The 72,089-nt window shown below is 37.7% G+C and overlaps 3 protein-coding genes, 1 non-coding gene and 1 pseudogene across 4 annotated transcripts; 3 read left to right on the forward strand and 2 right to left on the reverse strand.

Moving 5' to 3' along the window:
• Positions 1-1,771: 1,771 nt before the first annotated feature.
• LOC124094186 (olfactory receptor 3A2-like) lies at positions 1,772-2,378 on the forward strand (annotated as a pseudogene).
• Positions 2,379-11,233: 8,855 nt separating this feature from the next.
• On the reverse strand, positions 11,234-12,223 carry LOC124094326 (olfactory receptor 1D2). Its single transcript, XM_046447030.1, has one exon. It carries the CDS (start codon positions 12,200-12,202, stop codon positions 11,234-11,236), a length of 969 nt encoding a protein of 322 aa, XP_046302986.1. The 5' UTR covers positions 12,203-12,223.
• Positions 12,224-27,411: 15,188 nt separating this feature from the next.
• LOC124094322 (olfactory receptor 1P1-like) lies at positions 27,412-28,365 on the reverse strand. The gene has a single exon (XM_046447028.1). It carries the CDS (start codon positions 28,363-28,365, stop codon positions 27,412-27,414), a length of 954 nt encoding a protein of 317 aa, XP_046302984.1.
• A 13,404-nt stretch (positions 28,366-41,769) lies between these two features.
• On the forward strand, positions 41,770-41,875 carry LOC124094336 (U6 spliceosomal RNA). The gene has a single exon (XR_006852193.1). It is a non-coding gene; the product is annotated as a U6 spliceosomal RNA (small nuclear RNA).
• A 12,894-nt stretch (positions 41,876-54,769) lies between these two features.
• On the forward strand, positions 54,770-55,699 carry LOC124094324 (olfactory receptor 1A1-like). The gene has a single exon (XM_046447029.1). It carries the CDS (start codon positions 54,770-54,772, stop codon positions 55,697-55,699), a length of 930 nt encoding a protein of 309 aa, XP_046302985.1.
• Positions 55,700-72,089: the final 16,390 nt, after the last annotated feature.

Genomic DNA, 72,089 nt, shown 5'->3' on the forward strand with positions numbered 1-72,089 from the left:
TTGTAGAACTGGGCTGAGAATCTATGTGGTCCTGGGCTTTTCTTGGTTGGGTAGGTCATATGTCTCTAGAAAATTGTCAATGTCTTTGATATTTTCAATTTTATTAGAGTATAAATTTTCAAAATAGTTTCTAATTATCTTATGTATGTCATATGTGTCCATTATGATATTTTCTTCTTCATCTTGTATTTTAGTAATTTGAGTTTTCTTTCTTTTTCTCTTCATTAGCATGCCCAGGGATTTATCTATTTTATTTATTTTTTCAAAGAACCAACTTTTTCTTTTGTCAATTCTTTCAATTGTTTCTTTTGTTTTGATTTCATTGATTTCAGCTCTGATTTTAATTATTTCCTGTCTTCTACTGCTTTTGGTGTTGATTTTTTTTTCTTTTTCTCGGGCTTTGAGATATAGTGTCAGATCATTTATTTGTTGACTTTTTATTCTTTCAATGAATTCACTCAATGCAATAAACTTTCCTCTTAGTACTGCCTTCATAGTGTCCCATAGATTTTGATATGTTATATCAGGGTTCTCATTTACCTCTAAGAATTTTTTATTTCTTTTTTTTTTTCATTAATACCAATCCTCTTTGTAAGAATTTTTTATTTCATCCTTGATTTCTTCTACTATCTATTCATCATTCAATTGTGTGTTATTTAGTCTCCATTTGTTACAGTAGCTCCTATTTTTTATTTTATTGTTGATTTCTAATTTCATTCCATTGTGGTCTGATAGAATACAGGGTATTAGTATTATCTCTGGGTTTTTTTTTTGTATTTACTAAGAATTGCTTTGTCTATTTTTGGGAAGGATCCATGTGCTGCTGAGAAGAAAGTATATTCACTTATTGATATTCTATATATGTCTGCTAAATCTAAATTATTGATTGTATTATTTAGTTCTATAGTTTTCTTATTTAGTTTTTGTTTGGAAGATCTGTCCAGTAGTGAGAGGTGTGTTAAAGTCACCCAGTATTACTGTATTGTGGTATATTTGACTTTTGAAATTGAGAAGGGTTTGTTTGATGTACATAGTTGCTCCATTGTTTGGGGCATAAATATTTATAATTGTTATGTCCTGTTTATATATATTTTCCTTGAGAAGTATGAAATGTCCTTCTTTGTCTCTTCTGATTAACTCTGGTTTGAAGTCTACTTTATCTGAAATGAGAATGGAAACCCTTGCTTGTTTACGCAATCCATATGAGTAATAAGTTTTTTCCCATCCTTTCACCTTCAGCTGTGATGTCTTTGCCCATGAGGTGAGTCTCTTGAAGACAATATATTGTTGGGTCTTGCTTTTTAATCCAATCTGCCAGTCTATGTCTTTTGATTGATGAGTTTAGGCCGTTAACATTCAAGGTTATTATTATTGAGGTATGATTTGTATTCCCTGTCATTTTGATTTATTTTTGTTTTTTATTTATCTTAGTTTTTCATTTGGTTGAATGTCCCTTTAGTGTAGATTCTCCCTTTGCTGGTTTTCACTTTTTTTTCCCCACTTCATCCTCATGGGATATTTGTTGAGAATGCTCTGTACTATAGGATTTCTAGTTGTGGATACCTTTTACTTTTTTTATCAAGGAATGTTTTAATTTTATCTTCAAATCTGAAACTTAATTTTGCTGGATACAAAATTCTTGGTTGGCATCCATTTTCTTTCAGAGCTTGAAATATATTATGCCAGGACCTCCTAGCTTTGAGGGTCTGGGTTTAGAAATCAGTTGAGATTCGAATTGGTTTCCCCCATATGTAATTTGATTTTTTTCTCTCACAGCACCCGCATGAGCCAGAAAGTCCAGAGGATACTGGTGGCTACATCAGGGCTTGTGCCTTCACCAATACACTGACCCATACTGTGGCCTTAACTACTCTCAACTTTTGTGGACCCGAAGAAGTGAATCACTTCTACTGTGACCTCCCCCAGCTCTTCCAGCTCTCATGTTCCAGCACCCAGCTCAACGAGCTGCTGCTCTTCGCTGTGGGTTTCATAATGGCAGGTACCCCTGTGGTTCTCACCATCAGCTCCTACATCCATGTGGCAGCTGCAGTCCTGCGAATCTGCTCAGCTGAGGGCAGGAAGAAGGCCTTCTCCACATGCAGCTCCCACCTCACCGTGGTTTGCCTTTTTTATGGGACAGGCATCTTCAGCTGCATGCGTCTGGGTTCAGAGGAGACTTCAGATAAGGATAAAGGGGTTGGGATTTTCAACACTGTCATCAACCCCAAGCTGAACCCACTCATCTACGGCCTCGGAAACCTAATGTTCAGGGTGCTCTGAGGCGAGTATTTGTGGTCATTGACATGAGAAGTGACAGGATTCCTCCTTTCCTGCCTTTTCTTGACAGCAAACTTTCCCATAAAGGCAACAATCAATAAAAAAAATGGTTCATAACCATTTTTCCTATCTATTAATGCCTGAAGTTAGTGTTATGTGTTTGCCCTACAAGAAGACCATGCATAATTCATTCACTTACCCATTCAATAAGTACTTGTTGAAGTACTTCTGTAATCCAGAGAGTCTTTGAAGAAATTGGTGAGCAGAATAGACAAAAGTCCCTGCATGAACTCACATTCTATAAAAGTCAGCAAGATAAATGAGCAACACATACAGTGTATCACAGAGTAATAACTGCTATAAAGAAAAGCAGGTGTGAGGGCTGTGAAGTTAGATACTGCCAGGCAAGGCCCCTGGGCACATGGCTACCTTGTTTTTACTTGGCCACTTTCTGGTTAGAGTTAAAGCCCTAGAAGCCCTCTATGTCTGGGGAGCAGTGTCCCAAGGGAACATCCATTTGGTTCCTCACAGGTTAAGTACCTAAAAATGTCACTTTAAAGTTTCCTTCTGGTGGGGATATGAGATTCCCTCCAGACCAGAGTGTGGAAATTTTCTTTAAAAACCACAGTCCCAGTGCCAGGGATGATCTCATCCAACTCTTTGCCTTTCATCTCCAAGAAAATTGGTTTCCTTTCTTCACTATCACATAAGAATCTCATGGATGTTTAGGGAACAGGAAGGGTATAAATAGGAAAAAACTCCACAAAATAAAAATTACATTAATATACATAGGGTACATCTTTTGGGAGCAGGAAGCAGGGAATTACTCAGGGGTACTCAACTCCTGAGCCACATCCCCAGACTTATTTTGCATTTTATTTATTTAGCAGCAATCTTACTCAGTTGCTTATTATCTTGCCATTGCCGAGGCTGGCTTTGAACTCGCAATCCTCCTGTCTCAGCCTCCCAAGCTGCTGGGATGACAGGCATATGCCACCCATGCTTGGCTCACATAGTACATCTTAAGATCAAAAAAGGAATGTTCCATGCCCACCCACTGCCATGTCTTTTTCTCTTTATTGATAGGCCACCTTCTTCATACATATGATAAAGACTTTGAAAAAGTAAGTATTTAAACTCCATCCAGGTCCTTAGAATTTCCAAAGTGGAACACCCAAGACAACTTTCCCTTCTTATCTCTCTCCAAACTTTTTAATTGGAAATACATATCAATAAATGTCTGGGGAAGTGATAGTGATGTCTATTGCTGTGTAGCTGTGTATCTTCCTTTCTTCCACCTATCCTCTGCCCTTCACCCACCCACCCCCATCGTTCATCTTTTTCTCTCTTTCATGGACTAAACAGAATATTTAATATAAGATGTACAAATAAAACTTGCCTTTAAATATATTTTGTTACTGTACTTGAATTACAATTCCCTTCCATCTCCTAAATATGTTTAACAAGTAGACACCACATCTTCCTTGTCCCCTTACCTATCCTTCTTTTTTTCAATATCCCATTTCTAATCATTCAACTTTTGGTGATGCTTCTAACTTTTTTATTAATACCCCAGCACAGCTCCAACCCAGAGCATTTCCTCATCCTGATGCTTAGCCAAACTCTAGCACATTGTTCCTGATTCCTGTCTTCTCTCCAGCCTCCCTGGGAGAGTCATTTATCCCTCTTGATGATTCTTCTGGCTCTCTGCTGTATCATCCCTGTGCCTGTCCCCTGACTGCACCTGGGTCTTGGCCTCATTGTGATTTCTTCTCAGAGATGATGGATGGGGAGGATGCAAAAAAAAAAAAAAAACCTGAAAGTGAGAGGTAGAATGGTTTGGAATGGAGCAGTGGAGATTACGTAAGAGGCCATAAGGAAGAGATTGGTGGATGGGATGGTGAGCAAAAGAGGTAAGAAGGAGGGACAGAGATTATGGGAAAGACATGAGGAGATGACAGGAGATGAGAAGAGATGGGGGGATTTGGGGAATCAGACAAGATGCCTCGGGAATGTCAGCAAGGTAACAAATGGCTACAGAATAAAAGAAGAATGGGCAGGAAAGGGGGAGGAGGAGGAAAGTCATTGTGTGGAATCCCTTCCATCAGTGTGTGTGACCGTCTAATAACCTGCTTCAGCAGCTTTGAGGTCATTGGTGGGCCTCACTTTTCCTACCAAGAAAAACAAAGAGGTTGCGCTTTCCTGAAGTATCGTGATGCCGTTACTTGGGTATTTCTCCTCTTCAGTGTCCTCTAGCTGGGGGGTGATTATATAAGGACACAGCATGAGAGTGACATGCGTCCCCCAGCCTCTCTACCTTTGGGCCCACATCTGACAATTCTGTGTGAAGCACACGATGAAGTGTGTCTCTTTCCTGACCCTCTTGGGTCTCCAGTTACTTTGGGGTAGAAGACAGTATTCTTCCCTCAAAGGGAAAAATCCTTGTGAACAGAATCTGGGGATGTGGGTTGTACTCACAGCATCCTGGCTCATCCTCTGCTCTGCGGTCCTGGAAGGTTCCTGACCATGCTGGGCTCATTCCCTCCTGTACAAGGGAGTGGGACAAGATTGTCTCTCCACAGTCTTTATGTTTAGTGACATCTGAGTGTTATCATCTGACTGAACTTTCCCCCAGACACTTCACATCAAAAAAAAAAACAAAACATTTTGACAGCATTACCCACCACACTTTATAGCACTCCATGTACCCCAGGAGCACTTAAGACTCCCCCACCTAATCTTATATCTGACCCCCAAAAGGTTCCCAGGGCCTTGGCAGTGGCTACTTCTGAAAATTCACCCCTTGCCCATCTCCTGCCCATCCTCCTGCAAATCCTTGTCAGGGTTTCCTGACAAGTGCAGAAGTTCTATTTCTTTTGGAATTTCTCTCTCTGTACCCCAAATGTAAACATACTTATTTTAATATTATTCATAAAGTCATACCTGTTTGTGGAAACATTACTCAATAGCATTCATCAATTAGAAAATAAAAATCAGTAGAATAGAGGAAAGAGACCAGGGGTTGGGGGAGGGGAGGAATGGGGGAGTGCTGGGGAGTGATATTGGCCAAATTATATTGTTATGTTGTGCACATGTACAAATATGTAACAACAAATTCCATCAATGTATACACACCTATAATAAACCAATAAAAACATGTGTGGGGAGGGGGAATCACACAAAAGAGAAAACGTCAATCAAAAATAAATAAAGATTGAAGGGAAAATCAGTAGAGGAAGGAGAATGGGGGAGGGGGGAGGGAAGGGAGCAGAATCAGGGATTGAAACTCAGTAAATCAAATTCCACACATACATGATTTTGTCAAAATAAACCCAACTACTATGCATAATTATAAAATGCTCCAATAAAAGAAACATTCACCCCCCAAAATCCAAGTAATCCATCACTGTGCTGAAATTCCCATTATTAAGAATACACATAGACAAACCCCATAAATACAATTATCTCATCCTAGACTAAAACCCCATAAATATACATTGGAGAAAGTATACCCTCTTCAACAAATGGTGCTGGAAAAACTAGAAATCCATATTCATAAAATGAAATTATATCCCTTTCTCTCACCCTGCACAAAACTCAACACAAAGTGGATTCAGGACCTAGACATTATACCAGAGACCCTGCACCTACTAGAAGAAAAAATAGGCCCAACTCTCCATCATGTCAGCTTAGAAAATTCCTCAACAAGACTTCTAAACCATAAGAATTAAAATCAAGAATCAATAATTGGGGATTGTATCAAACTAAAAAGCTTCTTCACAACAAAGAATGTGAAGAGAAAGCCTACAGACTCGGAGAAAATCTTTGCCACCTGTACCTCAGATACAGAATTTGCAGAGGATTAAGTTCCAGGATACAAAAAGAACTCAAAAAATTTAACACCAAAACCCTCAAATAGGGCTGGGGATGTGGCTCAAGCGGTAGCGCGCTCACCTGGCATGCGCTCGCCTGGCATGCGTGCGGCCCGGGTTCGATCCTCAGCACCACATACAAACAAAGATGTTGTGTCAGCCGAGAACTAAAAAATAAATATTAAAAAATTCTCTCTCTCTCCCCCCCACTCTTTCTTTAAAAAAAAAAAAAAACCCTCAAATAACAGAATCAACAAATGGGCCAAAAACACTGAACAGATACTTCACAGAAGAAGAAATATGAATAGTCAACAAATATATGAAAAAAATTCAGTATCTCTAGTAATTAGAGAAATGCAAATTAAAGCTACACTGAGATTCTATCTCATTCCAGTCAGAATGGCAATTATCAAGAATACAAGTAACAATAAATATTTGTGAGGATGTGGGGGAAAAGGTAAATTGGTACATTGCTGGTGGGACTACAAAGTGGTACAACCACTCTGGAAAGCAGTATGGAGATTCCTCAGAAAATTTGGAATGGAACCATCATTTGACCCAGTTATCTCACTCTCTTTATGTAAGAAAACAAAACATCACAGGAAAGTGTAATTCTATTGATATGAAATGTGCATATTATACATGCACAATTCTTATGAATAAAGTCTCTGGAAGAATAAACACAAAAATTTTAAGAAAAGTTAACTCTGAATAATGCGATTTTTATTTACTTTTCTTTTTAGTTATACATGACATAAAATGTATTTTGACCTATTATACATACATGGATTATAATTTCCCATTCTTGTGGTTGTACATGATGTGGAGATACACTGATGAAATCTTAGAGCAGCTTTGATTTGCATTTCTCTAATTGCTAAAGATGTTGAACATTTTTTATACATTTGTTGATCGATTGTATTTCTTCTGTGAAGTGTCCATTTTAAGTACATAATACACCATCATTAACTGCAGTCACCACATTGCACAATAGAATTCTAGAACTGATTCCTCCTAAATGAAAATTTGTACCCTCAGATAAACACTGTTCATTTCCTTTTTCCTCGTTAGATGAGTTTTTTCTCCTCCAGATTCTTTCAAGATTTTCTCTTTGCTTTTGCTTTTTCTGCAGTTCTCTGTGAAGATTATTTGGTATTTTTCTTGTTCAGTGTTCTCTGAGTTTCCTAGATCTGTAGTTTGGTGTCTGTCATTAATTTTGTAAAATTCTCAGCCACTATTATTTCATACATTTCCTCTGTTCCTTTTACTCTTTCTTCTCCTTATGATACTGCCATTGTACCATGTGACATCTTTTGAACTTAAACCATAATTCTTGTAGATTCTGTTCCACATTTCTCATTCTTTTTTTTCCTCTTTGTTTTTCAATTTGAACACATCTTCAAGTTCATGGATTTTTTTCCCTTGGCTTCATCCAGTCTACTTATGAACCTAGTCCATCCTGACTGCTATAACAGAATATCATAGACTGGTGACTGAGAAATCCAAAGTCAAATTATCTGTAGTTTTTGGTGTCTGGTGAGACCCCACTTCTTGGTTTAGATAAGGCTTTCTTCCAACTGCATCCTTATATAGTGCAAGGGATGAGAGAGCTCTTGGGATCACTTTTATAAGGCCACTAATCTCACTCATGAGGGTTCTACTGTATTATATGCTCTGTTATTGCAGTTCTAGATGCATAAGACAGAAGTAAATCCATTAGAGAATGGATATTTTAGAGCATTGGGTTAATTCCTTCAGAGTACTTGGTTCAAAAGGACCACTCTAGACTCTTGTTCTTAGTCAAGCAAAGAAATGGCCTTACTCTTGAAAGTCTAAGAGGCATCAAAAAGCTATGAAATATGACTCAATGGGCCAATATCAGGAAAGAAAGGAATCCCAAAGAGATGCAATTAACAATTAGACAGCTTTCCCTTGAACAGCAATTGCTGCATCCAATGCAAGGCTGAGAGAACAGAAGGTGCAGCTGAGAGAACAAGAAATGAGCAGAGTTTTTTAGCAGGTTTATAGGGCTAGAGACAAAAAAAAAAAAACTCTGAGTTAGGAGTCTGACAAGTTACAAAATACAGTAAACATTCTAGAAGGTCATTTGGGATTTCCAACATGCTACATTCTAGTAATGAGTCATAACAGGAAATAACCAATCCTCACTCAGCCTGAAATGCATCTTTAATCAGCTCCATTATAGATTGGATGAAGACAATCTACCCCTATTCTTACTACCCACTGGAAGTAGAAACAAGTTATTTCCAGAGGAAAAAAATCTATAATCCTAATCAGTGTCATCCATCAGAAATTTAACCACATATAGAATTCCAAACAATATACATAATTTAAATTTTTCTAGAGTCACTTTAATAAGTGTAAAAAGAAGCGATTGGAATTTATTTTAGCACTATATCTTATTTAACCCCATAATCTAGAAATATCACCATTTCAACATGCAATAAAGATTAAGAAATTATAAGTGAGATATCTTACATTCTTATTTTTCATGCTGACTTTGAAACCTGATGTGGATTTTTAACTTGTACAAAATATCAATTGGGTGCTAAATTTTCATCAAAGATACTGGATCTGATTTCTCTCATCCTGAGATCTAGCCCTCCCAGGGCTGGACTGGGGAAGTGGAAGTGTCTGTGCTCATTCACATGGTCCTTGGTGAAATTCTATTACTCACCAGTTATTGGACTGAGAGTCCTGGGGCCTCGCTGGCTATCAGCTGGAGGCTGCTTTCATTTCCTTGCTGCTGGGGCCTCTCAAAAATATGGGTGCTTCTTTCCTCAGATCAAGGAGACAGAGGGCCAAAGAGCAAAGAGATGTAAATTATAGTCTTTCATAACTCATCTCTGAAGACATATCTCTTCACTTTTGCTGTATTCTTTTTGTAGAAGAATGTCCCTAAATTTGGCCCCCATGCAAAGGAAGAGATTGTACAGAGACATAAATACAGAAGCAGGAATCACTGGGAGCCATTTTGGAAGCTGCCTACCCACCATCCAAATGCCCATCAGTGGGTGATGGGACACAAATGGAGCATCAGTCAATAACAGAGAGGAATGCATGCATACATGTTAAACCATTAGGCTGATGAAAGAAGTCAGGCATAAATGATTCCATTAATCTTAAATTCTAGAAAGTACAAACTAATCTATAGTGAAATAAGCAGATCTGTGGCTGACTGGGTCTTGTGATGAGGGAGGGATCCGTGTGAAAGAAGAAGTAGGAAACTCAAGAGAAGAAAAATATTCTGCAGTTTGGTTGTGGTAGATTTTACTAGATGTATATTTGCCCAAACTCATCAAATATTATGTTTTATGTGAATTATGTTATATGTAAATTTTACCTCCATAAACCTGTTTTAAAGGAATATAACGTGGCAATATTTACATTAAATTCCAAAACACTGTAAACATAAGTAATGCACATATTTTAGGAAATATGTGTAATAAAACTACAAAGAGGAGAAGAAAGTGACAAACACAAAATTCAGGATCATGGTTATTTCTGAAGGAGAGACATAAATAGGATTCCATGTGTCAAGGTCAAATTAAACATAGGGATGAATTTCTAGGTATAAATGTTTTTGTTTGGGAATAATATAAAAATTAGGATTGCAGTCTGGGTCATGCACACATAGACAAGGATAGCCTCAAGTGCATGACAAAGGAAGTCTAGGGTCTATCCAGAAAGAAGAAAACTATAAATTGTTTTGAGAGGAAGCTTATTGGCACTTACGGAATTTTGCAGAAGCTGGTGGGCCCCTATTGGCAAGTGGCTGCAGCTACGAAGCAAAACTAGTTCGAAAATCATAGCAGGGAGTTTCATCTTAAGTTATAGTGAAACTAGTCAAAGTCATAGCTGGTTGTTTCATGGGAATGGCCTTGTGGAGTAATTCTTGGAATTGGTGCTGGCAACCTGAATGTTTTCCCCAATGGTCTCTTGGCTCTGTGGTTGGGCATGACTAATAACTGTATTTATATAATCGATTTTTACATTTCCTTCTTTTAAGATCTTTCTCTGAAAGCATCACTGACCAACTGTCCTGTAGTTCAGTCTTGATTGTCCCTCAACGCTGGGAATGGACCTATTTCTGGTTGTTGGCCTGGTCCCATGGGGGGTTATAGGGGGCAATGTCAGGGACCCAGGCTACATGTGAGGAACAAAGAGGCCAGATGGAAACGTCCCTACTCACCCTTAGAGAAAATGTAGACTTGTACAAACTTTGCGGAGGCCAATTAGGGAAATTTTCAAAGGCCTAGAAAATTAAAACAAAAAACAACTTTGACCCAGCAATTCCACTTCACCAATTTCCCCTAAGGAAATAAGACATAAGTGAACAAAGATGGACCACAGAGCCATTTATCATTATGTTGCAAACAACAGGGAAAACCTGAGTTACTACATATTGGATAATAGGAAGTATGTTAAATGAATTGTGACATATTCATTAAATTGAACATTAAAATACTGTCCAGGCATTAAATAATAATATAGCTGAATGTTATCATAAAAATTTATTTTTTATTAAGTAAAAAGCAAGTTTCATTCTAGGGGGAAAAGTGTGTTTAACAAAGATCAAAGTCTAGAATTTATACCAAAGTCAAGCAAGAGTTGTCTTTGGATAGAAGAAATACAAACTATTTTCAATTCATTTGTACTTCTAATATTTCTAAACTAGAGTTGATTTTTGCTTAAGAAAAATAATAAAATGTTTTCTTCTTACTGCTTTTGCCCAGCTATCTCTGTTTAAAAACAACAGTGATTATTATGGGCCAGGCACCCTTCCAGACACTTCTGAACATTATTTTATTTAACCCTCACAGCTGCTCACTGATGTACATGGGTCTCAATTTACAGGTATTAGCCTGACCATATTTATTGTTGAGAGTGGTGCAGGGGAGGACATCAGGTTACACAGAGAGGCCCTGTCTTCACCACAAATTGATAAACTTATTCTGAGCAGGGTCTATGTTCTAGTCACTTATATATATCTAGTCACCTATCTCCCTCTACAGGTCTTATATGTGGTAGAGGATACTCCCAGTTCCCACTTCAAGTAACGCTCAAGTTGACCTCTGAAAGGCTTTCCCTAGGAGGAATCTTCCCAAAGCCCCATGCATGTCCTTGTTCCTCAGGCTGTAGATAAAAGGGTTCATCATGGGGGTCACGACAGCATACATCACTGTGGCTACTGAATCCTTCATGGAGTAGGTATGCAGGGGCTGCAGATACACCATGCCAAGTGTCCCATAGAAGAGGGAGACCACAGCCAAATGGGAGGCACAGGTAGAGAAGGTTTTGTACTTCCCAGTGGCTGAGGGTATTCTGAGGATGGCTCTGACAATGCGGACATAAGACATGATCATGAACCCTAGCGGGGTGAGGAAGATGAAGCAGCCTGTGGCGACCAGCACCATGTGGTTGATCTGGGTGTTGGAACACGCGAGTCTCAGCAGGACGTACATCTCACAGAAGATGTAATGGATCTTGCGGGATCCACAGAAGGTCACTCTGGTCATGAGGAGAGTGTGAATGAGGCCATAGAGGATAGATAGGGCCCAACACAAGATGAGCAGAAGGATACATAGCTGAGGACTCATGGCTGTGACATAGTGGAGGGGGTGGCAGATGGCCACATAGCGGTCATATGCCATCGCGGCCAGGATGAGGTTGTCCAGGGCCACCAGGGAGACCAGGAAGTAGAGCTGTGTCAGACACCCTGTGTAGGAGATGGCTTTGTTCTGGGACTGAAGATTCACCAGCATCTTGGGGATTGTGTTGGTGACAAAGAAGAGGTCAGTGAGGGAGAGGTTGGCCAGGAAGAAGTACATGGGAGTGTGCAGGCGGGAGTCAGAGCCAATGGCCAGGATGATGAGCACATTCCCCACCACAGCCACCAGGTACATGGACAGGAACATCCAGAACAGGATCTGCTGCTGCTCGGGAATTTCTGAGAGCCCCATGAGTAGGAACTCAGAGTCCCCACTCTGGTTGCCTCCATCCATTCTCCCAACTCTCTGCAACAGGAACATCAAGAAATGCTTACCAAATGCTCTCAGATGGATACAGACACAAACATAAACAAAATCCACTGTTTTCTCAGCAGTAAAAATTTTGCGATAATTTTAGGTTATCAACAAAGTAATAATAGGCACAAAAACATAACTTAGAAAATCTTTATGGGATAATCATTCTAGCAACTTCTAATCTATCATATTTGATGTTATAGAAATGATATCTATTTCTTATTTTAATTCTTGTCCTACAATATAATAATTTAATGTGTTTAAAAATTAGTATGTTAAGATATTAAATAGGTGTTAAAGTTATATTTGAAATCAGGTGTATGCATTATAAGAAATGGATATTGTACAAATGGACAAAGGGAAAAGAAGAAAAAGTATATGAAAAGAAGAGGAAATATTATCATTATTTGCTGATGTGATGATATCTCTGAGAAAGTTAAGACTATCAACTGAAACTTTATTAGAAATTAAAAAAGGACATCAGTAAAGTAGCCAATCACAAAACAAATAGACTTAAAACTAATGGTGTTCCCAGGAAGTCCTGTACCACAGTGACCGTGCAAGCAGAATTCTGCAATTCAAGTCCCAGCACCGCCGCAGACCAGCTGTGGACCCTCAGGCAGGTTGCTTGAGCCCTTTAAGATTCACTCCGTTCCTTCAACCCAGCCACGGTGTCTGTCAACAGGTGAATCAGAAAACATGGCATATTTACACAATTGAGTTTGTTCAGCCATGAAGCAGAACAAACTTGTCATTTGTAGGAAAACAGATGGAACTGGAGAGCATTATGTTAAGAAAAATAAGCCAGACTCAGAAAGACAGGAGTTATACGTTTTCTCTCATATGTGGAAGCTAAAGAGAAAAGGTGGTAGGGGAATGGGAGTCCCATGAGAATAGAAGAAGACCAACAAGACAGTATGGAGGTCAGGGAAAAGGAGGGTAGGAGAACAAGGGGAGGCTAATACTTGTAAATTGAGACCCATGTACACTGATCAAATTATGGTACATGCACATGTGAGTATGCCACCGTGAAATCCATTATTCAGTATAATTAATATGCAACAATAAAAAAGAAAAAGAAAAAAGACTCAATTCCTTCAAGTGCAAGAAGTAGCAAAAAAAGGTATTGTAGCAATGATGAAATTAAATAACAAAAGAGTTGGCATGTTGTGAGCACTCAATAAATATGCCTATTAAGTGTGTGTATGTTTTATATGTATATTTGATATATATGATTTATATACATATATATGTAAACAATAGCCAGGTTACAATACTATCATCCACATTATCACCAGCTTATAATTATCATTATCACCAGTATTATGATTAAGCAGTACCTCCAAATTCTCCAGAAAGACCTAAAATAAAATTTTAAATATTGAATCGTTTCCAGAGAGATTCTAGAAACTTGAACTGAATGGTTTCTAGAGGTCTAAGATTCTAGAGAAAAGGATGAAATGTGTTCACATTCAAAAGTTCATATTCATTTGAATTAATCTAAAACTTCACCTATTTGAAGTCAAATCATAACAGGATTTTTGGAAAACAAAATTCAGTTTCATCTAGAAATACACATGAAAATAATCTAGGAAAATGTGGAAAAGGGTAACAAGTTGGCACACCTGTGCTGGTGCAAGATTGAGTGGATCAATAGAGCTGGACAAACTTGAGAAACAGAGCCAAGGACATGAGAAATGTGGAGGACTGCAAAATACTACCTTAAATCTGCAAGTAAAGTTTACATTATTCAATAAATGGCATTGGGACCACTAAACACTTATGTAGGGCAAACCATTTGGTCAATATTTCATGTCTTACCAAAAACTTTTAAAATGTATTAAAGATTAAAACAGTTTATCATGATCTTTTTTCTTTTGGAAACCTAATACAGGTAAAATGCAAATTCTAAAAGTTACAAAAAAGAAAATATATAAAGTACTTTAATTCCACCATGTGGCAATAGATTGGAACTTTTTATATTTTAATGTCTTTTTATTGAGAAGAGCAAAAAGGGAAGAAACCAGCCAGACACAGTAGCACACTTCTGTAATCACAATGACTCAGGAGTCTGAGGCAGGAGGATTTCAAGTTCAAAGCCAGCCTCAGCAATTTAGACCCTCAGCATCTCGGCAAGACCTTGTCTTAAAATAAAAAAATGAAAAGGGCTGGGAATGCAGCTTGGGTTGAATCCCCAGAATGAACACAAGAAAGAAGCCAGTCTTAGGAAGTCTTAAGCAAAGCCATGGTGCAGAGGCCCTAAGGTAAGAAAGGGCTTCTTGTGTTAAGGAACCCAATGTGGGCCATTGTGACTGGAATGACAGTGAGAGATGAGGCTGTGAGGTCAAGTGAGGCCAGGTCACAGCTTTAAAATTTTTATTCTAAGTTCAATAAAGAGTCTTAAAAGACTTCAAGGAGAAGGAGCTATATATATTTAGCAATTGTCCTTCTATTTGTATTTTACCAGTAGAAGTTTAATACTCAAGAATAGCTGCTGTAATTTTAAACATATGCTTTTTTCGTGTGCCTATCACAGTTAATAGCTTCCCAATATTAAACCCTACTTGCCTTCCTGGCATAAACTACTAAAATCAAGTTGTTAATATTTTATGTAGGCTTTTACATTTATATTTGTAAGTAAGATTGGTCCACAACCTCTTAGTATGCATGGTTGCTTTTTATTATGATGTCTGCATTAGCTTTCACAGTAAACTTCTATGGCTTTCTGTCAATTTCTATTATTTGAAATATGTTGAAATTTCTTCAGTATCTTAAGATGTATATTTTGAAGATATTCCATGGATTTTTTTACAAATAAAAATTGCTTTTTGCCATATTGTGATCCTTTGATTATAAACAAAAGATATTGTCATTTTGGAAAATTCAAGCAACACAAAAAAAGTAAAGAAAGTAAAAATCACTACAAATTCTGTTAACTTGGTAAATAGTTTTTCAGATTTTTTTCATTAAGTCATTTTCAGTGTGCCACAGAATATTCTCTAAGGCAGTATTGCCATTCATTTTTGATGGTTGCTTACTATTCTAATATATATATATATATATATATATATATATATATATATATATATGGCACATATATACATAATATATAAGATATATATATATGGCACATATATATAGAATATATAAGATATATATATATATATATATATATATATATATATATATATATATTTAGTTGTAGTTGGACACAATACCTTTATCTTATTTATTGTTTTATGTGGTGCTGAGGATTGAACCCAGGGCTTCAAACATGCTAGGCAAACGCTCTGTCACTAAGCCACTACCCCAGCACCTTTATCATATATTTTTAATCAGTATTCTGATGATATAGTTAGATCATTTCTTATTTTTCCTATTCCAGAGGCTACATCAATGAATACCTCTGTGCATATGTTTTATATTTCTATACATAATCATAGGGTGGTTCACTTTTCATTTTCATACATATTATCAGAGTCCTCCAGGAAAATAGTTTTAACTTGTACTTCTCAAATGAATGAAATGGGAAATGTGAGGCTCTTTCCTCCTTGCCAGTTTGATCAGCAAAATGTCTTCATTTGCATAGCCTTCTTTATTGGTAAGTCAACATAAATACAATGGAGTTTTAAAATGAACTCATTTGAAATGACAGATATATTAATTTGCTTCACCAAAGTAGTCATGTTACTATCCAAAGGGATTCTATGGCACCATGTTGTAAACAAGTACACATTAAAATTTATTACTAAAAAAAGATAGATGCAAAACTTTTGCCATAAAATAATACTGCAAGGAAATATAAAAAATAAACTATTAGGAGCTAAATTACAATTATTGGGCAGGCACCTTTCAAAGAAGCCTGTAGAGTAGTCATATGCTACACTTGACAATTATGGAAGATACTTGAGATCCATCAATTTCCTGCTTTTATGCAAAAAGTAATGAGAGTGTTGAGCACCAAAGCAAATGTCAGACTGCTTATTCTTAGCCCTCCAGTTTTTAGAAAGTTTAATTTTATTTCTTGAAGATCAAGAAATATGCTAAAAATCCACTTACACACACACACAGTTATCCTTGAAAATTATTTTCTCCAGCATCAATTATTGAGCATTTTTCCACACAAAGAAAGAAAGGAGAAAAATGTACATTCAGCATTGTCCTTCTGCAACTTTGAAAACAAATAGAAAAAGATATGTTTTTGATCAAGTGTATTCTAGTTCCAGAGCTTTATCATAATACAACCAGATAAAATGTAAGACATGTATGTATTTAATGATTATTAGAGCCTTGTGAATAATAGTGAATATGTAGAAACAGCATAAACATTCAACATAACTGATCTGGTTAAAAAGATTATGAAAGTCAAATTCATAGAGTCAGAAACTAATGGCTGCCAGCAGCTGGGGGTAGGGGAGGGGAGTGATTGCTGTGGGAGGAGAGTTTCTTTGGGGAATGATGAAAATTCTCAAAAATGAGATTCTGGATGATAGTTGCAAAATTATATGATATACTAAGATCTTTGAAATGTACCCTTTCCATGAGTGAATTCTATGTTATTACTTATATCTGTATAGGACTGTTTTCGTATTACATAATCCATGAAGTCAACGGAACACTCTGGAATTATCATAAATGATGATGTTAATTTTCTCACTTGTCTGTATAGAAAGGTGTTCACAATAACTGTTATGTTAGAACTCCAGATTACTCTTACACACACACACACACACACACACACTAGAAAACATGCAGCTTGCCTTTGTGTGTTGCTGATGATACCTGCCCTGCGTGTCACTGAGAAGATGAAAGCAAGACACACAAGGTGCTCATCATCCATGCTGCACCTGATGTGCTTTGTAAATAACCAATCTGTCACATCTCTGCCTTCAAAGCCAAGCTCTCCATTTCCTCCAGGAGACCCCAAGTTAGTAGCAGATGGACAAGGACTCAGGATGCCTCACCCACAGTGCATTCTCTGCCTCTGAGGTCGGGCACCGCCTAGGCTGGCAATGCCTTGCATTTTTCTAGAGTGCATAAAATGCCTTGTCTGCATCCTGAGCATCGGCTGTTCCTGCACTTTCTCAACTCTGCTCTTGCGTTGCCTCTGGGGTAAGACCCATCACAGCTCCTGCTCAGGCATCCCTCCCGCCCCAGGGTTACCACTCCAGTTTCTGCACAATCTCTTGGTCTTTGTGTTCTTTTAGGATTGCCCAGTCCACGTTATGCTTAAGTGTCGTTTTCTATAACACTGAGAGCAGAAACAGCATTATTCTCATGACTATTTCCTCAGGCCCGCGCACAGGAACGGGGCAGTGTCAGGACCCATGAATCAGGGCTGCATTGGGCTGGATACAACACTAGGCATTGCATGCATTTGAGATGAACAAATGGGGAAGAGTCAAGAGCCCAAGAGCCTAAATTGATTAGTGACCAGACAGATAAAAATGCAGCCAAAGCGTCAGGAACGTGTGCCACCTGCTCTGCAAATTCCATCTGGAATGTCATTCATCTGAAGTAACAAAATAAGCAAATGCAGATGTGGGGACTGCGAGTTACCACTGATACTGAAGTAATTTGGAGTTCCAGGTTGGGAGATGGGATGGGGACAGGCCCAGCATTTAACAAATAAACGGATTTATTACTTCAGTTTATTGAGTTGAATTCCTAGATACCCAGTGTTGGGGGAAGGAGATTCTGAGTCAGAACTTTCGGTCCCAACTCTAGCTTAACATATGTAACTGCTTTTAGAGCAAACAACTATCCTTTCCCAATCACGTGGCTGGACAAGGTGTTATGAGTTCACATATATTAAGATCTTACCTTGATAGAAACACTATTTGGTCCTGTTGTCCTAGTTTACAGATGAGGGATGGAGACTTAGAAGGCTGATGAGTTTCCCAAAGTCACTGAACTAGGAAGTGATAGAGCCAAAATCTGCTCCGTCTTTTGCCTGCCCAGTCCACCACCCAGCTGGTCTGTTGCCTGGAGTTCTGGGCCTGCAGAACCACCCTCAACAGGAGGATGGCAGGAAGCAGGAGGGTGAGGGAAAGGCAGGGGATGCCCAGAGTATCCATAGCTCTGCCTCCTAGACTGCAAAATAAGGCAAGTACCCCTCGTGCTTTAATGGGCATCACAATCACCTGCAATGTTGATTTTTTAACCTTTATTTTGTTTATTTTTTTTATGTGGTGTTGAGGATCGAACCCAGTGCCTGACACATGTTAGGAGAGTGCTCTGCCACTGAGCCACAGCCACAGCCCCACCTGCAATGTTGATTTTAAAAAGGATGTTCACGGCAGGTGCAGTGGCACCTGCGTGCATCCTAGCTACACAGGAAGCTGAGGTGGGAGGATCACAAGTTAACAGCCAGCCAGCCTGGGCAACATACTAGACCCCCATCTCAAAAAAGAAAAAAAAATGTCAGTAGGTCCCCTTCCTTGAGACATAATCAATTCATCTCAAAACCAAGTCCTTTTAACCAAGCACCTCGTGCTTCTGATCCTACACTTTGGGAAACATGCTCTGAGTTTTAAAGAGTCAGTTAGTCTGAACACTGGGGTGGTCAGATGGCATGGGATACACAAATCCCTCTCCTGTGGGCTCAGAAGAGAGGGGAGACAATGTGGGAGTAATACAAAAAAGGGCTCCAAGCTTGGTGTCCAAAGTGTGTCTGGACTTTGTACCTTCTTCATGGCTCACTAGCTGTGTAATCTTGAGGGGTTACTCAACCTCTCTGAGCTGCCTTCTTGCACCCATAATTCTTTCTTATGGGTTTGAGAACCACAAGCAACAGGGTGTATGACTGCACTATGGAAACTGTAGAGTGTTAGGATGATCAGAGAGATCATTATATTGCCTTTGAATACAAGGGTTCAGATTATAAGGAGATGTTTTGAAGTATGTGGGTATGTTTGTGAAAGACTGGAGACAAGGAAAGATAAAAAGGGGAAGAGAGAGAAGGGACACCTGAGACCTCCAGCCTTACCTGTGGCACTGCGCTGCTCTCAGACTCCCCTGGCTCTGCTGCCTCCACCTTCCTCCTCCATCCAGTGAAGGTCACAGTCAGGACATAGGAAACCTGAAGCAGGGCTGGGGGACTCAGGGCTTCCTAGGTAAAGATGAAAAGCAGGGACCCTGGCACCTGGACCTTTGGTCCCCATACAGGAGGAGACAGAAGACAGACTGTGGGTGCCTCCACAGGGTTAGGGACCTGAAAGCTGAGGCTTGAGCCCCAGTTCAGGAAGGAAGGGGCTGAGTCAGGACTGTGCCAGGCCTATTTATCAGTTTGGGGAGGCCTCGGGGAAGCAATCCCAAGACAGCTTCTTCAGATGAACGTAATTGCCCCAATGTTAATTTCTATGAGCCAGAGCCTTGGGAAATGAACCTTGTTTACAAGGAGTTCGCCAGATTCTCTCTCCTCCTCCCCCTCTGTCTCCTCCCCTTTTCCTTTTTCTGGTGGTAGGATGAGCTTGAGTCTCCCAAACCACAGAGCCCTCAGCCCACCCTCTCTCTCTGCCCTAACCACTGTCTCATAGCTGAGAGGATTCTAGGTTCAAACCATCCACCCCATACCCCCTCCATAGAGGAGCTGGCCTCAGCATTCCTGTCCAGACAACGCCTGCCACCTCTCCTTTCTGCCTCCTCTTTAATGGGATCTCAAGCAAAGAGCCTCCAGTCTCATATGCAGTAGCTGTCAAGCAATGTCTCAGTTGGGAATCCTTCATGCTGCAGGGGAGGACGAATGGTCTCAGGCTGGGCCTAGGTCCACTAGTAGATGGGCCATGATTATTGTTAAACATCTGGGCTTCTCCCACTTTTCAGTGCTAGCAGTAACAAACCTTCTGCTGGCCACATTATGAGATGGGCAGATTGTCATTGGTGCCACCATCCAGACATCCCTCAGAGTTGTTTGCATATAGTAGTCACCCCTCATCCATGGGGGATATGTTGCAAGACCTCCAGCGAGTGCCTGAAACTGCAGATAGATCCAAACCCTATGTATGCTATGCTTTTTCCTCTGAATGCATACTAATGAAAAGTCTAATTTGTAAGTCAAGCACAGCAAGAGAGTAACAATCCTCACAATAAAACAATTATAACAATACTATATAAAGGTTATAAAAATTTAAAAATATAAAAGTTATTTAAAATGTATGAATTGCTTATTTCTAGAAAATTCAACTTAATATTTTTGGTCCCTAGTTGACTATGGCTAACAAACTACAGAAGGCAAAACCATGGATAAGTGGAAACCTCAGCACTTGGCCTCCCTCCTGCTCTGAGATTCTTGGATTTGATCTTCACCACAAGCACCCCTCTTCTGGGGGTAGCCCTGACTCCAAACACCTATCACCAAAACAACCTCAGTCCTATTTATGCCCGAGACTCTGTCTTACCACCCTCCTCCCTCCTCCCTCCTCCTGATTTATTTGTGTATTGTTTGTTGACAAGAGACATTGGCCTAAGCACTGGAGATACCACCATGAAGAAGGTGGACACAGTGCCTCCCCTGAGAGCTTGCAGACCAGGATGAGAGAGGCCCTCTAAAAGCAAACAGGTGAGGAAATAAAATACCTGCAAACTGATGAGGGCCCCAAGGAAACAATAACCTGAGAGAGAGAGCAGTGGGGGAGAGGAGCAGGCAAGTTCTTACATTGGCGAGTCAGAAAGACTAAGAGGGGCTGGGGGGCGGCTCAATGGTAGAACATACTGTTTAGCATGCCAGAAGCCCTGGGTTCAATCCCCAGCACCAAACAAACAAGCAAAAATGTCTCTGAGAAGGAGAAATTTAATCCAGGAGAAGATCCTTCTACGGAGGGGGAATAACATTTGTGATGTTGCTCAAGTGGGAAATGAACCCTGTGTGTGGAGGACTGGTGGGAAGGCAGCCCTGGGTTTTGTAAGCAAAGCTGTGAGTGATGCAAAAGGTAAGTGGGTAAGGAGGGACAGATTAAGCCAGGGGAGTCGCTCTGTTCTGATTACCATGAGAAGTCACTGAAGTACTGTAACCCGGGAAGTAGACGGTGTATTCAGAGATCAGGCAAATCCTAAAAATTTTGGCAGGAAACTCCATCAGAAGCAGTGAATGTTGATCTTCCTCTGCTCTGTAGTAAAGCTTTTCTGGTGAGTAGTCTTCAGCTCTTGTTTTTTTTTTTTTTTAATTTATTCTAATTAGTTATACATGACAGCAGAATGCACTTCAATTGATGTTGTACAAACGGAGCACAACTTTTCATTTCTCTGGTTGTACATGATGTAGAGTCACACCAATGTGCAGTCATACATGTACCTAGGGTAATGATATTCATCTCATTTCACAATCTTTCCTACCCCCATCCCACCTGCCCTTCCTGCCCTCCCCTTGGCCCAATCAAAGTTCCTCCATTCTCCCCACCCCACCCTCCATTATAGATCAGCATCCACTTATCAGAGAGAACATTCAGCCTTTGATTTGGGGGGATTGGCTTACTTTGCTTAGCAGGATATTCTCCAACTCCATCCATTTATTGGCAAATGCCATAATTTTATTCTCTTTTAATGTTTTCAGCTACTCTTTGCATTTAGTGTTCTTTGCCTTCTTTTATCTTTTGTTACTAATCAACATTTTATTATTATTTTTCCTTCAATAAGGGAAAATTAAATGATAAAATATCACTATTAGGCTATCCCAAGTGAATGAATGGACCCAGGAAATGGGCATTAGTACTGTAAAAAAATAGAATGAGGTATATCTTAAGACAGTGATGTGAAAATTTTTTCCATGATGAAATTTCAAATAAAAAAATAGAAGCTTATGTGATCCTATTTGTAAAATTGATATATGTGCACTTGAATATTATTAGAAAAACCTGCAAGTGTATGTATTGAACCACCAATTTTATAATTTAAAAAACTAAGATATTGAAATCCTGCTATGTATATAGTTTGACACTATCATTTATACTCCTTGGGATAGGTAACCTAACAAATCATCCAAAATGGAATTAGCTTTATAAGTGAAGATGTCCATCACAGAATTATTTGTAATTTTTCTTAAGGGAAAAAGCCAAATGCTCACCAATGGGGGCAATGCTTGAGCCTCCTGGTGATACCTATAACAGGTGAGATGTAATGTAGCATGTTTGGGCATAGGAAATTTCTTATGAGATGTTGACAAGAAACAAAACTTTCTTCATGGACAGAAAAATATTTAAACCAAATATACCAATATGTTGATCTCCATTATTGGGATTAGACATGATTTTTATTTATGTCTGTTTCCCACTGAACTAAGATCTGAGATTTCTCCTGGGCAAGACCCTTTCATTCCTTCCGGTGTCCCCAGGGCTCAGCCTAGGATTTGGGACCCCACGGACATTAGTGTATCTATTGAGAGGTTCATTGGTTAAGATTCTAGGAAGGGTTCACTCCCCTATGCTTCTCAGCTCAGAGGTTAATCACAAAGAGACTACACAGAATCCAAGGAATTTTGCTCAATAAATGCATTTGGGTTCTGAAGATTCTTGTATGGTGTCTGAGAAGAGGCCCTAAAGCCCCTCAGAGCAGCATGTCATTGAATAGAGCTGACATGCTCTCCTCCCCAAACATACTTTCCAGCCACCAGGACTCTCTCTAAAGGCTAGACAGAGAAACAAAAGAGCCAACATAAATAACAAAAAACAAATATATTTGACAAATACGTTTGAGGAATATGCCCAATGCTTCTGTGGACACTTAAAAAAGAAAGTCAGGGAAATAGTATAGTTCTTGTCCTCAACAAGCATTGAAGCAATTGCTTTCTATCCACAGACTTTTACTGACACCCAACAGGGTTTTTCCCTGCCCTGTGTGCTGCAAGCACAGAGCTTTAATCAGACATGGTGGAAACTTGGTTTCTAGGTCTAGTGGGACTGGGACATAAACTTGAGCAAAGGGGAAATAACAAGATGTCTCAGGATCAGGCTCCATGGAATCATCCAGGGAAAGAAGAAATGAGGCTGAGACATTGCATTAGGAACATCCCATCACCATCAGTCATCCGCCTGCCTCGGTGCTCCTATCTGTTTCCTCCCCTAATGAGGCTCCAGGGAGGTTCTGCTTCCTCCAGGTTCCTTAACTCAGATGCTGAATAATCCCTAGGGAAAGTCTATGCAACCCAGTAAAACCCACTTAGTGAGTAAAAGTTTGGATTATTTTCAAGGTCTCTTGGAGAACCTGGTCCTGGAGTCCCTCAACAGCAAAGCACTATTACTCTCTGCTCTTTCTCAATGACACACATGGGTCTCCATGAGAAGAGTAAATATGTGGGTGGGGAGATGGTGGGTAGCTGCTTTTTGTTTTCTTAGGTGCAGAGTAGAATAAATCCTTTACCTCAGCTCATGCACACCATCCATTCTTATAAGACATCTCTGGTTTTATTGACTTTTATTTGCTCAGATCTTCATTCCCTTTCTCTCCCTCCACATGGGGCAGCCGATTTAATATATGCATGGATCCTTGAAGAACACATATCACCATGCATTTGTGTGTTTTACATGCATAAATAGTATTGTGCTATAGATCTTACTGTTTTTTTACTCTTTTCATAGAATACTAATTTTTATTGTCCACTTCCTTACTGTGTGATCCTTCTCCTTGTTTTTATCTCTTTCCAATCCACTCTTTACACACAGACTCATTTTCTTAAAGTTTAAATTTAACTTCTTCACTGCTTAAATCATGACTTCACACTTAACATCACACTTAGGCAAAACATGAAAACAGCCTCCGAGACTTTATCTGGTCTTGCTCCTACACATATCTTCTATCTCAACCATTATCATTCTCTTTTCTTTGTTCCCAATACTTCAGCCATATTGGGTTTATTTCAGTCCTCTGGATTCACAAGTTCTTTCTTGTCTTGGGGGTTTTGATTTTGCTTATCCCCTTGCCAGGAAGCTCCTTCCTCCACACTAAATGGCTTTCTGTTTCTCAGCCTTTGAGCTTCAGCTCAAATATGTATATTGGTGCAACCATTTTGGAACAACTTCAGCAATATTAGTCATCTTGGGTGACATTCCCTAGAAGCAAAGCAACTCATGGGAATGGAGAAAGTGGGTATTGAAAAGCACTTCAAGAAAAGATGGAGATAAGCAAGATGCAGGCTCAGTACATCAACTTCACCCTAGTCTTAAGTGGGTCTCTGGAACATGAATTGTTCCTGTGGTGTCAGTTCTACTCAGTCAAGAAGCCAACCTTGGACACCTGTGTCAGTCAGCCTGCCTTCTACCTCCAGAGCAGTGGAAGCTGGGAAGGCTGTATAACCTCTCTGACCAAAAGGAGAAATTATGAGCCATTATCAGCCAACAATCACAACATTTGGGGTGGAGGAAGTGGAGATGGGTAAACCAGCCAGTGGAAGTGCTTTGTATTATTGGGGATTGTTTCTTGTTTCACTATATTTCTACTCAAATCTTTCCAACTCATAACTGATCAACACCTTGAAGGGAATTCTTAATTACGGATGTATTCCCACCCTTTTTGGAAAAGACTGAGGCTAGATTGATAGCTAAACCAGCATCCATTAGTAAGAGAGGTGAGGTGCATATGGTCTTCCTCCCAACAATCTATTCTTAGCTATGCACCCTGGAAAACCTACATTCATGTGCCTGAAGAAAAATGTATACGAAAAGTCATTTCAGCATGTTGAAAATGGTGAAAAAATAGAAATTACAAATTAAGACTTTCTTCTTCTCTAGTGCATTTATTTAGTGCCATGAATTTCTCTCTCGTCATCATTTTAGCTATGTCCTACAAATTTTGGTTATGTTGTATTTTCCTTTTAATTCAGTTCAATGCAGTTTTATTACACTTGTAACTTCTTTGTGGATTATTTGGAGCGTGATATTTGGCTTTCAAGTGCCTGGAAATTTTCCTCTTATCTTTATGTTATTAGTTTCTAGTTGGATTTCATTGTGTTCAGAGAGCTGTTCTGTATGATTTCAATTATGTTAAATTTGTTGAGGCTTGTTTTATACCCAGGATATGGTGTATATTGGTGTATGTTCTGTGGCACTTGAGAGTAATGCTTATTCTGCTATTATCAAAAGGAGTGGTCAATAAATGTCAGATAGAGCCTGTTGCTCACTGTTGTCTAGTAGTTCAATCAATTGTTGAAAGGGGGATCTCGAATTCTCAAACTATAATTGTGGATTTGTCTGGGAATCATTTCAGTACTGTCAGTTTTTTCCCCACATACTTTGCTTCTCAGTTGAATGAGGACACATTTCAGATTGCTATGTCTCTTTAATGGATTGACTTTTTATTATTATGAAATATCCCTCTCTGTCTCTGGTGATTTTCTTTGTTCTAAAAAGCTACCTTATATGAAATCGATATATCCACTTCTCTTTCTTTTCATTAACATTTGCATGTCTTTTTCAATCTTATTACTTTACATCTGACTAAGATGTTACACTTTAATATTTGAAGAGAGCTTCTTGTGGACAGCATACAGTTGGATGATGTTCATTTCGAACCTCCTCTGTCAATCTTTGTCATTTAATTTGTGTATTTATAGTTAATTCCATTGTTGGAATGTCCAGACTTAACATTTGCCAATTTATTTTCTGTTTGTATTTGTCTTCTCTATTTTTCTTTTCTGATTTCTTTTTCTTATCTTCTTGTGAGTTACTCAAATGTTTGATTTATCTTTAGTGGTTTTGAGTATACCATTTTGTATAGCTTAAGTGGTTTCTTCGGGCATTTATATTATATAAAAACTTATCACATTCTAATGTTTTCATCATTTTAACAGTTCAAACAAAATATATAAATATTGCCTCCCTTTAAGGAATTCATTAAAATAGAAAACGTGAATACCCTCTGACCATTTTTTCTTTCTCAGGAAGTAGATCTACAGGAAAAGATAGATGTTACGTGTTACTTTTCTAGCCAGGATAGTTGATATTGATTTTCATGAAGATTTGTGGTTGCTACTGTACAATTAGGACAGGAAGTAATATGTCTTAAACTTGGGACATTCACTTGGATATCTTAGTACTTTCATGAATAGTAATAAATATGAGAAAATTTAATCATTATAATACAAAAAGAATAGGATAACTAAGAACTCACACTTATATGGATGAAGACCAAAGACATTATACCAGATTTGCCAAAGTGACAGCCTAGGTAAGGGAAATTTAGAATGGGTTGTGAAGAGTGGAGATGACCTTCAATTGTATCCTTGAAACAACTACAGTATTGCGGACTGTATCTTCTTTCACTATATTTCTACTCAAATCTTTCCAACTCATAACTGGTCAACACCTTGAAGGGAATTCTTAATTATGGATTTATTCCCACCCTATTTGGAAAGGACTAAGGCTAAATTCAAAATAACAACAACAATAACAAATAGAGGCCCCATATCATGGGGAGAAATCTGGATAAAATGGAAAACTACAAATGGATGTGAATGACAGAAGACATGGATTGTATTGACAGAAGACATTAGATTGCAACCTGTACCCCTCCCCAGACTATCTCCTTTTTTCTGAAAGCATTGCTTGACCCCTGAACCATGGCACTACCACTGATTGCCTCACCCGTATTGGTTGGAACAGGGTTACCCTCTGAGTTGCTGAGATTACAGGCATATGCCACTGCACCCAGCTTCAATAGGCCCCCTAATACAGTCAAGAGTCGGTAAGCAAGACAGGCAAGGCTGCCACCCGCAAAACACAACATATAGTTTTATAGTAAATTTTTTTAAGTAGAAGGAGTACACTGTAAAAAAAATGAGAAAATTATTATATAGTAAATATATTAACCGTAACCTAGTCTTTCATTGTCCCTGCTAAGTATGCTATGCTCTTATACAGTTGGCAGTGCACTAGGAATGCACTGTGCTCTGGTGTTAGGACACAAGGACCCTAGATAATGTGGACTTTTCAGCTCTATTATAATCTTATGGGGCCAATGTCATGCATACAGTCTGTTATTGACTGAAATATCATTCCGTGGTACATAACTATAAAATAAATGAGCAAATAAGCAACTCATAAAAGATGAACTTTAAAGCACAAATCCAAATCTTTATTTTCCACAATATCAAACTCACAGTGGGGAATAAGGGAGGGGAACATTGAGAAGGTCCATGAGGGACTCAGTAATGAAACTCCTGAGGTAGAAACTTCTGGAGGGCACTCCACGGAGGGTATAGAGGAACACCTTCAGTTTCCCTGCAGAAGTCACTGGCCCCTCAAGAAGGAGACTTTGCCCCTGAGAAGTCTGACCAGAGCCCCCTTCATGTCCTTGTTCCGCAGGCTATAAATGAAGGGGTTCAGCAGGGGAGTCACTACTGTGTGCATGACCGCAGCTGCTGTGTCCTCCACCACAGAGTTAGAAGAAGAGGATGAGGGGCACAAATAAGCCCTGATCACTGTCCCAAAGAACAGGGCAACCACAGAGAGGTGTGAACCACAGGTAGAGAAAGCCTTGAGCCTTCCCCGGGCAGAGGGAACTCTAAGGATAGCTGACACAATCCAGATATAAGAGACCAGGATGAGCAAAAAGGGGATCAAAATAACTGCACCCCCCAAGAAGAGAAGTACAAGTTCATTGACATGGGTATCAGAGCAAGAGACCTTCATTAGGGGTCCCAGGTCACAGAAGAAGTCAGGAATAGTCTTCTTAGAGCAGAAGGAGAGCCGGAATATGAGGAAAGTGTGGGTCATAGCCACAAAGTTTGTGAGGGTCCAGCAGGCAGTCACCATGAACATGCAGCGCTGGAAGCTCATGATCACTGCATAGTGGAGAGGGTGGCAAATAGCCACAAAGCGGTCATAGGCCATTGTGGCCAGGAGAAAGATGTCCATGTCCCCAAAAGTCAAGAAGAAGTAGAGCTGGGTCAGGCATCCTGCATAGGAGATGGACTTCCTTTTGGTGTGGATGTTCACCAGGGCTTTAGGCACAGTGGTGGAGGTGAACAGGATGTCTGCACATGATAGGCTGGCGAGGAAGAAGTACATGGGGGTGTGGAGACGTGTGTCAGCACCAATGGCCAAGACAATGAGCAGGTTTCCAGCCACGGTGATCACATACATCCACAGGAACAGCAGGAAGAGGATGTGCTGCTGCTCGGGCCGCTCAGAGAGTCCCCAGAGGGTGAACTCAAAGCTGTTGGTCTGATTCCCTCCTACCATGATCCCAGAGGTCAGAGAGAAAGGTCTTGAATAAGCTCCATTAAAGCTCTGTAAAAATATTTCACTTCAGATGATTGGTGAGCATGCCATCCTCTGGAACTCTAGTGAAGAAGGAAAAATAATAATGTATTTGCCAATGTATTGACCACCTACTATGCACACAGTAAAGTTTTTTAAATCCTACTAAATACTTATGCTAGAAAGTATGGGGGACACAATTTAAGATACTTGAAGTTGATTTCACTACATTTTTATCTGATCCAGTTTTATTTGATTGTACTTTCTCTTTAGTGGTACTCTCAGAAGAGTCAAAAAACAAACAGTACCCACTCATTGATTCATTCTACAGATATAGAGTACCATCTTTGGACCTGGTAGTGTTGGGTAAATAACATAGTGATCCTAAACCTGTAAGGATTTTCAATCTGATGGGATGGACATAACTGCCTGTATTAATGTCTTATCTCCATCATCTCGAATTAGGCCCCAACTTTCTTAATAAGACTCCTATAGCAAAAGAATCAAAACCAAGAATCAATAAATGGGATAGATTCAAACTAAAAAGCTTCTCAGCAAAAGAAACAATCAGTGAGGTGAATAGAGAGCCTACAGAATGGAAGCAAATCTTTACCACAAGAACATCAGATAAAGCACCAATCTCTAGGATATATAAAGCACTCAAAAACCTTAACACCAAAAAAACAAATAACCCAGTCAATAAATGGGCCAAGGAACTGAACAGAAACTTCTCAGAAGAGGATATACAATCAGTCAATAAATATATGAAAAAATGTTCATCATTGCCAGCAATTAGATAAATGCAAATCAAAACTACTCTAAGATTTCATCTTACTCCAGCCAGAATGGCAACTATCAAGAATACAAACAACAGTAAGAGTTGGTGAGGAGTGGGGGAAAAGGCACACTCATACACTGCTGGTGAGACTGCAAATTGGTGCAGCCAATATGGAAAGCAGTATGGAGATTCCTTGGAAAACTTGGATTGGAACCACTATTTGACCCAGCTATACCACTCCTCAGTTTATACCCAAAGGACTTAAAAACAGCATACTACAGGGACACAGCCATATTAATGTTTATAGCAGCACAATTCACAATGGTTAAATTATGGAACCAACCCAGATGTCCTTCAGTAGATGAATGGATAGGGAAATTTGGTATATATACACAATGGAACATTACTCAACATTAAAAGAGAATAAAATCATGGCATTTGCAGGTAAATGGATGAAGTTGGAAGTGAATTAATAAAAAATTAATTAATAAAAAATAAATGGATGAAGATGAAGTGAAGCAAGCCAATCCCAAAAAACAAAGGCCAAATGTTTTCCTTGATATGAGGATGCAGACGCATAATGGTGATAGCAGAAGAGCATGGGAGGAATGGAGAAACTTTAGATAGAGAAAGGGGAGGGAGGGGAAAAAAGGGGGCAAGAGGGTAGAAATGATGGTGAAATGAGTTAGACATCATTACCCTAAGTACATGTATAAAGACATGAATGGTGTGAAAATATTTTGTGTACAATCAATGATTTGAAAAAATGTACTCTATATGTGTGATCTGAAATGAATTGCATTCTGCCATCACGTATAACAAATTAGAATAAATAAATAAGGAAAAAAATGTTTTTGATTCAAAGTCCCCTATCCATTCAAACCACTCTTAGACCTCAGGTTGGACCTGTTCTGTTCCAGCGTGTCCAAAGTTAATATTCTGAAGACAAAATTTCTTATTATCCATTCTTCCAGAAACCAGTAGTTAATAATCAAACTATTTAATAAAGACCCATTAGGCACTCAAAGGTGTCAGTGAAACAGCGAAGAAGAAATCATAATCTCTAGCTCCAGAATCTCAAAACTGGTTGTACACACATGCATGCTCACACACACACACACACACACACACAATTTGCTATACAAACAGAACAAGGCAGAATCAGAAGGCTTCTGGGACAGAAATGTAGTTGAGAGTTTTACCAGAAGGGTGTGGACAGCATAGTGAAACAAACTCTTTTTTTCTTTTTTTAATGGGGGAGTGGGGGTACTGGGGATTGAGCTCAGGGGCACTCTACCACTGGGCCACATCCCCAGTCCTATTCTGTATTTTGTTTAGTGACAGGGTATTAGCACCTTGCCATTGCTGAGGCTGGCTTTGAATTTGTGATCTTCCTGCCTCAATCTCCCAAGTCACTGGGATTACAAGCATGTGCCACCTCATGAACAAACTCTTGTACAAAGGCCAGGAGGAAAGAAACCCTGAACAGGCCCAGCACAGGAAGCAGGTGCTTTGAGCATGAGATGGAGAGATAATTGACTGAGATAAAGCGGGAAAGGGAACAAACTGAATATCAACTCTGGAAAAGTTCTGAATTGAAAGCAAAGAATCTGAAATCTTAGAAGTTATAAGGAGTCCCTAAAATTATTTGAGCAGGTAGAGATGTCAGGGCCAATACAGGAAAATCCCCTTCCCCTCCCATGTGTGGAACTAACTGAGAGATCTGGAGTAGAATGGTCAGATGGTGATAAAAAAAATTCTTTTGTTATTAAAAAAGACTAGGTTGGAGAATGTGTCTTAGCTATGTTTATTAGGCAAACCTTTTAGGACTCACCTGGAAGGAAATGTATTTTCTCTTTCATGAGATCAGCAAATAGCTAAAATAAAGTAATTTGGAATGGACTGGAATGAAATGATGCACAAAAGCATAGTAGGCTAATGTAAACAAAAGGACATGATCCCCATATCAAGCACGGCAGAACTCAGAACAAAAAGGATTAAATGATATGCTGGCTGCCTAGTAAAAATGAAACTTTTACTAGTAATTTCATTCTCAATTACTAAAAATACAATACCTATGATATTTGAGCACCAAGTCAAACAGCAAAATTTTCCTGAAGAGGAAACTAAAGAAGATACAGGAAAACATAGAAACATATCAATAAAAAGAGATTTAAGTAAACTTGTGCTGTTCGAAGTAAGATCAATGATTAAAAGTTCAGGCTAAAGAATACTAAACAAAATAATAAAGTATGTGTATGAATGTGTGTATGAGTGTGCATATCACTGCTTCAATCACAGCATTGAACACACTTTACTTTCAAGTGCCTATGAACATAGAAAAAGGTCACAGAGAAAAAAATCAAATAAATTCCAAAAAGTAGCAATAATTCAACTAATGATCTCTGATGAAAATGAAATAAAAACTAATTACAATAATTAATAAAAAAATAAAAGAATAAAGTGACCTTTCAATCTGGAAAAGTGTTTAAATACCTTTATTAAATAACTCTTGGATTCAAAAGAATTAGATATTCTAAAAATCTAACTTTCATAAATGCATAACAGATTGTTGCCAACTACAGTCACCCTATGTGCTATAGAACACTGGAACTTATTCCTCCTATTTAACTGTATTTTGCCTCCTCTTATCCAACCTACCTCCATTCATCACACCCCTACTCTGCCTAGCCTCTGGTCAGCACAATTCTACATGTGTTGAATTGTCACATGGTACCAAGTAAATCTGTACAATTATGTGCTAATTAAAAATATAAAATAAATTTTTAAAATATTTTTTAGTTGTTGATGGACCTTTATTTTATTCATTTATTTATATGAGAATCGAACACAGTGTCTCACACATGTGAGGCCAGTGCTCTACCACTGAGTCACAACCCCAGCCCCCCAAAATAAAATAATTTTTAAAGATAGGAATGGCAGAAATTTTAGAAAACAATAACAACAATAATAATGCCAAAAATCAGAAGCTATGTTATATTATTAACATGGTAATCAAATGAGAACTCACTGCCTTAAGTGCTTACATAGGTGAATATAAAGAATAAAATACATGAAATAAGTATCTAATTCAAAACAGGACAACAAAAATAAATTGAAGGAAAGCAGTGAGAAAAAAATTAAGCCAAAATTGAATTAGAAATCAGAAAATAAAGTAAGAAAACCCACTCTAAGTTCTTTTCAACAAATGGTCTTGGAAGACAGCTATGCTCACCACTGGACTACCAGTGCCACCCACCAACAAATGGTTTTGGGATAACTGGATATCCACTTTCAAAAGAATGGATTTGAATCCCTGCCTCAGATCATATACAAAATTAATTAAAAATGGATCAAAGGCCTCAGCATAAGAACTAAGAGGTAAACGTAATAGGAGAAAATACAGGCATAGATCTTCATGAACTCAAATAAGGCTATGGTTTCTTAGCTATAACACTAAAAGCACACATCATAAAATAAAAAGCGGATAAAATGCCCATGATGGATTTTAAAACATTTCTGCTTCAATGGACACTATGAATAAAGGGAGAAAATAGCTCATAGAATGTGGGAGAAAATTTTTACCAATCATTTATCTGATGAGGGATTTAAGTCTAGACTATACAAAAAGCAATTACAATTCAATAATAATAAGGCAACTAACAACGATACATTTAAGGAATTGGTTCAAACACAAGTTTTTCCAAGCTTTCTGATCCCATATAATGGGGCACATTTTTCTTTAAGTGAGTGAATATAATCATCTTCAATGGGTACCTGAATTAATGTTTTCATATGAAGAAAATAGTGGCTGTGGTTTTTGTAGACAATTATAAAATAAAATTGTTTCACACCAAACAAAAAAGAGACAAAGAAGGGGGGAAAGCCAGACATATCCATAGTGAGGTACAACTCCACACCCTCCAGGATGGCTAGCCAGATAACAAGTGTTAACAAGGATGTGCAGAAATTGGATCCCTCATACACTGCTGATGGGACTGCAAAATTGCTCAATCTCTTTGGAAAATAGTTTGGCTCAAAGGCTAAGTGTAGGGTTACCCTGTGACCCAGCAATTTGACCCCCAAGGAGTATCCAAGAGACATGAAAATGTACATCCACACAAAAACTTGCCACAAATGTTACTAACCCCATTATTCATAATAGACAAAAACTGAAGACAACCCAAATGCCCAACAACTGGGGAATGGCTGAAAAAACTGTGGCCTATCCATACAATGGAATAATATTTGGCAACAGAGAGGAATGATGCATGTTACATCCTGTGTGGACCTTCAAAACATTATGCCATGTGAAAGAAGCCAGTCACAAAGGGCCATACTGTATGACTGCATTACATGAGTGTCCAGAACAGGTGAATCTACAGACAGAAAGTAGACTGATTGCCAGGGCCTAGGAAAGGTGGGCAAGTGAGGGAGATGGCTGAAGAGTGAGGGGTTTCTTTGGGGTGATGAAAAGTCTCTGCATTCAGTTATGGTGATTGTTCTGCCACTCCATAAATACACTAAAAGCCATTGGCTATGTACTTGGTATGGGAGGATTGTGTCGCATGGGTATGGTATGGGGGTTAAACCTGAATAAAACTGTTAGGTTTTATTACATCATTAATTTTTTAAGTTTCATTTATTCTTAAGTGACAAGTAATAATTGTACATATTTATTGGGTATAATGTGATGTTTCCATATGTATGTACATCACAGAATGAAAGTTACAGTTAGGTAGGAGGAATAAATTCTAGGGATCTATAGTTACTAATGTCCTACACATTTCACCATAGCTAAAAGAGGGGATTTGGTAAGGGGGGGAGGGAGAAGGGACATGAAAAGAGAAAAACTGCCCATTGAAATTGACCAAATTATGCTATGTGCATAAATAGATCATGGGGAATTTTACCTTATGTATGTCTAAAAAGCACCAATTAAAAAAAACAATAAATAAATAAATAAATAGCAGAAAGACTCATAGAATAGAGAAAGGGGAACATTTATTTGCATGGAAATAAGCAAAGAAGTCTTCTTCTTCTTCTTTTAAGATGCAGACAGAGGTTTATTTCGGAAAGTAGAGGCATATTCAAGGTAGAATATGGGCCATCTTCAGAGGGAAAAACAGTGCCCCCCCACATCATTTCTTATTTTGTGTACTTGTGTTCTCTCTCCCTTTGATTATCAATTGATTTCTCTCTTTTATTGATTTATTTTAAGAAAAAATTTTCAGATAAAAATTTAACAGTTAAATTAACATATCCATTACTGCAAATATTTATCATTTCTCCATGGTGAGAACATTTAAAATCTTCAAAATGTTTTTATCAGTGCATTATAGTTATACATAATAGCCAGGTTCATTTTGACATAATCCTACATGCATGGAATATAATTTGCTCTACCTCGATCCCCAGTCCTTCCTCTTTCCCTCCTCTCCTCCCTCCCTGGTTCTTTGAATGTGTCTCTACTTTCCTAAATAAACCTCTGTTTGTATCTCAAAAGAAGAAGAGGAGGAGGAAAAGGGGGAAGAGGAAGAGGAGGGCAAGGTGGGGGAGGAATGGAGAAATGTCAGGGAGACATTAATGTTTTTTTAAATCACAAGACTTCTTTGCTTAATTCCATGCAAATAAATGGATACTACTAGATGAAATAAAACTATGAAAAAGCCAATACATCAAAGATAACCCTGGAAGGGATAGAAAATCTAAGCCACCTACATTCCACAATGGAAAATAAGTGATTGTATTTATCATTTTTCTCTTATTAAAACTGTGATAGAAAATACTCAGAAATTTCAGGAGCTTAAAAAGAGAAGGATTTGTTTGCTCATTTACATTACATATGAACTTCAGTTGTGTACACCATGATTAACTGTTTCTTGTACCCTCTTCATTCAGGGATCCAAGCTGAAGAATCAGCCCTTCTTTGGGATGCCTTTCTTCGGTAAAAGAAGAAAAAAGCAAGACAACTTAATAGAAACACAATAACTTTTAAAGAGTTTGCCTGGAAAGGGCATACATCACATTCCGTCAAAGATTGGGGTGTATAATCCTCTTTCAGGTAAAAAAGAAGACAACTGCTGACAAAATATAGTCTGGCCAGGTGTGATGGTGCATGCCATGTGATGAAAGAGAAGAACTCATATCAAATAAGACCAAAAGGGAGAGGGAGGGAAATACCTAGGGGGAAAAACTTCAAAACAGGTATTCAAGACATATGAGAGAAAACTCTCAAACTCTAATTAAAGGATCAATTCAAGAAATATATATAAGATTATAAAATAGGGGCTAGGGTTGTGGCTCAGTGGTAGAGTGCTCACCTAGCATGCATGAGGCACTGGGTTCGATCCTCATAACCACATAAAAATAAAAAATAAAGATATTGTGTCCACCTAAAACTAAAAAATAAATATTTTTTTAAAAAAGATTATAAAATGGTGCTAACACCATTCAATTAACAGCTGATAGAAACAGTTATTTGTAGGATACCAAACTAACATCACACTGAGTACCACCTGGTCACAGAGAGAAACAGAGTTTTATCCAGTTATTCCTAAAATCCAGTAGGAGTTCTTAGCATTGGTCAATCATGGCACACAACATCATATGATGTATTTTAGCCAAAATTGTGTAACTTAGATGTAATCAGACTGCTAGAAATGAACTTCTAGTTATAGGAATACAGGATCCCAAGGAACAAGCTATTTCCACTAGGAGGAAATGAGCAGAAGGATCCGACAGCCCATGTCACCATGGGCACAGGGGTCAACACGGCTTTGTGTTGAATGGCCTGGGCTGGGACCTGAAAATTTGAGAAAACAAGTTCCAGGTGATGCTGCAGTCAGTGAACTTGATTAGGAGAAAGAGGAGATAGGATCTATCTCTTCATGCAGTCACTGCTATGAAAAATGAACTGTCATAGACTAAAAAAACTACAGAGGGAATTTTAACAATGAGCCCCAATGCATGGTCCTGGATAGGATTCCTATTTTGACAAACCAACTTGAAAGGATAATTTGGGGGATAACTGGAAAAAGTTGAATATGGACTAGTGATAGACAATAATAAAGAGTTATTAATTAGATTGTTATAAAAATGTTATTTGGGGTTTAAAAGGACTGAGGGTTTTTCTCTCTCATTTTTTCTTTGTTTATTAAGATGCAGGATAAATATTTTGGGGTCTAAAGTCACAATAATTATAATTTACTTTAAAGTTTCTTGGCATAAATATGTGAATTTTGAAAACTTGTACCAGGTGCAGATGATATCTGTATGGATACTCCAGAAAGGACTATCTGTTTTGTAAAATACAAATGTAAGACTCTTCCCAACAATTCAAATGAAGGAGACAAATAAATTGAAATAATAAGAAAATAAATCATAGTTAAAGGGAATAGAGATCCAAGATTTACTCTGAGAATTTCAAAACCCCAAAGGAAGTAAAACATTAGAACCAGAAGCAATTTTTACTAAAATGGAAGGGTCACACACTAAATGGTTCTGTGAACTCTGCACATAATTTTTGAAGGATAAAAAGATTTATACATTTAAACATCCTGAGATTTTTTTTAATTTCAAAGATACACAGTCATCAAATACTAAACAGCATGTATTGAGAGTTTACTGTCCAGATGATTCCCAAAGTGCTCCTCCTTCTTATCTTGTTTACCCTTCATTTTGTATCAAGGAGAAATAGGGTTTGAATCTTGATTTTACACTAAAAAGCTGTGTGAATTATGCAAGATCTCTGAACATCAATTCCTCACCTGTAAGTGGATACAATAAATGGCTTCTTCTTGCTACAAAATGAAGCTTAAACAAGATAAGACAGGTAGAGAATATTGGGAAGCATCAGGTCACAACATAAACAACTCAAAGGAGGCTCATGGGCTTTCTGCACCTTGCTGGGTATCCTGACATACATATTTCCTGCCCCTATTTTTAACACCACTATAATTTACCACAATATCACCACTGTAATTGGTAAGTCCAGCTATACCACCAGATGCAAGCTTCTTAAGTCATGCTCCTGTGTGTCTCATTCACCACAGTGATTCCCCAGTGTTTAAGGTAATGCCTGGCACAAAAGAGATCTTCAAGATACATACAATGCCCCAAGTAATGGAATACATGAACACTGGATACACATCACTCAGCTCCTCCATTCTGTGTTCAGAGGGAGGCACATGGAAGTGAAGGGAAAGATGCTTTCCCTAAGTTTGTGTGGAGGTTTCTGGAGAGTGCTGTCGACTACCTCTGTATTCCAAGAAGTTTAAAACTCTGCCCTGTCAGGCTGGGGATATAGTTCAGTTACTAGAGTGCTTGCCTCACATGCACAAGGCCCTGGGTTCAATTCCCAGCCCTGCAAAAAAAATTTTTTTAAAAACTGTCCTGTCTGCAATCAGGTCCAATGAACCAACAATAGGCTTGCCTTAAAGCACTTAAAACCCAGTAAGAGATTAATAGACATTCTCTGTTCCCTCCCACACGTAATAGATAGGATCAGTCCCATAGGAAGGAGCTTCTCAGCCAAAGTACAGGTCCCCTTTCCTGGAGCACCTACCTTTCTAAGTGTTTCATCTGGGATGAGAGTAGGAAATCCAAAGACTTCACCAGCCAGTCCTCCAGCACCTGGGGTTGGCTTGTTTGAGAAGCCTTCCCAGGCCACACCAGCCTGAGGGGGATCCTCCTCCATCTGCTCTCACCCATCATTTTTTTCTGTACCCCCCTCACCCAAAAATCTGCTCACTCCAAGACTGCCTGGAGCATCTCTTATCTTTTAGCTGGAAAGACTTTCAAGCTTACGTCAATTTTTCCTGCCAAACTGTGCAATTGTCAAGACTTCATTGTACTTTCATTATCAAATGATGAAATCTTGTCTTCTCTATTTGACTTGGGCTTTCTAGAGGTGAAGAGCAAGCTTCATTTACACAATCCCCACAAGACCTAGGACACACTAGCTTTGCTGTGGTGAACAGGGGCCCTCTCATGTCCCACCCTAGTTGTGAGCCTCACCCCACTGCCTGTGCCCATCTCAGCCACAATTACAATGACCTGGTGCCTCCTCTTCAGTCCTCTAAGTCAGGGACTTAACATGAAAAAGCGGTCAGCACTCTGAGACTGTCTGGAACAAAGAGTATGATAACAAGCTTGCTTGCCTCCTCTGGTGCAGTGGAACATTCCTGCACCCCAACTGCAGCTGGATTGCAGATGGGGGGGTTCCTTTCATTAATATCAGGACCTCTGGAATAGCCAGAGTCTCAGTCCTGGGCTATAAGAGGACTTATCCATGTATTTACAACCCAGGTAGAATCAGTGTGAGCTCTCTAGTATCCTCTGGGAGGCTGGAGCTTCATAATTGTCCCATGCCCCACACATTCCCTCAGGAGCAATTTCTTAGAAGGGGGAAAGATAAGGTCCAGTGGCATTGGGCTTCCTCCAATAAAAACTACAAATAAATAACAGGTAGAAGTATGTTTCTTATACTGAACTAAAGGGCCCGTTCCATCCATTAAAAAAGAAAAAAAATATCCTTTGGTCCACAACATTTGAAATTATTTTCTTCAAATGAAGTCAGAAATGTGCTCTGTTAGTATTTCATCATGTGGAACTCTTGTGGAAAGGGAATAACTATTCAGATAGCAAAAAATGTATGAAGTCATTTTCATTATCATTTCAACATGGATTTTTTTTTATCACAGTCTTTATAAGAAGGTCATACTAATCATGGTTGGACATTGGGGAGGGGACCAAGAGTGAGACACAAGGCTCAATGGAAATATGCCAAGAGACAGAGAAGCCAAATTCAGGGGTTCTTGTTGGTCAAGTTTGGACAATGGGGTAACAAAATAAATGATGTAATTAATTATAACCAAAATAATAAAATAAAAGTAAGTATATCATACTGACATAAATAGATTAATGAATGGATGGGCAAATGAATGAATAAATAAATAAGCAAACCAACAAGAAAGAAAAGTTCTTCCTAGGGATAGAATTTCAACTCATAAATTTTGAAGCCAGGATGGCATTAGGAAAAAAAAAAGCAATACTGAGCAAACATCACAGTAACAGTTGTTGCAGGATATTTATTTATGACAAAGGAAAATTAGTGTCTGCTCAGGACACACTTCTGTAAATATCACCTGTTTTAAGTGATTAAAGAGTCAACATGCCTGTATTAGAACAAATCATGGGGCTTCTGATACGATGCACTGATTCTGTGGTATTCCTGGCAAAATGTGCACACCCTGAACCTCAGTATAAGAAAACAGCAGACAAAATCCTTACAAGGCAATTCTGGAGTGATATCAACAAAATGGTGGTCAGCACTGAATGCCAGTGCCCATATATCCCACTCCTCATTGCAGAGTCCCACTTCCTCCCCACCAGTACCCTTACCTAAGCAAGGTAAGTTCTCAATCCTAGCAGCATTGAGAACTGGAATGGGGCTGAAACTTTAAACCCTCACCCTTATAACCCGGAATTTTCCTTCAAAGAAACCGGCACTATTAACAAAAGGGAAATTGTAAATAAAAATATTGGTTTGTGTAGCTACAGAGTGAAAACAGATTTCTGAGCTGGAAATCAGCTTTTAAGTGTGGTTCATTTGATCCACTGTATTCAAATGTCAAATTAAGAAATTAAACAAAATACTCCATTTTACTCCCTTGTCTAGGATAAAGACCTAAGTGACAGTTTTAAGCTGTAAACATCTTGTTCAGTTGTCAGATTATGTATTTTTGTTTAATTTCCTTGGTTAAAAAAATTTTGTTTTCAAGGTACTTGGGTTTCAAAGATTACATTTATGTCCTATGGAATGTAACTGTCTTTATTTATTAGATTTGTTTTTAAATGACACATGATTGTTAAATATATTTATGGGGGAATGTATGATGTTTTGATGCTACCATTCATTTTGTAATGATCAAAACAGGGTCTATGGCATAATGCATCTTTCATCTCAGGTGAAAATGAAAGAAAAATCAAGATGAACATAGCATTTCCAACAACAGTCTTTCTCTAAAGCAGGCAGCTAATGCACAGCTCATGCTGCTGCCAGGAATGTGAACTTTAGTCTTCTGCACCTTTCCATTGAAGGCATCTTGAATGACAGGTTACATGATGGGGCACATCAAGAGGTTTTTGGACCTTTCTTTTATGGACATTTTCATTCTGTTAATACATTCTTTATCTTCTTTTGGCACTAGCCACTCTTCTTCACCTTTCACTAGAAGTTTCAAATTCTCCCAGTCTTCAAATACATGGTCTTTGTTAAATTATTGAGAGGTAAAATATACATTGTTTAAAGCTATGTCAAGAAAATGCTATTAAGAATATTTTCAGTATTTTCATTTAATTTTGCAAACATAAGAAATAACCTGGCTGGGTATAGAATGTTGAGTTGTAAGATTTTCTTCTGGCATGGGTGTTTTCAGGAAAAATCTCAAGGCACTTTTAACTCCTATTTCTTTTTAAATAATGTGTTATTCTTTGGCATTAACATTTTTCTGGGAAAAAGTCATTCTTATCAATAAAATACAAAAATATTGGTTGTGCATGGTGGCACCTGTAACAACATCAGCAACCTAGAAGTCTGAGGCAGGAGGACAAAAATTTGAGGCCATCCTGACAACTTAGCAAAACCCTGTCTCAACATAAAATGTAAATAAGATATGAGGCTGTAACTCAGTGGTAGACCACCCCAGGCTTCAATCTCCAACATTTTGTAACAGGGACAATGGCAAGAACTGTGTCTTAACTAACTCTATTTGAGGTTAGATCTACTTTACAATTCACACCTTGTAAAGTTATTTTTTGTTTTTGCTTTTGCCACGTGTTGGAAATTATTTTAAAAATCACCTTTGAATGAATGATATGCTAATGGTTGGACTCAATTATTACAGGAAAAAGATATAAATACTGGTCCCAATATCACCTCATCAGTAATCTTCCTTTAGTTTTTCAGAGTCTGGGACAGTTGATGGTCTTCAGATAATATCAAAGTATGAGCCAAGGACTTTCTAATTCTGTTCTATAGTTATAAATGGAATACTGTTTAACATGCAAGGATTAATGTGTCTATCAAAAGAATTCTAGAGATGGCCTATGAGATGAAAGTTAATTGTTATCCCAGGGATATTCTGAAAGAAAATAAAAGAAACACAGCCCCTGGATGACAAATACCCCATTCAGTAGGTAGCCTTCCTGCACCATCCCACACACCTCCTTTCCTCCCTATTTTGTAATGATCAAAACAGGGTATATGGCATAATCCCTTTCAAGTACCTGAGTTCCCTAAGAGGATGTTTGAGGATGACAGCCCCTCCATCTTCACAGGGATGGCCCTTGAATGAACCCAACTTCCTGTACTTCAACTAGCATACCCCAAGTATTGGCTTTTTAGAAGCAAGCAAAAAGACTTAGAGCATGTAAGAATTTTACATCTACCATGTAGAGTCTGATACAAGATGTGGTAAAACACATGTATACATATAGTAAAACAGGAAGTGAATACTCCATAAGGGTAATGTTATGGTGTTGGTTTAGAGGTGGTAAAATGCCAGTTAACTCTGTGCCAAATACCATATCAAAACTTTCTTCCAGTGCTCACTTTGGCAGCAAATACACTAAAATTGGAACGATACAGAGAAGATTAGCATGGCCACTGCCCAAGATGTCTTGCAAATTCATGAAGCATTCCATGTTTTTTATTTTTAAAATTTTCACTTTATATATATATTTTTCCCTCATTTATCTGTTTGCCTTGATTCTCTTTCTCTCTTTTCCTCTGCTAACAGCAAATCTCTATTGTTCTCTTTTTCAATCCTCCTCTAATTTTTTAGTTCTATCTTCTCTCCTCCTCCCACATAATCATCACATCCTATAACTTGCCTCTTCTCTCCCAGTCCACCATTTGAAATTATAAACTCTTTTGCAAACTTATTGTTTTATTGTGCAATAACTAATTACATTGTTCCTGTTTATTATGGCAATTAACATTGTAAACATCAAAGCAGAAACTATTTGGTTTAATGCTGTTTATTTTTTGCATTGATTGTTATTTGTTTCACCCAAAACTGTTAATTACTGGAAACCTCAGCGACACTATAAGTCCACAGGATAGAAACTCTATTGCTTCAGATCCATACTGTTAGATGAGTAGATATACAAACAACATGAAAAACCAAGAGAACAAATCATCCCCCCAAAAAACCAATAGAATCCATCAAAACCCCAGAGAAAGAAATGTTAGATAAGGAGTTAAGAATGTACATATTTAAACTGATCCATGAAGTAAAGGACAATGTAAGGAGTGAAATCAGAGAAAAAATACAGGAAGCAAAAGATCATTTCAATAAATAGATTCTGAAAAACAAGCAAGCATAGATTTTCAAAATGAAGAAATCAATAAACTAAATAAAAATTCAATGGAAAGCATTACCATCACACTAGACCAATTGGAAGACAGAGTTTCAGGTAATGAAGATGAAATTTACAATCCTGAAAATAAAGGTGACATAAAAGATTTTAAGAGATCATAAACAGAAATATGGGATAACATGAAAAGATCAAATTTAAAATTTATTGGAATAGAAAAAGGCTCGGAGATAGAAATCAAAGCACAATCTTTTCAATAAAATATCAGAAAATTTCCCAAACCTAAATAATGAAGTAGAACATCAAATATAGGAGGCTTACAGGACACCAAATATGCAAAACTATAACAGACCTACACCAAAGCACATTATTATGAAAATACCTAAATACAAAATAAAGATAAAGTGTTAAAGGCTGCCAGAGAAAAATGACAGGTCATGCTTAGAGGAAAACTAATCCAGATCTCAGCTGATTTCTCAACCCACAACCCCAAAGCAATCAGGTCTTGGAATAATATATAAAAGCTCTGAAAGAAAATAAATGCCAGCCAGGAATACTATACCCAGGAAAATTAAGCTTCAGAAATTATTTTTTTAGATAAGAATACACAATCGTTTATTCTTTTTTAAAAAATAAAGCATTTTGATCATTTAAGAATTATTTTAGAAGTATTTTAAATATAATTTTTATGTAGGAATTTTCAAAGTTTTTTTCAGCCTAAACCCTTAACCTAAAAGAAAGGCTTATGTGACATTTTAAGTAATAGGGACAAAAGTCAATCTGGTCTGCTTGAGGTAAGATTTGAGGCCTGGGACCCATCTACTTACTTGCTTGTTCATGTCATCTGAAGTGTAGTACAAAAGAACTTTACTCTGCACTACTGGAAAGCCACAGTTCTGTATTAATAGAAACTATTTGTGAATTTTAATCATCCACCATTTTTTTCTTACACACTCCTTGATATATTATGTACTTAGTTAGAGGTTGCCTATAAAACTCAACAAAAATGCACACATATATTGCTAAATCAGATAGCTAATCTCCTATCTAGAATCCATATATTGTCAATATCCTCTAATAATTCCTGGTCATTGAGACCAACCAAGAGAATATCAAATTATCATTCTTTGTCCCATTTTGTTTTTCAGCAATGAGCTTATCAACAGGAAAACTAACTGTTCAAGCATGTAAGTCTAGTTAGCTTATATAAATAAGTTGAATTTTCACAAAATCAAAGCTATCTTCAAATATTAGCTCATAATTTCCCATTTATGTTTAATATTTTTAAATTAATTAATTGATTAATTTTTGTATTACAATTCTTAATGTACCATTATACCATGATTTATCATCTCTGATTATATATAAGGTATGTTGACACTAAATTCACATCTTCATACATGTATTTTGTATAATGAAGCTTCAGAATTATAATGAAATAAAAACTGAATGATAAACAAAAATTAAAAGAATTCTCAACTAGAAAGTCTGTTCTATAAAACATACTCAATAAAAATTTTCATGAAAAGAAAGGAAAAATAAAAGGGAAAAAAAGCAAAAGAAGAAACAACACTAGATGAATAGTCAACCAAAGGAGAAACTACTTCAAATTAAAAACCAAAAATAAATCAAAATGACAGGGAATAAAAATCATTTCTCAGGCTGGGGTTGTAGCTCAGCAGTAGAGTGCTCGCCTAGCACATGCGAGGCTCTGGGTTCAATCCTCAGCACCACATATAAATAAATAAAATATAGTTATTGTTTCCAACTACAACTAAAAAAAGAAATATTTAAAAAAATCATTTCTCAATAATAACATTGAATGAAAATGGCCTAAACTCATCAATCAAAGGACATAGACATAGACTGGCAGATTGGATTAGAAAACAAGACCCAACAAACGAGATTTACCTCATAGGCAAAGACATCCACAGAATGAAGATAAAAGTATAGGGGGAAAAAAACATGTCATATACATAGATCTCATAACAAGCAGGAGTTTCTATGCACATATCAGATAAAATGGACTTCAAGCCAACGTTAATCAGCAGGGACAAAGAAGACATTTCATACTGTTTAAGGAAATATACATCAACAAGACATAACAATCATAAATATTTATGCCCCAAACAATGGAGCACTTATGTACATCAAAAAAATTCTTCTCAATTTCAAGAATCAAATAGACCACAATACAATAATACTGGGTGACTTTAACACAGTTCTTTCACCACTGGATATATCCTCCAAATAAATATTAAATAAAAAAGCTATAGAATTAAAAAACTACAATTAATAATTTAGACTTAACAGACATATATGAATATTTCTTCCATCAATGACTGAATATACTTTCTTCTCAGCAGCACATAGATCCTTCTCTAAAATAGACCATGATATTAGGTAACTCTTAGCAAAAAAAGAAGAAGAAGGAGACATAACACCTTGCATTCTGTCATATCATAATGGAAAGAAATTAGAAATAAACAATAAAATAAAAAATAGAAGCTACTCTAATACCTAGAGACTACATGATATGCTATTGAATGATCAATGGATAGCACAGGAAATCAGGGATGAAATAAAAAAAATACTTAGAGGTAAATGAGAATAGCAATACAACATATCAAAATCTCTAGGACATTATAAAGGCAGTTCTAAGGGGAGAGTTCATCGCATTGAGCTCATTCATTAAAAGAATAGTAAGTCACCAAATAAATAACCTAACATTATATCTCAAAGCCCTAGACAAAGAACAAATCAACACCAAAAGCAGTACAATACAGGAAATAATTAAAATCAGAGCTGAAATCAATGAAATTGAAATAAATAAAAATTTAAAAATCAACAAAACAAAACAAAAAAATAAAATTGATAAACCCTTAGCCAAGCTAATGAAGAAAAAGAGAAAATTCAAATTACTAAAATTTGTAATTAAAAGGAAATGTCACAATGGGCACTATTGAAATACAAATGATAATCAGAAACTAATTTGAAGTTTTACACTCTAATAAAAGAGAAAATCTTTAAGACATCAACAAATTTCTAGAGATACATAACCTACCCAAATTGAAGCAGGAGGATATGTAAAATTTTAAAAGATCAATTTCAAGCAATGATATTAAAGATGCCATCAAAAACCTACTAACAAATAAAAGACCAAGAGAAGACAGATTCTCAGCCATGGTTACCAGACATTCAAAGAAGAACAAATACTAACCCTCCTTAAAATATTCCTTGAAATAGAAAAGGAAGAACCCTTCCAAACTCATTCTTAATACCAAAACCAGACAAAGACACAACAAGAAACTAAAACTTCAGACCAATATCCCCAATGAACATAGATGCAAAAATTCTTAATAAAATACTGGCAAATTGCATTCAAAACATTTAAAAAAGATAGTGTAGTCTCATGATCAAGTGGGATTCATCCCAGGGATGTAATGTTGGTTCAGCATACAGAAATCATTAGACATAATTCTTCACATCAACAGACTTAAAGACAAGAATCACATGATTATCTCAATAGACACAGAAAATGCATTGGACAAAATAGAATATCCATTCATGTTCAAAACACTAGAAAAACTTAGGATAGTATGAACACACCTCAACATTATAAAAGCCATATATGTTAAACCCAAAGCCAACATCATCCTAAATGAAGAAAGCATTCCCTCTAAAAACTGAAGCAAGACAAGAATGCCCACATTCACCACTTCTATTCAACATAGTCCTTGAAACTCTAACTAGAGAAATTAGAGAAAAGAAAGAAATTAAGGGGATACAAATAGGAAAAGAAGAACTCCAACTATCCGTATTTGCTGACAACTTGATTCTACATTTAGAAGACCCAAAAAAAAAAAAAACTGCACCAGAAAATTTCTAGAACTCATAAATGAATTCAGCAAAGTATCAGGATATAAAATTCACCCTGATATATTAATTGCATGCCTGTATATCAGTGATAGATCATATGAAAGAGAAATTAAGAAAACTATCCCATTCACAATAGCCAAAAAAAGTAACATAAAATATTTTAGAATAAATCTGAAAAAAGAGGTGAAAGACTCATACATTGTTGGTGGGACTAGAAATTGGTGAAACCACTCTGCAAAGCAGATTCCACAGAAAATTTGGAATGGAACCACCATTTGGCACAGTTATCCCACTTGTTGGCCTATACCCAAAGGACTTAAAAACAGCTTACTACATCAATGTTTATAGCAACACAATTCACAATAGCTAAACTATGGAACCAGCTTACGTACCCCTCAACATAGGAATGAATAAAGGAAATGTGGTACATATACCCAATGGAATATTACTTGTCCATAAAGTGAATAAAATTATGGCATTTGCTGATGAATGGATGGAAGTGGAGACTATCGTGCTAAGTAAAATAAGGCAATGCTAAAAAAAACAAAAGCTGAATGCTCTCTCTGTTACAAGGAGAGGGGAGGGAAGAATAGAAGTTCATTGGATTAGACAAAGGGGAATGAAGGTAAAGGAGGTGGGATGGGAATACAAAAGACAGTAGAATGAACCAGACATAACTTTCCTATGTTCATATATGAACAGTGTAACTTAACGTCGTGTACAACTACAAGAATAAGAAGTTATTCTCCATGTATGTATGATATGTCAAAATACACTCTAGTGTCATGTATATCTAAAAATAACAGATTTTTAAAAGGAACTTCTTTCTCACAGAAGCAGTTTTAGCTTACAGGTGAAGTTGTAGATTATACAAGGTCTCTTGCACCCAGAACATTCTAAGAACAAAAACTAAGACTCATTTGTTTTCAAGATTTTTGGTCTTAGGCTTTTGAATAATTTCCTTTGTATGAAGAATGTGTCTATATTGTATATATTGAATAACTTTGTATTCTAAATATAAATTTTTTTGAAATAAAAAAGAATTTTTCCAGCTACTAATGCATTCAATCATTATTATGACAATGTTGTTCTCATTATCATTATTATTTCCATAAATAATGGCTTAAGGTCAGTTATATTTACTAAATTGCAGAGTCAACAGTCATGCTTTCAAGGCTTATAATCACCATTACCCTCTACAGAAGATAGTGGCTCACTACCATAGGAAGTGCTAAATCGTGGGACAATAACCACTATTCAGAGCTATTCTAAAGATGCATAAAGTGGACTACATGACATCTAGATCCTTTTCATCTCTTAAGTACCTAGATAATGTGGAGACCAACTCTCTGCATGCTATATTAAAGAGAGTATACCTTGCACCCTAAAACTCTCCAAGTCAAATCCAATGGAAAAAATGAAGTACAATTCTTTTTCTTTGTCACACTTAACAGAATAGGAAGGAAGAAATACCAGAAGCTCAACTGAACCATAGTCCTTGCAACTCCCAAGAGGGGGTTTCAAGAGTAAGCTAAACAACAGAGGAGAGATCACAAAGAAGGTGGAATAGGTCAGCCCACAGCTCAGACCCTGGAGACACAGTCTCCAAGAAGTCTTTTTACCCATCCTACCTTCTGGGGAAGATTACTGTTGGGAGCCACTATATCCCCTCAGGGACCCACTCGAGGAGTGTCAATGAGTCCCAACAATTACTCTTTGACCTGAATGAAGACACAAGAGAATCATGGTTTAGGAGACTTATAACCTGATGGCTCATTCCTAACCACCTTTCTCCTAAGGCCTACCCAGCTTTTTTGAATTGGAAACTAGATCTCTCATTCTCATGCTCCATTCTGAACAGTTCCTGCCATCCCATCTATTCCATAGGTCAACTAAGAGTGCCTCTTTCCAAACCATCCTGGACCTGTCTTCTCTACCTCGCTCACAGAGACCCAGGCCAGCTTGAACTCCAAAAGGAAGACTAGCTGATGGTTACCAGATGCCTGCAAACTTCCCACTGTGGAAAAACAGTGACAGTCCTATCTGGCAAAGACATTTCTTGACAACATCCAAGCTGACTCCACAGGTGAGGGCTGAGGACATTACAGATGGTTTATAACACCAACATTAAGCAGTAATCGCCAGCATCTTCATCACAAGCATTCCTTTCCTTGACCCTTGAAAAGCCCCCACAAGGTAAGTTGAATTATTATGCCATTTTATAAGATATTATTTACCAGGTGAAGTAAATGGCCAAAAGTCACATTGAGTTGCAGTAGTTAAACCAGGGTACAAACCTCACCCTGAGTCCAGATCCTAAAGTTCCCAAGATGTGATATACAACAGAGATGGTATCCTCCCCACTGACCTCACTTCTCCAGGGCTCCTGTCCATGAACACAGGATCAGGATGAGGTAGGCAAGACAGGTTATCTAGATCTTAGGTCCTATCTGTCTCCTGAAGTCATAGTCTGTGTGGCTTGTGCTGTGTGCATGCATACTCACACACCTGCATGGCCTTAGAGAGGAGACGCCATCCACTCCCACACTCAGCAGCATCTCGGAAAGGGCCCTTCACAAGGTGGTGGTGTCTCCTTGTCAAAGCACAGGTGAGAATCTAAAGCACATGAAGGATGCCTCCTTGACCATCTCTGTTGCCCCCCAAAACAAGGGAAGCACTTGGCCTCTTTGTCCCTAAACAATTGTCCTCAGCACCATTACCCTCATGTCACTGATTCTCAGAGCACAAACATGTCCCAGGAAGTGGATATTAGTGTCAGCAGTGTTTGAGACTTTGACTTCCTTCCATTGAACTCAAAACCCTGGCTGCCTCTAGCATTCATGTGGATACACCTCTGGCTCCTCTCCCTGGTAGCATAAGGGTCATTACATCTCTTTCTCCATGGTTTCCACAGAAATCCTCTCTCCCTGTGACCACACTCGAATATCATACTCTTTGGCTTTCCATCCTGAAGACCATCCTGTGCTCAGATCCTCTTTCCCTGTTTCTTTACTCCTGCACTTATTACAACCACTTCTTCTATCTGGTGCCTCTCTTTCTTACATTCTTAACCTCACCCCCCACCTTTTTACATTTCTTAACACTTTAAGGTTGTCCTTACACTGGATTGTCAGTCAAAGTGTTTCCAACTTCACTGATAAATTAATATATTCATTCAAACACATATTTACACTGAACAAACCAAAAATGGTTAGTGAAACCCACAAACATCCTCTAATTCTTAGTACTTAATGAATAAAGCATAAAGACCTTGCATGAGATGAAAATCCTCCACAAAATAAAATCAACTTGTTTTCCAGGCTGATGTCTTCCCCCATCCCTGTCCTTTTCTGTTCCCTCAGCTCTGAGAAAGATATACAACAATTTTGTTTACCTGGAGTCTTCCTCCACTGTCTGAATTTTTTTGGTACTTGAGGTTATCTCCATAAGAAGTTTGGACTTCATCTATGTATTGATGCATAGACATGAGTGATTTTAAAGAAATGGACACAAACATATTTGTGTATTATATTTTTATTCCAACAGATAGATATCTCTATAGGCAAGACCAATTCATAAAGGAAGAACAGAGATAAGAAAAGGAGTGGGAGTTAGAAAGAGTTATAGGACTGAGGATGATTCATTGAATGACGGAAGAGGCAAAAATATGTTTGCCAGTTAATGAAAGAGCTGGTATTAATGTTGATACTGAAAATATTGCTGTTTTTTTCTCCCTTACATAGCTTGATGTATGAATCCTGGATCTCCTTCCCAATGTACCCCCTTTTTTGTTCTTAGCTCATTCAAAAGGAAACCTCTCTCCATCTCCTACATTTAGTGAAACATGTGCTTAAGCCAGGCATGATACTGTACACCTGCAATCCCAGTGACTCTGAAGATTGAGGCAGGAGATTGCAAGTTTCAGTCTGGAGTTGGCAACTTAATGAGATACTATCTCAAAATTTTAAAATATTAAAAAGCCTGGGAATGTAGCTCCGTGGTGGAATGTCCCTTGTTAGTTCAATCTCTAGTACAGGAAAAAAAAAAACAAAAAACGGACTTGATCCACTAGCAGTATCATGGCTACACTCTAAACCAAATTATCACCAAACATTTGAAATCTCTATTTAGAATTGAATGTATTAGTTATGATATTGCTAAAATACCAGAGTAGCACAGAGAATAACATAACAAAAACTTGTATAGAATAAAGAGAACATTTCATATTTCCTCCAATTTTTTAAAATAAATATTACAGATACACTTGAAATGTTCTTATTCCCATCCAAAATCTTCTTTCTGATTCCCACTCCAGAGATGACCACTCTTCTACCATTGGTAAGATACTTCCATTCAGGACTTATATTCCTGCTACATTCTAGGTATATTACTTTAGATTAACATGTACATGTATTTTCTGATGTGCCATATATGTTCCAGCAACTTGCTTTTTCTCACTACATTATTTGTGTCTGATTTATCTATGTGAATTTATTTTTTAAAAACAGTTGAAAGGAATTCATTAATAAGAACATAGCACGATTTCCTTATCCATCCCTCACTGAATGGGCCATTTCTAATTTTCCTATATGATAAGACACATCTCATGCATGTCTTCTTGAGGCCATGTGCTTGGGTTTCTCTAGGGCTAGTTAGAAAGATAATTATTGGGTGGAAGGTGTATGAATTTCAGCTTTCCTACATGTGGGCTCATGGTTTGCTGATTCCTTCTTCCTTGTAGTCCTTCCACAAATTGTTTTAGTTTGGAACAGTTTGTTAAATTTTATGTGTAAAGGAAACCCTGTGGTATTTGCACTGGGATTTCATTGAATTCAGAGATTACCTGGAAAAGAACTGAGGTTTATACAGTGAGACTTTCCATGAACATTCTCTATAGCCCCAAATTTCTTTTTTTTTTCTTTCATTAAAGTTTATGAAAATTTATTGAGATTAAAAACTGTTTTGGACCTCTTTTGTTAGAATTATTTCTAGAGGCCTCAAAATTTTCTACAACTATTTTTAATGTAGAATCTCTTTGAAATAATATTTTCTAATTTACATAAATATAGCATCAATTTTTCTACATAATGGTTTATAACTAAGAAAATTATTGAAATCTCTTTGTTCATCCATAGATTCCATGGATTTATTTGTAGATGATCACATTTTTCTATGAATAATATCTTTTTAAAATTAATTTATTTGTTCTAATTAGGTATATATGACAGCACAATGCATTTTGATTCATTGTACGTAATTGCAGCACAACTTTTCATTTCTCTAGTTGTACATGATGTAGCATCACACCATATGTGCAGTCACACATGTACCTAGGGTAACGATGTCCATCTCATTCTACCATCTTTCCTGCCCCCATGACCCGTCCCCTATTTTTGCTCCCCTTTGCCCAATCACAGTTCCTCCATTTATCCCTTGCCCCCCAATTAGAATAATATCTTTTGTTTAAAATCATGACAGCAAATTCTTTCTAGTGTTCCTTTTACAAATAGGCTAATCTTCAAGCATTTTATACAGACTACTAATCTCCATGTTTTATGTGGCTCTGTGGCCACATCTACTCAACCAAATGGTACAAACATCCCAAGTCCCAGCCCTGAGGACCCACTTAATTCCTTATCACAAACCCCAAGGGGCCACTACAGCATTGACTATGCCTTTCATTTCTTGTTCTAAATTTTCTTTTTGCCTCTCAACCAGGTATGCCCATCTCTTTCTTTTACATTTGGCTATGTTTTTGGTGGGGGGTTTTTGTTCACATTTTTCTAAACTTTCTATGTATTTTATTAATAATGGAACCTGTTAATATCAGCTTTGTGTGCCATGTTGCTCAGAGCCCAACCTCTAAAATCTTCCATTGCTGTATCATATAAGATAAATATAGTCTCTGAGACTCCAGGTTTATAGAACCCTTTGAAATCAGAAGTATAGGAATTCTAGATGAAGATAAGGAAAGATATCTTAAAAGACAATCCCAAAGTGCTTTAGATGTAGAGATGATAATGTACATCCAGATTAGATATGACAGAGATAAATAGACCTTCATTGCTCATGCCTAGCATATAATTCACATATTACTATAAGAAACACTGAGAAGTGCTGATTAAATTATTTACAGATTTAATTAATTTTTAAGTGGAAGCCCCTTCAGAAAAATTGGTGAATTATTTATGAAAACCCAGATTACTGCAATTAATTGATTGTAAAATGTAAAGTAGCTTTAAGAAAATAAGAGATTATATCTTTCCTAAGTAACAGTCCATGTGGGTGTTCTTGGTGGTGCGTATCTCTCCTGGACATGGAGAACTAGGGATTCAGGCTCATCACCCTTCATGGGACTTCATCATCCCATCCAGCATCCTCCACATCTGAATACATTTGGCACAACAGAGAGTAGAGGAAGCCCAGCACTGGTTCACATAAGTGGATTGGCTAGAATTCACTCATATGACCAAATCTCAACAGAAGGGAATCTGGGAAATGTAGTCTAGTTGAATGTTCAAAGAGAAGAGAATAGTATGGATTTGGACAAGCAGCTTGCCAACTGTCATAGTTAGTAGTCTTAAAATGCAAGATGGGACAAAGAGGAACCTGCAATGGAGCAGTGAAGGGAGAACTAATGATATTTCAGTTAGAAGAGTAAGATGGTGTGAGCCAAAGCACTGAGACATGAAGTATAAAGGCAGAATGACATAGACATTATAGTAAAACAAGAATCAAAATAACCAAGGCACTGATAAGAGCTAAATTGGGAGATTTTTCTTGTGAGTATCCTACATGTAGGGAATACAATAAACCAGGATTCACTCATGCAATATGGAGGGAAAGCTTATTGGTATTTGCAATGAACAACACTTATCCATTATCATTCTGGAGAAGTTAAAAATAAGCAATATATGATATTCCACTTTCCAAAATCTTGCATTCTTCTTAGACTAAATATATACCAAGTGGGGTGGCGAGACATGTTGTCCAGATGATTGGACATGAAAATATGGGAAGAGGAGACCAGGCCTGCCAAACTAGACTTGTGAGCTTATTAAACAGTTTTTGTAGGTACTGTGGAGTTGCATGAGTCACAATGCAAAATAACTAAGAACAGAAAGAAGTCTGAAGAGAAAAGCATAGTGATTCTATTTGAGGGCTTGTCAGATATAAAACATCTTAAAGGAAGTGGTGAAATATAAAAGAATCAAAATAATACCATTTTGTTCTGACCTGACTCCATTTTATGTTTGCTTAAAATGTTTTCTTTTCAGCCTCCTGACAGCTGTATGTATGTTGACAGTAGAGTAGGACCTTCCCACGGCCCTGACTATAGCCCTCATATATAACAAAAATGACTCTGAAATGTATAATCAAAACAATTCTCTCATGTAATCAAAATATCTGTCTCAACAAAGTCTTTTCTCACCTACATCCTTGTGGTTTTGGTGGTTTTTGTTTTTATAAACGCTGTGCTTCCACAATTCAAGTGCTGGGAGTTCTTTGAGGCACTTGCCGGCTCCCAGTCGCTTGCCTGTCTTGCTCACTAAAGGATTTTTTTCCCTTTCAATGTTGCTCAATAAGCATGGTGGTCTGTAATTCTCACACACTCTGTAACAACAGCAAAAGTCCATTTCCAAAATGAGACACCAAGGGAGAAAATTCACTGGTTTATTTTGGTGGAATCTAAACCCAGTGATCCTTGTGATTTACAATCTCCCAATGCCCCATACAGACCCATTACCTTATGGGGTCTGGGATCACTCTTTGTTTGGTCATAGAACAATTCCACATTTCCAGGCCCATCTATCTACTAACTGATCCATGGCCTGGAGAAATTAGTCCAAAACTCCAAAGGCCGTCTGTTCCTTATCATATATAATAAAATCAGTGTGTGATTCTGGCTTCTCCATTAAATTATCAGGTCCTTGAGAGCAGGGACTATGCCTTATCCACTGAATGAATGAATGAATGAATGAACTGTATTTGGCACATATTTTGATTTTTCCATAAGGTCTAATATAGACTCTAGACCATGGAATATGAGATCTAATTATGAAATGATTGAGTCTTAAGAGTTTAGGGTGTGCTGATAGGGGAGGATGAGCACTTCTGATTCACACGTTGCTCACTTCTCAGACATGAGTGTCTGGGGTGAATGTCAATTAGTCCCAGAGACCAACAGATATGTTTCTTCAAAGTTTGAATATCTCTGGATTTTATGAAGGCAGGCATTGAGAAAGCAGATCACTGGAGTGAGAAGTGCTGCATACAGAAGATCATAATGCACAGTAATGGCACTAATAATTCTGGACTCTTCTTGTCTTTCATGTTGAAGGAACCATGAAAGAAGAAAACCAGTCTTCTACCATGGAGTTCATCCTCTTGGGAGTCACAGGTCAGCAGGATCAGGAGGATTTCTTCTTCATCCTCTTCCTGTTCATTTACCCCATCACAGTCGTGGGAAACTTGCTCATCATCCTCGCTATTCTCTCTGACAGTCACCTCCACAACCCCATGTATTTCCTCCTGGCCAACCTCTCCTTTGTCGACATCTTCTTCTCCTCTGTAACCATCCCTAAGATGCTGGCCAATCATCTCCTGGGCAGCAAAGCCATCTCCTTTGGGGGATGCCTGACACAGATGTATTTCATGATAGCTTTAGCCAACACAGACAGCTACATGCTGGCGGCCATGGCATATGATCGAGCAGTGGCCATCAGCCGCCCTCTTCATTATACAACCATCATGAGTCCAAGGTCTTGCATCCTGCTGGTGGTTGCATCCTGGGTGATTGGAAATGCCAATGCCCTTCCTCACACTCTGCTCACAGCTGGTCTGTCCTTCTGTGGTAGCAAGGAAGTGGCCAACTTCTACTGTGACATTTCCCCCTTGCTCAAGCTGTCCTGTTCTGACATACACTTGAACGTGAAGATGATGTACCTAGGGGTTGCTGTTTTCTCTGTGCCATTACTGTGCATCGTTGTCTCCTATGTTCGTGTCTTTTCCACGGTCCTCCGTGTTCCATCTACGAAGGGTGTACGCAAAGCCTTCTCCACCTGTGGGTCTCACCTCACAGTTGTTTCCTTGTACTATGGGACAGTCATGGGCATGTATTTCCGACCTCTGACCAGTTATAGCCTAAAGGATGCTGTGCTTGCTGTGATGTACATGACAGTGACCCCGATGTTAAATCCTTTCATCTACAGTCTGAGAAACCAAGACATGAAGGCTGCTCTGAAGAAACTCTTTCAGAGAAGAAGCTCTTCATAACCAACGTGAGGTCATATACTGCATACAGTGCTCACCACTGGGAGGAACTTGGAAATCTACCTCCAGTATATCTTCTTCTATAGAGAAGTTCTGCCTTGGAACTTTGCAGCCTTAAATTCCTAGTTTCAGAAATCTTGTGACATTTGATAAAACAATTTATGAAAATCATCACTTTGACCACATTTATGTTCCTTTTGGCAGAGCAGCAGCACCGCTATGGGGTTCATGTTTCACCTATACAACTGACTAGCAGAGTAAAGTTGGAAAAGTGTGAGCCTCGGCTTTTATATATACATATTGGTATCCTAATATCAGTCCTGCCTGTGTCACAGGGTGTGATCACCTCAGCTCATGCTTTGAAGACTTCAGGTCACCATTTGCCTGTCAATTTTTATTTGATTAATGTGCTTGATAATATGATTAGGTATAATCCTGCCTACTAAGCTTACAAGCCTCCTGGGGCAGGAGCTATGTTCACATGTAACTATATCTTCACAATCTTGGTCACCTAAAGTGCATCCAGTAAACAAGGGCAAACTTGGAATGGATGAATGATAAGATTGTCTCTCATGCATAGTCTGATAATGATTAGAGATAACTGGACTGGACATGATTTATCCATCCTTAAAATCTTTCAGCAATCTGGTAATATACTTTTGTGCTTCCTTCATATTTGATTAAAACAGACTGTCTCTTAAGATCATAAGGTTTTTTTCCTAAAAGGTCTCTACACCTTAAAATAATAATTATTCTCATTTAATTAATTAATATAGTGCTGGTATAATAAATTGCTGCCATAATTCATGACAACATGAAATGAAGGTACACTGACCAAAAAAAAGATGCCATATAATAAATGAAGAACATAGAGAAATATAAGAAAACCATCCGTGATAGTGTAAAACCCCAAGGCTCAGCAAGAAGGTCTTTGCACACCAGGCCCCATAGGGCAGAGGAGGGAAAATAGAGATGGACAGGGACAGAGGGAGTAATATGCCAAGCCAGATGCTCCACAGGATCTCTAAGTTTACTAAAAGAGGAATCAATCTGGAATTAGCAGTTGAGGAATAAACTCACCTCACTCTTTCCTTATCGGATCTCTTCTGTAGCTCTCCATTGACCCAATCAGAAGCCAGAGCATAAGGCAGCCCATTGTGTAGTCCACATGGATCAACTTCTCTGGGCGCAGAGCCTGATGGGGAGCAGGGAAGAATGGATGTAGGAGAACAGAGGAAAATCATGCAGGACCATCCAGTGCTATTTAACGCAATTCTTACTTTGTTTTGAAGATTCAGGCCCTCCCTCATAACAAAGGGGAAATTAAAAATAAGAACTACTGTTTGTAGCTGCAAAGGTTAGGCAGAATCCTGAGCAGTCATCAGTTTGGAGATGTGTTTTCATTTTTTTATTTGTTCTTTTTAGAAATATATGACACTAGATTGTATTTTCACATATTATACACACGTGGAGTATAACTTCCCATTCTCATGGTTGTACCTGATGTGGAATTACGCTGGTCGGGTGAACACAGGAAAATAATTATCGATCCATGCTACTGTCTTTCCTATTCCCATCCCCCTCCCTTACCTTCATTCTCTTTATCTAATCCAATGAACTTCTATTCTTCCCTTCACTTCCTTATTGTGTTAGCATCCACATATCAGAGAGAATATTAGCATTTGTTTTTTGGGGATTGGCTTATTTCACTTAGCATGATAGTCTCCAATTCCATTCATTCAATGGAAAAATGCCATAATTTCATTCTTTTTATGGCTGAATAATATTCCATGGTGTGTACATAGCACATTTTCTTTATCCATTCATCTGTTGAAGGGCACAGGTTGGTTCAATAGTTTAGCTACTGTGAATTGAGCTGCCATAAATATTGATGTATACTCCTCTGGATATATGCTAAGGAGTGGGATAACTGGGTCAAATGGTGGTTCCATTCTAAATTTTCTGAGAATCTCCATATTGCTCTCCAGAGTGGCTGCACAAATTTGCAGTCCTACCACCAATGTATAAGTGTAACTTTTCCACCACATCCTCATCAATATTTATTGTTATTTATATTCTTGATAATTGCTATTCTGATGGGAGTAAGATGAAATATCAGTGTAGTTTTAATTTGCATTTCTCTACTTGATAGAGATGTTGACCAGTCTTTTATGTATGTGTTGACTGATTGTATTTCTTCTTCTGTGAAGTGTCTGTTCTGTTCCTTTGCACATTTATTGATGGGGCATTTGGGTGTTTTTTTTTTTTTTGTTTGTTTTTTGGTTTTTTGTTGTGTGTGTGTGTGTGTGTGTTAAGTTTTTGAGTTCTTTATATATCCTGGATTTAATGCTCTACCTGAGGTGTATGTAAGTGGCAAAATTTTTCGCCCATTCTGTAGGCTCTCTCTTCATGTTCTTGACTGTTTCCTTTGCAGTGAAGAAGTTTTTAGTTTGATAAAATCTCATATATTGATTTTTTGTTTTACATATTGCACTTTAGGAGTCTTATTGAAAAATTTGGTTCCTAAGCCAACACAATAGAGAGTTGGGCCTATTTTTTCTTCTAGATGGTGCACAGTCTCTAGTCTAATGCCTAAGTACTGGATTCACTTTGAGTTGAGTTTTGTGCAAGGTGAGAAATAAAAGTTTGATTTCATTTTGCTACATAGGGATTTCCAGTTTTCCCAGGACTATTTGTTGAGGAGGCTATCTTTTCTCCAATATACATTTATGGTGATTTTGTCTAGTGTGAGATAACTATTTTTGGTGGTTTGTCTCCCTGTCTTCTATTCTGTTCCATTGTGTTTCTTTGGTGCCAATACTGTTTTTGTTACCATAGCTTCAGTATAATTTAAAGTCTGCTATTGTGATGCCTCCTGCTTCACTCTTCTCCCTTGGGTATTCTGTGCCTCTCTGTTTCCAAATGAATTTATTGACTTACTTTCCTGTTTCTGTGAAGAATATCATTGGAATTTTATTAGGAATTACATTAAATCTGTATAGTGCTTTTGGTAATATAGCCATTTTGACAATATTAATTCTGCCCATCCAAGAACATGAGAAATCTTTCAATATTCTAAGGTCTTCTTCAATTTATTTCTTTAGTGTTTTATAGTTTTCATTGTAGAGGTCTTTCAGATCTTTTGTTAGATTGATTCCTAAATCTTTTTTGAGGTTATTGTAAATGGGATAGTTTTCCTAATTTTTATTTCAATTGATTCATGACTATCAATTGTACAAGAATGCAATTGATTTATGGGTATGAATTTTCTATCCTGCTAATTTGCTGAATTCACTTAGAAGCTTTCAGGTGGAGGTTTTGGGGTCTTTTAAATATAGAATCATGTCACCAGCAAAATTTTCCTTTCCATATTCCTTTAATTTCTTTCTTCTCTCTAATTGCTCTGGCTGAAGTTTCAAGGACTATGTTTAATAGAAGTGGTGAAAGGGGGTATCCTTATTGTGTTCCACTTTTTAGAGGGAATCTTTCAATTGTTCTCTGTTTAGGATGATGTTGGCAGTGGGTTTAACATGAATAGTTTTTACAGTGTTGAGGTATCTTTCTACTATCTCTAGCTATTCTAGTGTTTTAAATATGAATGGATGCTGTATTATGTCAAATGCTTTTTCTGCATCTGTTGAGATACTCATGTGATTCTTGTCTTTAAGTCCATTGATGTGATGAATTATTTTTATAGACTTCCATATGTTGAACCAACCTTGCATCCCTGGGATGAACGTCACTTGATCATGATGCACTCTTTTTAATATGTTTTTGTATGTGATTTGCCAGTGTTTATTAAGAATTTTTGCATCTATGTTCATAAGGATATTGGTCTGAAGTCTTCTTTCCTTGCTGTGTCTTTTTCTGGTTTTGGTATCAGATTGATATTAGTTTTCATAGAATGAGCTCGGAAAGGTTCCCTCCTCTTCTATTTTATGGAATAATTTAAGGAGGATTAGTGTTAGTTCTTCTTTGAAGGTCTGGTAGAACTCAGCTGAGAATCCATCTTTTCTTGGACTTTTCTTTGTCATTAGGCTTTAAATGACATCTTTAATTTAATTGCTGAAAATTGATTTGTTCACATTTTTTATATCCTCCTGATTCAATTTGGGAAGGTCATAGGTCTCTTCAAATATGTCCATGTCTTCAAGATTTTCTATTTTGTTAGAGTATAAATTTTCAAAACAGTTTCTGATTATCAAATGTACTTCAGTTGTGTCTGTGGTAATATTTCTTTGTTCATCATTAATTTTAGTAATTTGAGTTTTCTGTCTCTTTTTCTTCATTAGCTAGGCTAAGGATTTATCAATTATATTTATTTATTTTCAAGAACCAACATTTTTGTTTCATCAATGTTTTGAATTTTTTGTTTCAATTTCATTGATTTCAGTTCTGATTTTAATTATATTCTGCCTTCTATCACTTTTGTTGTTAATTTATTCATCTTTAGGACTTTTAGATGTAGTGTTAGCTTATTTATTTGGTGACTTTCTATTCTTTTGAAGAATGAGCTCAACGCCATGAACTTTCCTCTTAGAAAGTTCATAGTGCCTTCCTAGTGTCCAAGAGATTTTGATACATTTATTATTACTCTCAATTACCTCCAAATATTTTTTTTCACTCTGTTTCTTCTGCTTTCCATTGATCACTCAATAGCATATTATTTAGTCTCCTGGTGTTAGAGTAGCTTCTATTTTTATTTTATCATTGATTTCTAATTTCATTCCATTATGATCTGATAAAATGCAGAGTATTATCTCTATTTTTTGAATTTGCTAAGAGGTGCCTTTGGCCCAAGATATGGTCTATTTTAGAGAAGAATCTGTGTGCTTCAAAGTAAAAAGCATATTTAGTCATTGATGAATGAAATATTATGGATATGTTTGTTAAGTCTAAATTATCAATTGTATTTTTTAATTCTATAGCTTCTTTCTCTAGTTTTTATTTGGAGGATCTATCCAGTGGTGAGAGAGGTGTATTAAAATCACCTAGTATTAGTGTGTTGTGGTCTATTTGATTCTTGAAATTGAGAAGGATTTTTTTATGTACATAGATTCTCCATTGTTTGGGCATAAATATTTATGATAATTATGCCTTGTTGATGTATAATTCCCTTAAGGAGTTTGAAATGTCCTTCTTTGACTCTCTGATTAACATTGGCTTGAAGTCCACTTTCTCTGATTTGGGATAGAAACCCCTTTTTATGAAATCCATGTGAATGATATATTTTTTCCCATCCTTTCACCTTCAGTCTGTGGATGTTTTTGCCTATGACATGAGTCTCTCAGAGACAGCATGTTATTGGGTCCTTTATTTTAATCCAGTCTGCCAGTCTGTTTCTTTTAATTGATGAGTTTAGGCCACTTACATTCAATGTTATTATTGAGAAATGATTTTTATTCCCTGTCTTTTTTATTTATTTCTGGTTTTTACTTTGAATTAGTTTCTCCTTTTATTGACTATTCTTCTAGTTAGTTCCTTCCTTTGCTGGTTTTACTTTTATTTTTCTTTTCATTTCATGAAATATTTTATTGAATATGTTTTGTAGAACAGGCTTTCTAGTTGTGAATTCTTTTAACTTTTATTTATTATTCAAAGCTTTTATTTCATCATCATTTCTGAAGTTTAATTTTCCTGGGTATAATATTCCTGGCTGGCATTCATTTCCTTTCAGAACTGTTATATATTATTCCTAGACCTGCTTTTTTTTTTGGGGGGGGGGTCTGGGTTGAGAAACTAACTGGATCCAGATTGGTTGTCCTCTAAATGTGACTGGCCATTTTTCTTTTTCAGCCTATAAAAATCTCTTTATTCTATATATTTGGCATTTTCATAATAATGTGTAGGTCTGTTGTAATTTTGCCAATTTGGGGTCCTATAAGCCTCCTGAATTTGATTTTCCATTTCATTATTTAGGTTTGGGAATTTTTCTGATATTATTTTATTGAACAGATTGTGCATTCCTTTGGTTTGTATCTCTTAGCCTTCATCTATCCCAATAAATCTTAAATTTGGTCTTTTATGTTATCCCATAGTTCTTGGAAGTTCTGTTCATGGTCTCTTAATATCTTTTCTTTATAGTCAACTTTGTTTTCAAGATTATATATTTTGTTTTCATTATCTTAAACTCTGTCCAGTCTATTGGTGACACATTCCATTAAATTTTTAATTTGGTTTATTGATTCCTTCATTTTGAGGAGGAGAGAATATAGAAGTAAAAAATTAAAGGAAGATAGAAAGAGTGGGCAATAGAGATTAGCTGTTAGCAGACAAAAATAGAGAAAGAGAATCAAAGGGAAAATATAAGTGAGAGAAAAAAATATATAAAGTAAAATTTTTAAAACTTAAAAATAACATTAAAAGAATACAAAACAAACCTAAAATATATTAATCAAACATCCTAGTCCTCAAAATACTAAATCATGAAGAATAATCGGTTTCAAAGATACTGGAAATGAGAAAAAACAAATATAAATATGCAAAAATGTCCAAGAACCATTAAGGTCACATTAAAGAAAAGAAAAATCTCAATGAAAGTTAAAGAATTTTGTCCATTGGCATGCAAAAGATTTGAAGCTTCCCTTCTCAGCAGTGTTAGGTAGGGTCACTGAGGAGAGAGAGGTAATCCTGTAGGCCAAATTCCTGGAGGAAGGTTTAGGCTTAGATGGCTTTGGTTTTTTCACTGAATGTTAATTGATCTGGTGACTTTAAATCAGCACAACTCCAGGGCCCAGCAATTGTTCCTGCACACTAGAAGACTGCATTCCAGGGATCTCCTCTGGGTTCCACTCATGTAGTGGGGAAACCAATTCTTAGACCACTATGTCACCTGTGGACCTGATATTTGCTGGTCTTGAGTTCACTCTCCAAACTCAATGTCTCCCGTCCACACACTTTCGAATTCCTGGCCAGATGTGTCTCTCCCAGTTAGTCATGCAAGCAGTCAGATTGGAGGGGGAAGTGGAAGAGCCAGGTGGGTTTCCCCAACCATTTGTCCCCTGTGCAAACCTCTCTTCATGTTTGATTTTCTCCTGGGTATGCCAGGCCTATATTTCAAGCCACTCTTGGGTTTGCCAGGAATCAGCTCCCTAAGCTGCTGGCCCCCATGCTGTGGTTGCTAAATGGTTTCTTTCTTGTCCTCTGATTGCAGCCTGGAAAGAAGGTGGCTTCTTTCCCGCACAAGGATACTGTGTAGCATGCCTTTTGGTTTAACTGGGCAGTGTCTTTTGTCACTAAACTCTCTGTACACAGACATGCCTAAGTCCTCCCAAAAATGTGGGTTCCTTCAATTCCCCTGTCCTTCCATTTTGTTCACTGAGGGACCACTCTAGCTGGTGCTTCCCACTGTGGCAGTGATTGTGGCACTGAGGATTTCTTCCTTATGTTATTATATCCAACCTCCTGAGTTCACTGATCTGCATTGGAAGTCCAATATTAAATTCAAATAAAGTATCCCCCACCGTTTCTTTTGTACACCCACTTACTGAAATCTTGCCTATTTGCTTTCTTGGTTTCACACCCGGGAGCAGCCAGGAAAATGACCTTCTCTATTCTGCCATTGTGAAACTGCTGTTTCTTCTTATTATTAATTTATGTCAACTATCTGCAGATCAATTTTATTTTCATCTAAATTTCATTTCTTTAAATTGTACCTTTTGTCTTGATGCCTTAAGAACACAAAAAAAGGTAGTTTTTATTTTTTTTCCACTCCCTTCCATAAATGGCTTTTAAGTTAAGTTTTCTTCCAGATATTTAAAGCACTATTGTTGCCAGAGAGCTAGGCCAGGTGGACAAGACTCTGGGAGTCCCAACAGTGGTATTCAGCACTTTCTCCAATGGACCAAACAGGAGACAAGTGGTGGTAAACACAGGAAAGGGATTTTATTCTCAGTGTGGCCACATTGGAAAGAAATGGGATGGTGGGTGGGGGGTGATCCACATCCTCAGTTCTGTCTTTGGGGTACTGATGAGAGCTTCAGGATTATGCAGAGAAGGAACAAAAGTATAGAGTAGAAGGTACAACAGTATGACTGTCAAGAAGTCCTGTCATACTGTGCTCTGGTCAATCATTACCTGAAGATGGGCCACACAGTGCCTGGTTGATGCTGCCGGGGGTATAGTTTTGATTCTTGTCACAAGAAGTTTATGGATCCAACCTATTGTTTCTAGAATCTGAGATGACTGCAGGAGAGTGGCTCAACAAAAGGACAAGTCAGAGAGACAAGACTGAGTGAGTTAGGACAATGACTGAGCCCTGCTTTAGGTTTGGGCCAATGATTGGAGACTTTTAGGTGTCACTCTAGTGGTCTAGACTAGGGTGTTATACAAGCTGGTAGTTGACAACCCATTCACTATGATGTCCCTACAAATCCTGAAAATATCTTGGCCAATTCTATCTCTATGACTTCAATTTTGAAGGGTAAGAGTTACCTGTTTTAGCCAAACACACCTTAAATCATCAATATGTCTATGAGCAGAGTTGAGCAGGAGTCTGACCCAAAGATTAAGGTAGCAAAGGGAACATTTGTGAAATACGGGCAGACATGCAAGCATTCATCCTACTTTTACTTGCCCACCACACTTCTGGAGGCTCCAGTGATTGGGTCAGTAATATATATATTTTTTTAATTTTAAAAAGCCTCCCATCAAAGAAAAGCCCAGGTTTAGATAGCTTCGGTGTTGAATTTTGCCAAACACTACAGAAAAAAATAATTCCAATTATTTATGACTTACTTCAAAATAATAAAATAGGAGAGAATTCTTCCAAAAGTACATTATGAGGCCAGCATTACTCTTATACAAAACCAGATAAGTACACAACAAAAAAGAAAACTATAGACCAATATCCTTGATGAACATAGATGTAAAAATCCTTAACAAAAAGTAGGAAGCCAAATCTATCAGCACAATAAAAGGATTATTTGTTAGAGTCTGTAAACAAGTCAAGATGGCGCCTGGCATATTGCAGAGGGAGTGGTTTGTGAAGTAACGCCAGCGAGCCATTAAGTGTGGAGATTCCTTTTTGGTTGACTGCTGTATCTAGTTTATGTTAATTAAGATAAGCTGTGTGTAATGTATATATACCCCTCCTGTCCTACAATAAACGGCTCCCACTCCTGCTGTATCAATGTACACAAGTTGTTCGTCACCCCCCGGTTAGTTTGCCCAGCCAGCCGCGCTGCGGCAATTATTCACCATGATCAAGTGGGATTCATTCTGATGTATATTTCAGTATACATGGATCAATAAACATGATATACCATATCAAGAGATTGAGGGACAAAACCCACATGACATCTTAATTGATGCAGAAAAGGCATCTGATAAATTCTACATCTCTTCATGATAAAAATGCTGAACAGTTTAGGTATACATGGAACATACTGTACAAAGGCCACTTATAATAACCCAGAAGCTAACATTATATTGAATGAGAAAACATTTGAAAGCTTTCCTTTAAGGCCTGGAAAAAACAATACGAAGATCCACTTTCACCATGTTTATTCAATATAGTGCTAGAAATCCTAACCTGAACAGTTAGGAAAGAAAAAGAAATAAAGGGCAATCCGACTGGAAAAGAAGAAATTGAATTGTCACTGTTTGAAGATAACATGTATGTGTGTGTGTGTGTGTGTGTATGTGTATATATATCCCCCAAATGCCACCAAAAAACTATTAAAACTAATACGTGAATTCAGAAAAGATGTAGGACACAAATCAGTAGCACTGCTATATGTCAATAGTAAATAATCTAAAATAGAATCCAAGAATTCAAATCCATTTACAATAGCTATATAAAAAGTAAAGTACCTAGGTACAAATTTAACCAAAGAAGCAAAATATCTTTTTAAAATAGAATAATCTCTCTTTTTAATATTTATTTATTTATTTTTATGTGGTGCTAAGGATCAAACCCAGTGCCTCACAGATGCTAGGCAAGTGCTCTGCCACTGAGGTACAGCCCAAGCCCAGGTAAAAAATCTTTTCAATGGAAATTATGAAATGATTGATGAAAGAAATTAAAGAGGATACCCAAAAGTAGAAATACATCTTGTGTTCAATGAGTAGAAGTCAAAATTGTTAAAATTTACATACCACCCAAAGTGATCTACAGACTAAATGAAATGCCTATCAAAATACAAATGACATTCTTCACTGTTGAGAGCCACAGCCGAAGGGGCCCCAGCAAACTTCCAGCTGCCAGCAAACTTCCAGCTGCCGGCTGATGATTGGCTCACAGCAGCCCCAGCAACATCTAGCTGATTGGCTCCTCGGCCCCAGCAACATCTAGCTGATTGGCTCCTCTGCGGTGATGCTCATTGGGCTGTTTCCCTGCCCTTTCAGACCACGGAGCTGCTCATTGGGGGACTTTTTTGGCTCCGCCCACGTGACCCAGCCAATCAGCCTCAAGAGCAGGAGGATTGTGGGAGGTGGAGAGAAGCTTGTGTGGGAGAGAGAGGCTTGTGGAAAGCCGGTGGTGGCAGTTGAGGCTCTGAGGGTTTTTCCTGAGAGGCTGTTTTGTTTGGCGTGTGTGGTTCTAAAAATAAAGTTAGTTTCTTTTGACAAGTGGCTCCTGATTGTGCCCAGCCAGACTGCGGCATTTGGTGGCTCGCACGGGGAGCGACTGAGGGTAAGTGAACTGCTCGCCCCTGAGGGCAGGGCGAGAGGATGGGTAGCCATTTTAAGATTCTTCTTTTGTTATTTTGTTTCACTTTTGTTTTAAGTTGCCTGTCCCTGGAGATGTGTAAGATGGAAGAAAAACCGCTCACATCTGAGGAACAGATAGGGAGAAAGGACGGATGGACATTTCAGGAGGCTATTATAATGATTTTGTGTTGTTCCAATTTTGTTTCACTCAGTTTCAGTTTTGTTAGGCGTTATCTTGTTGGGTTGTATTATAGTAGAAATACGGGATCAGAAATTAGTAAAAAACAAACTGAAAGAGTGTTAAGTAAATTGTTAGAGGAAGGCGGCATCTCAGTAAAATCAAGAACAATCAGGGCATACGTTGATACAATACAAATATGTAGCCCATGGCTTTTTAAGGAGGAGTTGTTAAATATATCACAATGGAACCATCATGGTGAAGATTTAAAAAGAATAGAAAAGAAAAGCCCAGGGACTCTGCCAGTTGGCACATTGCCATGTGGTCATTCATATCTTGTTTGCTTAGTCCAAAGCCTTCAGTTCAGACAATGGTAGAGGAAGAAGAAGACATAATGATTCAATAAAAGAGAAGGTGTCTCAAGTTACTCAGAGGAAAAGATTCAAGTAAAAGAGAAGGCCTCTCAAGCTAGTCAGACAGAGAAAGAAAGTGTAAAACAGAAAAAGCCATCAGGGGGAAAGTTACAACAGGAGACTGCTACTAACACCTTTCTATCACCAGAGGGTGTAAGTGTCCAACCAACAGCACCACCTCTACAGGAGACTGCTACTAACACCTTTCTATCACCAGAGGACGTAAGTGTCCAACTAACAAGGCCACCTCCATATGCTGGGAGGTCCCCAACCCCCGCAGTTGATAGTTGGGATCCTGAGACAAGATCTCAAATATTAACATGCCCTGTATTTGAGGCAGGAGGGCAGCGATTTTTACCAAGTTTTAAATTTCAAAACAGTGAAGCAGCTAAAAGAGGCTGTAACAACCTATGGTCCTCAAGCACCCTTCACTGTAAGCATGGTCGAATCCATTAACAACTTGAACATGACGCCAGCAGATTGGGCTAATATGTGTAAAGCTGTGCTAAATGGAGGACAATACCTGTTATGGAAGGTTGCCAATGAGGAATTTTGCAAGGAGACGGCTAGGCGAAATGCAGCAGCTGGTTATCCTCAGAGAAATCTAGATATGTTGTTAGGAAAGGGACCTTATGAGGATCAGCAGCAACAAATTGCATATGATCCTGGTGTATATGCACAAATTGCTGTAGATGCAATTAAGGCATGGAAGACTTTACAAGGACATGGAGGTTTACAAGGTCAATTATCTAAGGTAATACAAGGAGCTAATGAACCTTATGCTGAATTTGTAGATAGGCTTATTCAAACAGCTACCAGAGTTTTTGGGAATACAGAACAAGCAATGCCATTACTAAAACACCTGGCTTATGAGCAAGCGAATCGTTGGTGCAGAGATATCATTAGACCATGGAAACATGAAGATTTAAACACATATATTAAATTATGTAGAGACATTAATGAACAAGAGCAAGTCGTGGCAGCTGCAGTAAAACAGGCTTTAGATGCCAGAGACATTAATGAACAAGGGCAAATTGTGGCAGCTGCAGTAAAACAGGCTTTAGATGCCAGGCCAAGAACATGCTACAATTGTGAACAAACAGGACATTTTAAAAGGAATTGCCCCATTGGAGGAGGGTTTAACAAAACTAGGTATCAAAGGAGTAGAATACCAGGTATTTGCCCACGATGCCGTAGAGGGAGACATTGGGCTAATGAATGCCGTTCTCAAACCACCATAGAGGGTACTCCATTATCAAAAAACCAACAAGGACCAGGTGTTTATCCACGATATCGTGGAGAAAGGCATCGGGCTCCATTGCCAAAAAATGGACAGGGGGGCCCAATGCTCCGGGGCCCAAAACCACAAATATACGGAGCACTGGAGGAACCCAGCAACCCCATCAGGGTAGTGCCCAGGACACATTGTCCATCAGATCCCTCATCAGACAAACCAGAGGGAGCACAGGGTTGGACATCTGTGCCTCCGCCAGAGCAGTACTAACTCCAGAGATGGGAGTTCAAATCATTCCCACAGGGGTGAAAGGACCTCTTCCCAAAGGAACAGTAGGCTTATTATTGAGACGCAGCTCTTCTACTCTAAAAGGACTTATGATAAGTCCTGGGGTAATTGATCCCGATTATGAAGGTGAAATAAAAATTATAGCCAGTTCTCCAAAGGGTATATCAGTAATTTCACCAGGAGATAGAATAGCACAGTTACTAATAATACCCAGCCTACAAGATAAATTTTCCAGTCGTACTGTAGAAAGAGGTTCCAAGGGATTAGGCTCCACAGGTGTAGATTGGGCTACGCTTTCTTTAAATTTAGATTCTCGCCCCATGCTAAAACTAAATATTCAAGGACATGAATTTAATGGGCTACTGGATACAGGTGCAGACCTTAGCATCATCTCTCGTCAAGAATGGCCAAAACATTGGCCATTACAACAAGCCACTCAAACGCTTCGAGGCCTAGGAGTGGCGACTAATCCCCATAGAAATGCAATGGTATTAGATTGGAAGGATCCTGAAGGATGTGAAGGAACTATACAGCCGTATGTATTGGATCATCTTCCCGTAAATTTATGGGGACGAGATGTCCTAGATCAATTAGGTTTGACATTAACAAATAACATCAACCAAAATGCACCCACTATTATGACTAGACAAGGTTTTAGGAAAGGAAAAAGATTAGAAAAACAAGAACAAGGTATAGCAGCACCAATACAAATAGATCAAGGAACAGAGAGACATGGGTTGGATTTTCAGAAAGGGCCACTGAGACAATAAAAATTACTTGGAAATCAGAAAGACCAGTATGGGTTCCTCAGTGGCTCCTGACTAAAGAAAAGATACAAGCAGCCCATGACCTGGTCAAACAACAATTAGCGGAAGGACATATACAACCTTCTGTATCTCCCCATAATACTCCCATTTTTGTCATCAAAAAGAAATCTGGTAAATGGAGATTATTGCAAGATTTAAGAGCCATTAATAATGAGATGGTTATTATGGGACCTGCTCAATCAGGGATTCCTCAGTTGTCTGCTTTGCCAAAAACCTGGTATGTTTTAGTTATAGATATTAAAGATTGTTTTTTTTTCAATTCCAATTCATCCTGAGGATAGTCCACGTTTTGCATTTACTATCCCTGCACTGAATCATGAAGGTCCTGATCAGAGATATGAATGGAAAGTACTCCCTCAAGGGATGGCTAACAGCCCAACTATGTGTCAAATTTATGTTAACAAAGCAATCCAGCCACTTAGAAATCAAAATCCTGAACTACAAATATTTCACTATATGGATGATGTATTATTAGCACACAAAGATAAAAACACATTGCTAGAATGTTATGCCACACTTACAAACTTATTAAAAAATTATAATCTAGAGATAGCAATAGATAAAGTACAATTAAATTTTCCAATTAATTATTTAGGAGTTCTATTATCCTCAACCATGGTCCGTCCACCAAAAATTCAAATACGAGTAGATCAACTCAAATCACGTAATGACTTTCAAAAGTTATTAGGAGACATAAATTGGATAAGGCCTTATTTAGGTATACCAACAGGAGAGTTGGGACCTTTATTTGATATCCTAAAAGGTCCATCAGATCCAAATTCACCCCGAATGTTAACGCCTGAAGCAAGAAAGGCATTAAAAATCATTGAAACATATATGGAAAATATGCATTTGGATAGAATTGATATAAGTTTGCCTTTATTATTTATTGTACTACCAACAAAAAGTATTCCTACAGGAGTATTTTGGCAAGAAGGTCCATTATTATGGATACATTTATCTTATTCTCCTAACACTATTCTTACTAGGTATCCTGAGGCTGTAGGACAATTAATACTCAAAGGAATAAAAGCAGCAAAGGGAGTGTTTGGAATTTCTCCCAATAAAATTATTACTCCATATACTATGAATCAAATTGATGAGTTAGCTAATGAGTTAAATACTTGGGCAATAATCATGTGCAAATCTAATGTTTCATTTGATAACCACTTACCATCTAATCCTTTATTGTCTTTTTGGTCATTGCATCCTGTAATTTTTCCAAAAATGACAAGAAAAACACCTATCATGAATGCTCCAAATATATTCACTGATGGGTCAAATAATGGTACAGCAGCAGTAGTTACCCCTGATCAAACTTTTACATTTTTAGTACCCAAACAATCAGCTCAAAAGGTAGAGCTTAATGCAGTTTTACAAGCTTTTGTGATGTTTAAAGATTCTGTATTTAATTTATTTTCTGATAGTCAGTATGTAGTTAATGCTATAGTATCTCTTGAAGATGCTGGTAGGATTTCCCCTTCTTCTACTGTTTTCTCTTTGCTTTCCACTATACAAAGTCTAATCTGGGACAGAAAAGATCCATTCTTTATAGGACATATCAGGGCACATACAGGATTGCCTGGAGCCCTTAGTTTGGGCAATGATTTAGCAGATAAAACTACACATGACATACATATTTTTTCTACACTAGAAGAAGCTATAAATTTTCATAAAAAGTTCCATGTCAATGCTAATACTTTACAAAAGCATTTTAAAATAACTAAGGAACAAGCTAGACAAATAATAAAACAATGTCAAAATTGTGTGACCTTTTTACCACAAGTTAATCTTGGAGTCAATCCTAGAGGATTGATACCTAACCATATTTGGCAGATGGACGTCACACACTTGCCAGAATTTGGAAAATTAAAATATTTGCATGTTACAGTTGATACTTCTTCTGGGTTTTTGATGGGCTCCCTTCATGCCTGAGAAAAAACTAAAGATGTTATAGCTCATTGCTTACAAAATTTTGCCACTGTGGGTGTTCCAAAACAGTTAAAAACAGATAATGCCCCTGGTTATACTTCTACCTCTTTTAAACAATTTTGCTCAACATTTGGCATTACTCATATAACAGGAATCCCATACAATCCACAGGGACAAGGCATAGTTGAAAGAGCTCATCAAACTATTAAAATGTACTTATTAAAGCAAAAAGAAGGAATTGGGAAGGGGTATATATTCCCCAAAGTTAAACTTAAAATAACCCTTTTTACTCTAAACTTTTTAAATTTGGATTCATCAGGACTTAGTGCTGCGGAAAGGCATATGTGTCCAAAAAATGTGCATAAGCCCAAGGTACTTTGGAAGGATATTCTAACAGGACAATGGAAAGGTCCTGACCCAGTAATTGTCTGGAGTCGGGGGTCTGTTTGTGTGTTTCCACAGGGAGAACAGCAGCCGATTTGGATTCCAGAGAGATTAACCAAGGTCCTGACCCAGTGATTGTCTGGAGTCGGAGGTCTGTTTATGTGTTTCCACAGGGAGAACAGCAGCCGATTTGGATTCCAGAAAGATTAACTAAAGCGATTTCTACAGACCAAAAAGAAGATGATTTGGCTCAAATCCATAACAACTGATATCCAAAACTCCAGTTTGGCTATTCTTACATCTGCAACAGAACCAGGATGCTTTTTTCAATATCTGTTTTATTATTGCCCTTTGCCATATCATGAAGTTCTATTTTGTTTTTTGAGCTCATACAGACCTAGGTTAATGTTTTGCTGATCAGTTCTATTTTTTGACTATAGAGTTTTTAAACATTGCAATGGAGATTTCACCTGTAAAAAGTTATAAG

The sequence above is a fragment of the Marmota monax genome, unplaced genomic scaffold, assembly GCF_021218885.2.
Source record: "Marmota monax isolate L192 unplaced genomic scaffold, Marmota_monax_Labrador192_F-V1.1 WCK01_AAM20220418_F8-fsc00138, whole genome shotgun sequence".
NCBI lineage: Eukaryota > Metazoa > Chordata > Mammalia > Rodentia > Sciuridae > Marmota > Marmota monax.

What these genes read in the sequence shown, in the direction of transcription:
- LOC124094326 (XM_046447030.1), bottom strand. Translation starts at nt 12,202, where the DNA reads ATGTTCCTGTTGCAGAGAGTTGGGAGAATGGATGGAGGCAACCAGAGT.
- LOC124094324 (XM_046447029.1), top strand. Translation starts at nt 54,770, where the DNA reads ATGAAAGAAGAAAACCAGTCTTCTACCATGGAGTTCATCCTCTTGGGA.
- LOC124094322 (XM_046447028.1), bottom strand. Translation starts at nt 28,365, where the DNA reads ATGGTAGGAGGGAATCAGACCAACAGCTTTGAGTTCACCCTCTGGGGA.